The sequence below is a fragment of the Cupressus sempervirens genome, chromosome 7, assembly GCF_028749045.1.
Source record: "Cupressus sempervirens isolate cs-2001-9-10 chromosome 7, ASM2874904v1, whole genome shotgun sequence".
Taxonomy (NCBI): Eukaryota; Viridiplantae; Streptophyta; class Pinopsida; order Cupressales; family Cupressaceae; genus Cupressus; species Cupressus sempervirens.
In genome coordinates, this window is record NC_143124.1 from 355,915,888 (window position 1) to 355,987,976 (window position 72,089).

A 72,089-nucleotide genomic window follows, 5' to 3' on the forward strand; every position below is an offset into this window, starting at 1 on the left:
TTCAACATGACAAGATGTTTACTTTTCGCAATGATAATCAGAACACATACTGTCTAAAAAGTAGAAAAGAACCCATGATAGATGGAATTCCTCCAAGACTACAACCAACTCCTCTAGATCTAAGAGCGAGTAATAATCTGGCACCAATTAGGCCCCCATATGGAGGACAAAAGAATTAGAATCAAGCAACTGTGCCAACAATCTTGAAAAATGCAGCTTGGTCTACTGAGAAATATAATTCCATGGAAGATTTGAAATGAACTAAGGCCAACATGTCCATGTTTGGAATGTTGCAAAATTGTCCTCAACAACAAGAAGCACTGATCAAAACCTTGGATCATACAAAGATATCCCATAACACCAATATTGTTCCTCAAAAGACAGTATCTCAATAAGTCAATGCTACGGAAGCAATGCCAATTATGTTCAAAGACAAGGTTGAGGTACCTCCATTTCTACTTAGCATCAAGATATATGGGAAGAATCTTCGTAATTTCCTAATTGATTTAGGAGCCTCATGTAATGTAATGCCACTATCGATTACATAAAGGCTAGGAGTCACTCCCCAACCTTCCAATCAAATAGTGATACAACTAGATAAAACAAATGTGAGAGTCATTGGTGTGTTGAAAGATGTTCAAATATATTTGATAGTTGACCCTCGAATTCAAGATGTTATTGATATACATGTAGTTGATATACTTGAGACATATGGACTGATACTAAGTAAAGAATGGACAAAATGCCTAAGAGGATGGTTTTCTATAGATTTTACTCAATTATGGTTACCATGGAAAGGGTTGAACAATCAAATCAAGATAGATGTAGAGCCAAAGTTAAAAACAATGATTATAAAATATAATGCTCTGAATGAAGTAGCATTCTTACAATCAGATTTGGGCTCTTACAAAGTGATGGCTTTTCAACCAAAATATCAAATGATCAAAATGAAAAGTCCAAGATTTCCATCCTAAGGCAGGAATTTGTAACACAGTTCATAGACAACATGGTGGCTAATTTACAATGTTTAGGAGAAGAAGTTGACCCTAGTATTCTACTTCTCCCAAGATTTTTCTAATTGCATAAAGTTAGTCATTTAGAGTTTGAATGTTCATCGTGCCAAGAAGCAATTGCTAAAGTATTAACACAAATGATGGAAGTCAAGAGTGATAACATTCCAAAAGATGAACCTGTGGAAAATCAAAGTCCTATAAACATATATGAATCTATTGAAAAGGTTGAAGAGGAAATTGAAAATTTAAATGTATCATATAGTGATACCTCTTCAGATGGTGGAGGTTTGTCTTCTCCTCCACTAGGAATGATCAAAATTCAAACAAGAAGATGATACGTAAAAGATCAAGGATGGAATTCAGTAGTTATTCATCCAAAACCTAAAGTGGATGAAATTAAGGAATTGATAGGGGAGATTTAGGATAAACAAGAAAAACATACACCCCCAATATCAAGGAACAACAATGGAAAATTGTCAAGTCCACCCCGTGAAAGACTACAATGGGTACCCAAGAGACAATCTTTTCAAGCCCAAGTAAAAGAGAAGCTAAGGACGAATAAGCATAAGGTTAGAAAACCCAAAGAGTATCCAATATGGACACTTTGATTTGACCGTTCCAAATGCAAATCAGGAGCCGATGCATGTATTGAGTTGGTTAACCTAAAAGGTAAGTCTCTCTAAGCTGCCTATCAAATACAATTCAGATGTACTAATAATGTTGCAAAGTACGAAGCATTGATCCAAGGACTTCTTTTCACTTTGAAAAAAGGGATTACATCTCTAATAATCAAAGGAAATTCAAGTTGCTAGTTATAAGACAAGTGAAATCATTATACTCTTGCAATGATAAGAGGTTGCTTACTTACAGGAAAAGAGTATGGGATTTAATGGATGATTTTGAAGCTTTGAACATAAGGTCCATTCCAAGAAGGAAAAACATGAGAGCAATTGCTCTCACTATTTCAGCTAGCACATTACAACCAGTTGAAAGAACCAAATTGAAAAGATTTTTAGTAGAATTGGTTGTTGCTCCATCCATCCCGGACAATAGCACAAACTTCCAAGTCTTTCAAGATGATCAACATATACTCAAATTTATCATGTACAATGGCCACTTTAAAGGGAAATAAATTGATTACACTCTAGATGACAAACCTGAGAATGATGAACTTGAAGATGAAGATGGGATTCTAGACTTAAAAACCAACACTATTCTTAAGGGAATGGTTGAGTTGGAGCACATTTTTTATTGTGATGAATCAATACTTAACAAAAGAACGGTCAAAGAAAAGGGAATCAAGGAATGTGACTCATACAACTTAGGTACTAATGATGATCCTAGAATGCTAAGGATTAGAAAACCATGCAATACACAAGAAAGGGAAGATATTCTTAAATTACTTTTAGAGTATAAGGATGTCATTGCTTGGAGCTATCAAGTGCTGAAAACATATGATCCTAAAATTATTATGCATGACATTCCTTTGAAACCAGATGCAAAGCCTTTTCATCAAAGGCAAAGACCTTTTAATCCCATCATTGAACCATTGATAATGAAGGAAGTTAAGAAGTTACTCAATGCCAAGATCATATTCCCCATTCACCATTCTACATGGGTGGCTAATTTGGTTCCTGTGCAGAAAAAGACCAGAGAGATTCATCTTTGCATAGATTTTTGTAACTTGAATCTTGCATCTCAAAAGGACAACTACCCTTTGCCTTCGCTAGATGAGGTCCTACAAATCATAAATCATTGAAAAATGATGTCTTTCTTGGATGGATATTCAGCATATAAGTATTTAATGGTTGATGAAGAAGATAGGCTAAAGACAACCTTCACGACTAAATGGGGAACTTTCACCTACATAAGAATTCCTTTTGGGCTGATTAATGCAAGGTCTACATTTCAACGAGCCATGGATGAAGCTTTTAAAGGATTGATAAACAAATGTATAGTAATATACATGGATGACTTAACTATCTTTTCAAAGGATCAAAGCACTCATGTTGTTGATTTAAGACATGTATTCAACAGATGTCATAAATATGGCATATCTCTCAATCCCAGGAAATGTTCATTTGGAGTCACTAAAGGAAATCTCCTAGGTCATATTATCTCTGAAGAAGGAATCTCCATTGATCCTGATAGAATTGAGGCTATTTTGAAATTATCAACACCCCAAAGTAGGAAAGAACTTAAATCTTTCTTTGGGAAGATAAATTTTGTGTAAAAATTCATAAGTAGATTTGTAGAGATAGTTCGTCCCCTTAATGATTTACTCAAGAAGGGAGCTAAAATAGAATGGGTTCTAGAGATTAAGAAATCATTTGAGGATATCAAAGTGACCATTTCCATAGCCCAAGTATTGGTGAGTCTAGATTATGGGCTACCTTTCAAAATATACTCTTTTGCCTCAAAACATTCATGTGCTAGAATTCTTACACAGAAGAAGGAAAAAGAAGATGAAAGGCCCATTGCCTTTATGAGTTGTCATCTAAAAAATGCTGAGTTAAATTATTCTAACCTTGAAAAATAGTCTTTTTCTTTAATCAAAGTGCTGAAGAAGTTCTACCACTATATACTAAGAAGCAAGGTATATGTGATTGTACCTGATCTAGTAGTCAAGACTTTGTTGATGCAAAATGAACTTGATAAAAGACAAGGGAATGGATGGCAATCCTTCAAGAATTAAACTTACAAATTCAACCCATCAGATTGGTCAGAGGTCAATGATTATAAAAAATGATAGCAAATAACCAAATTGAAGATGAAAAGAAATTTAGATTTGATGATGAAATAGATATGGAAGATTAGAAGAAAATTGTAGTATCTCAAGTTTATATTGACTAGGGTGTAGTAACAAATGTCTAGTACTATGATATTTTTTATTATCTTTTGCAAAATCAGTATCCTAGTTGGATGAATAGCTGACAGTGTAGGGGACTCAAAATGAAGTATGAATCCTACATGCTACATGATAGAAAGTTGTACAAGAGGAACTATGATAGAATCTATCTAAAATGTTTGGGATGTGAGGAAGTAAAAGAAGTTCTTGAATAATTTCATGATAAATATGGTACAGGGCATGGTTTAGCAGAAGCAACTGCTCATATTATTTTAAGATCAGGTTATTTCTAGCCCACAATATTCAAAGATACTTTTGAACATGTGCATACTTGTCATATTTGTCAGACTAGTGCTAACATAGAAAGACATCCTTCGATGCCATTACAACCAGTATTTGAGATACACCCCTTTGCAAAGTTGGGGTTGGATTTCTAGTCAACCCACCATTATCAATTGGATACACTTTTATTCTCACATCTATCGATTACTGTACGTGATGGACAGAAGTAGAGACATTTAGAAATTGGACAGCTAAAGTGGTTACTGACTTCCTAGAGGAACACATTGTTAATAGATTTGGGATGCCATTCTCCCTAGTGTGCAATAATGGATTGACCTTTGCATCAATATTCTTAACTTAGGGGGAATTGGAAAATCATGTTATCATCAATTCTCTTCAAATTATTATCCACAAGGGAATGGTGTAGTAGAATCTATGAATAAAAACTTGATCATGGTAATAAGACGCTTGTTGAGAGAGAATCCTAAATATTGGCATACACAACTAAAATATGCTCTATGGACAGATCAAGTAAGGGTCAAAAATGCTTTGGGGACATCTCCATATGTTCTTGTCTATGGACAAGAGCCCATATTCCCACTCAATCTTAGGATTCCTATTTTGAAATTCATGAGTGAGTATGCTGAAGATGCTGACAGAGTGAAAATCAAATTGATGAATCTTTTGGAGATGGATGAAAAATGGATAGCTACTTTTGAACACATAGAAAAAAATAAAGTAGTCATCAAGAGGTGGTTTGACAAGAGAGCCATGATAAAATCCTTTAGATTATCCAACCTTTTTATACTTTAGGATAAGGCAAAAGAAAAGCTAAGCAATCACATCAAGTTTCAATGCTTGTGGATTGGTCCCTATTAGATCGCAGAAATTCTTGGATAAAACACTTTCAAGATGAGTTCCTTACAGGGGGAATTAGTTCCATTTCTAGTCAATGGGAAATTTCTAAAACATTACTTTGAGGCCTAAGAAATTTTTAAAAAAGAGAAAAAAAGATAGATTTCATTTATGAAAGTGTGTTTATTTTCTGCAAGTGTGTTTTCTTTTTAGTTGCATGTTTTCTTTCAGTCATGTGTTTATTTTTAAAGTTGAGTCAGTCCAGGGGGTAGATGCACTCAAGATTTTATCTTGACATATCTTACTAGCTACTTTTTTGGTTTCAATTTCAGCAAGAGGTTTTTTTTTTCAAAACATTTTGATGGTTCTGTGTCTTATACCAACTAAAGAATGGATGTTACTTGCAGTAATAGGGGACTTTCAATCTTAAATTTAGGATGGTAGATCAACAAGTTCTTGACTCTTTGTAAATTTAAATATTGATTATATCAAGTGTTGTTGAACCAAGGTTGAAGACATCAAGGGATGGTCCAAACCCCACTAGTTCAAATAGAAGGGTCTTCTCGAAGGAATTAATAAGATCATTGTTTGGCATGAGAGTTTCTAAAAGGTTCTTAAAAGAGGAATGCAAGGGATGTTCACAAAATATCAAATCCAAGAAATGACACCAGTGTCTTGACCACATAGTCTAAGCATGGTCAGGATACAAAAAGAAAATAAAAAAAGAAAAGAGAGGTGTTAAGATTGAAGGATTCTAAGAGGTCTAAGAAGGGTAATCTGATAAATGGATACACACTCGAGATAAGCTCTCTGATACCAAAATATTGCTTCATCAAGAAATCAAATGGTGACATTATGAATTACATGAAGCAAGTATTCAAAGGATTACCAAGAAATTCAAATGAAAAAGTGACAACCCACCAAGAGCCCTCAAAAACTCATTCTCTCATCTAGTCAGGGAAATGATTGATAATCATCTTTTGGGGTGGAAGATTGTTTCTGAGTTCTTAGGAAAATTTTGATAGATTACATCCTAAGATATCAAAGGGAATGAATACACAGAGCACACACTGAACTTGGAGCTTGAGAATTTTGAAGTTTTTAATTGTGAAGTCATTCAAAATACACTTGGAATGCCCAGGTTTTAGTTTTTGTTAGACACCTATCAAAGGAATGTTTGCTAATGAAGAAATGCCTTTGTCATTTCTTCCTTTTTGTTATGGCTATTTGTTGTGGTTACACAACACACACCCCATTTCAATTAGAAATGGGGACCCCTACTTGATTTTTTTATCTTTTTTGAAACCCTAGTCTAGGGTCCAAGTCATTTTAAGGTTTTCTTAGTCCTCTAGTTTGCATTTGAGTCCTGACTAGGGAGTTCATTTGTTCAAAATTCATATATTTTAATGCTAGAGGCATATTTTTGGCATGAAAAAAGGTGCACTAGTGCACCTAAATAGGTGTGTTGATGTGTCAAAATAAGTGAGGAAGGGTTTTGAGTATCTAATGTAGCTACGTAGCTCCATAGTGCCTACGAGACCTAGATGGCTATAACCCCACCCCCCCCTCCCCCCCCCCCCTGCAATTTCTCCTTTCTTTCAAACACTCCCTACATTTCATACTATCACCGCATCTCTAAGCTCCAAAGCACACCCCTACTTCAGCTTAGGTGCACCTCTCTTCACCTGCGCAAAGCAAATTAAGCCAAATTAAAAACACAAAAATATTTAAGTAAGCCCCAAATTGGGTGCGCATCAGCACACCCACCTGAGTGCATCGATGCACACCTAAATTCGACCAAATATAAAAGAAAACTTAAAAACATTGCAAAGAACCCAAAAATTGGGTGCACATTAGCACACCTACCTAGGTGCACTGATGTGCACCTAATTTAAATGCAAAATATAAACCTAAAATAGAAAACAAAGCATTAAAACACAAGTTTAGGTGTGCATCAGTGTACCTAACCAAGTGCGCCAATGTACACCTTAAAATTGCTAAAAAAATTAAGCACAAATTTAAAAGTGTGGTGCATGAGGTGAACCTATTTGGTGCACTAATGCACCCTTTTTCATTTTATTATTAGGGGTTTTAACATGGTTCTGAGGTGTTTTCAGGCAATCCAATTTTAGGGTTTTAATCATGTCATTAATAAGGTGTCATTAATTCATTTTTTCCTCCATTTTGAACTAATGGACATCTTTTGTGCAGATAGAATGGCATCTTCCTCATCTTCCTTGGACAAGAAAATGGCCCGAAAACTAGTAGTTTTCAAGTTCTAGGGCATTCCTCCAAAATCATAGTTGCAGGATGACAACAAGGAGATCAGAGATACAGATTTGGGACACACAGATTTGGGAGAATTCTTTAAGATATGTAACAAACCCACTGAGAGGTCCAAAATGTTCTACACACTAATCAAATCAAGACTTGTCAATGTAACATCACACCCAGTGTCAGTACAATATTTAGAACTCATTATGACACTTGTAGAGCACTTTTTCCTGAGGAGAGTTTTGTGAAGAGCATAATGGGAGAAATTGTTCTTGATCTCTAACCAAACAACATTGAGAAAGTATTCGACCTCCTGTGGGTAGATCAATTCATTAGGCTTACATATGAGCAAGTAGAGAGATGGTACCAAGAACACATTGAAGAGGCCTCTGATATCATCTGATCTTCATACCTTATTGAGAAGACTCATTTGGGAAAGAAAGGCAAACATGACCAAAGGATACATGAAAGAAGATATTGGATACTCAATCATACTTTTAAGTAGGGTTATGGGTTTGTCAGTAGCAGGACACTTGACTATCTTTATGGTACACTTTATTGAGACAATAAAGAAAGAAAAAAGGCTACTTGATTGGGCTTCTACCCTGAGTGAGAATTTGTGTGAACAGTTGGTGGTGGCAAAGAACAAATGGACATTTTACATGACATCATACTTGGTGTACTTGTTAGCCACAAGAGCCATAGATTATCTAGGGCTCTACAAGAAGGGTAATATGTAGGATGCCAATGCATGGCCATATATCATCTATCCTCAGTTAGTAAAGAAGAGGCTCTTAGAGCACAACAAAGAATATAGAATTGTTAATGATTCCTTCATATTTTCTATAATCTGATTCATAGAAGGGGATTATGCAAAGAGATTAGCAGATGATGCAGTGGCACAGATATCAGTACTCAGAGCTCACTATATCCAATTCCAAACTTTTACATATTTGAGGATAGTAGATACACTTCTCAACCCTAATAAACTTCCTAGATATCCCATTGATAGGCTCATTCTTCTAGAGATTGCACAACAACTCTTGTCTGCATATGACAGAGTGATAAAGCAACATAAAATATGTTGGACATGGCCTTTAACCATAGGACCTTTTTGGGTGGATTAGAAGCAAGATATTTCATCTTTTGAATGTGAATGGGATTAGTATCCCTTAGAAGAGTATAATTCTCTATGGCCATATTTTGACAATATCGAGAGAGTGTAGTATTTAGCAGGTAAAGCATTCAAGCATGAAGAATCCATTGAAGACCATTGGATGAATGCAACCAATGACTAAAATATTTAAATTAGGGATTATTATAGGATGACTTTGTATCTAGAAGAGAAGATCTTGAATATAAAGGCACCATTAAAGATTGTGCAACAAGACTCAGAGGAGTTACTTGATCTATTATTTAATAGAGATAAGGTTGGTGGCTGACCTATTATGAATGTTGAGATAGATAGAGAAGAAAAATCATATATCAACCATAGGGCAAGGTATGTCATTAAATTGATGTAGCATTGGATCAAGAAACCATTTAGACTTGATCCAATTCTGGAGATAGTGATCTTTCATGCACAAGCCCGTCAAGGCAAAGGTAGAGGGAAGAAGGTTACCATCCCTACGTTTATAGCCTAGTCACCGGTAAGGCTAGAAATGGTGCAGAAACTTGATAGGCTGCTTGGTTATTATAGGAGTGATAAGGGTAAAGGTAAGGGAAAAAGAAAAAGGAATTCTCCTCCACAAGCTGAGCTAGAAGAAGGAGAAGTTCAAACACCTCCAAAAACAAGAGAAGAAAATGTACAAGAAATAGGTGTGGAAGCTGCACAAGTCCAAGGTGATATTCAAGTGCCACTTGCTAAACAGGGACAAGGAGGAGATGAAGAAGATGTCCAAGAAATACCTCAGTAGTAGGTACAAGCCTCCCCTTCTACATCTAAAAAGGGAAGAAAGATCAAAACCCTAGTCAAAAATAGGCAAAGGGTGATTAAGAAAGTGGTTCTTGTCCCATAAATCCCCAAACCTATTCCTAAAGAAGATGAAGAAGGGTATGATGAGGATGAAGAGGATAATATGCCTTTTATCTAGAGGACTCAGCTCAAAATAGCTACAAAAGAGGAATGGAGAAGAAGCTCAACAATCACACTGGCACCCATCCCTGAGTAAGTCATTCAATCCACAACATCTAAGGATGAAATGCAATAATGGATTGATGAACACGATGTTGAGGGCACTGATATCTTTAAGATGTTAGATTTTGATTTCATGCTTGTAGGCAATGAATTGGTGGGAGATAAGATTAGAGATACACCCACTGATCAACCTCAACAAGAGGATTAGACTCAAATGCCCCATGAATCACAAGGGCCTGAGATGGATCTAAAATCCCAGCTTCAAGTCACATTTTGTGTCAATAAGGGATTAGCTATTCCTTTTCCACCAAACACTGAAGAGGAAAAATTTTAAGAAGAGTAGGAAGAAGAGCCATAGGAAGTGTTAATCGATGAAGTGTCTGAAGAAGGAAAAATGATTGAATATCCTTAGTAGACTTCCCAAGACATCGAGGTGAGGATTGTAGGTTCTACTGATATAGAAGCTCCCATTGTAGATTCATCATAGAAAGAAAAGACTCCGGAGAGGAGTGATAAGGGAAAGAGCATTACAGAACAAACACCTTCATCCTTGAAAGGCGAAACCTCAATGGAAAGGATCCCTAGATGGCTATGGAAAGAAATGATAAGAAATAAGAAGAAACAATTCAATGCAGATGAAGAGGATATGATAGAATTAATTAAGGTTCTTAGGAAACCTGGGTCACCATCAAAGGATGCAAGAGCATTAGCTTTTATCAATAGTGACTAGAACTAGGATTTATTTGTACAAGTGGCTATCCCTCCTCCAGATGCAGAAGTAGAAGATTTAACTCCACAAGACTATCAAATCAAGAAGTTTATGCTTGGGAAACATACATTGGACACAACTAAGCTGATGGTCATAATGGGAATGAAGGAAGTATTTAGGAGTTTAGAATAGGAAGGGGTAGAACTAATAACACTTCAAAGAAACAATGAAATCCTAAAGGGATATTTTCCCAAAGTTGTTGGTCCCTTAGATCCTAAACATCCAAAAGAAACTTTGAATGCATTTTTGGGGAGAAGAGATAAGGGTACTAGTCAACTGAGTCCATTTTTGAATGCCTGTCAACAATGGCAGGAAAGTTTTGAGGAGAAGGGTGTATTAATTATTCAAGGGAATCTTAAGCTACTACATGTAATGCATGAGAATGTATATAAGATGGTAGCAATTTTGAACCAAGATTTTGGTCTTATGGATGAGGTGCATACCTAGGGAAAGGATCTACTGGTATTACAGGCGATCAAAGGCCAGAGGTATCCGATGCTCATAGATGTATATATAGTTGATGAGTTGGATAAATTTGATGATTGGATTGAGAAGATAGTAGATAGTAATAAAGTAATGGAAATAATACATGTGGAGATCCACAGGCTCAAAGACCAAGCTCGAGAGAAAATTTTGGAAGCTGAGAAACACTATAGTGATGCATGTCTAGACATTTTCGAAGATGATGCATAGGAGAAATTAATATCTGTAGAGGTAGTAGTTGAGAGATTATGGAATATTTTTGATGAGATTTCTAATGATGATGATATCTAGTAGGCATTTACAACAATGGAAGCTTTGTTGGAGCTTGACACAAAACTTGAGAATTTTGCTAAAACCTGTATAGAGGTGGATAGCTACAAGCAGAAAGTAAAGGATAAATATAATGCCCCAGATTTACTAGATGTGGCATAGGTCACCAAGATAATAGAGAAATTCAAGGGAAAATATCTATACATATCTCTGGGATAAAGGGGAACAAAACCTAGAAGCCAGAATTTCAATTTTGACACTTGGTAAAATTTTGCATTTTCGATACCTGATGTGCACTACTGAGCCAAGTGTGTTGGTGCACTTTTTGAATGTATTTTTGAAAATTTTTGAGGAAAGTAGAGGTGTGCTACTATGTTGGGTGCACTTTTTCAAGGTGCACTTATTCTGAGGTGCGCCGATAGTTAACCGTCAGTTCTAAAATTATAGCTTTCGATGCATCAGAAACACATTTTGACAATAATTTAACTCCTCTGGACACCAAGTGAAGATGGAGCTTCTATTTTTGGCACATCCAAAAAATTCTACATCATCTAAAGGCTCTCTTCTTCTTATTTTCTCATAATTTCTTTGTTTTATGACATGTAAAGGCTCATGCATCCAATTAGTGACATAAAAATGGATGGAGTCCTACTAAGCACTAGTTAGATAGCTTTTTTGTATATAATTAGTTTGTTTTATTAATTTAGAAGCATATTATTGCATAAAGATATCAATCACTCTCAACACAAATTGAGGAGATGATTTCTTATAAATTTGAGATTGTAGTATGTCATCAAGACCACCATTATTTTGCAATAATATATGCTTTTCGTGCTCGCATTTGGAGTGTAGTGATTCTTTCCTAAGTGTGTTATATTTTGTGAATGTATGTTCATGGAATGTGATTTATGTTAGAATTACAAGTAGGAAGAGTAAACTTCTACGAGGGGGGGGGGGGGGGGCGCGGGGGGGTGGTAAATTAGTAGTTAAAACATGAACCCATAAAATTTTCACCATTCATCCATCTCATATATTCAATTAAGAAATTGAAATAGCATGTAAAACCCATTCATCTAAAACATATAAATAGATAAGCAATCACACATTTGACACTAGATATGATTACCTAGAAACTCTCCAAGTGAGAAGGTAAAACTAAGGTGTAGATGACACCCACAAATCTTCACTACTGCAGTTGTAAAGTGTATTGAATTAAGGTTACAATGGTTTGATCATAAGACATGATCTGCCCTATGAAAGGTCTGCCCTGTTAAAGGCTTACCAAGACTGTTAAGTCCCACCTTGTTAGAGCATTTCAACACCCTATTAGAAATGTGTCTGGTTAAAGGACTTCTGATCATTTTCTTGGAATGACACCCTATTAAAGGATTCACTACAACCTATTAGGACTGTTAAGATATTTTACCAAAATTACCTGTTAGGATGTTTTAGCATAGATCTTGTGATTGGCTCTGGTTTCATAATTAAATATCAAATCCATACAGTGTCCTTTTTGATCCTTCTGATCTGATATAATAATTTTTGTATCCTTCTATTCTTTGTTCTCTTCTAACTGATTCTGCTATTTACAATCTCTCAATAACTTCTAAGTCTCCATGAATGCTCTGTCTATGCATGCAAAATTCTATACACTTCTCCTTCAGTCCTTACATGCACATAAGACATTTAGGGTTTCATCTTCATTAAGAAAATTAGGAGACCTAGGGTTAGGTATGAATCTATGGCTTAGGTTCATCCACATTGCTTCTTAGCCCTTCCTTTTATCTGATTGGCTACATGCAAATACATAGGGATTCTACAAATAGATTCGTCCTTATCTCGAAAGAATCAAAATCTATCCTTAAGTGGGCTAGGAAATGGTTTACATAGTTATTTGTGTAATTACAAACAAGTATGTCAATTCTATGTTACTTAGCACTTGATGATACTGATGCTCGGCACATACTATAATTCTATTTCTGACTCAGCTCTTGACCTACTTGACATCTCCTATTTCCTCAGCTCTTGAATCACTTGGCATGGTCTATCTACTCAGCACTTGAGTTACTTGACACATGAGTGGCTCGGAACTCATTGCAACTTGACATAGTCTAACATTTGTATGTTGTACTCAGCATGTGTTACTAGTTTAGCATGAACTAAGTAAATGTCTTAAGTGTGTTGACACTCAATAGTAAAAACCAATCTGAGATCAACAATCTCCCCCTTTGATATGAGTGTCAAAAACATTTACTATTCATTATCAATCTAATCTTCTCGAGTATAACATAACCATGACTTGGCTTATATACAAAACTTCAAATTTTCAAAATTTTGCAATAACCTATATACCTCAAAATGTGTAGCTCCCCATGAGTTGGTATATCTATATTGAATCCAAAAATCTATGCTCCATCTGAGTAGATTTGTCTCTATTGATACTCTTTCATCTTATACTCATTTCATAGTTGATATCTCTAGTTTTCTCTCTTTTTTGTCTCCACCATAAGATATTCTCCCCCATACTTTCATACTCCCTATTTTTGACACAAATGTCAAATAGGTTGTACACTCTACATGTATAGTGTGTTTTTCCAAAAATGATTGATGGACCACCATTATTATCTTTAGAGTTGCATCCCAGTTGTCACATACAACATCCAGTGACTTGACTTGAATAGCAAGCTCAACATCAAGGTGGACTAGGCCATCTAGTGTAGAAAGATTAGGGTCTTTCTTTAGAAAAGTTTTTGCATAACCTAGTTCCTTGTGCAGTATCTCCATATGCGGAGTGAGGGACACCTGAATGCATGTCAATTTGGCTCTTATATTAGCCTCTTTTGCTATTAATACAGCTAATTGAATTTGTGAGTGAAGCAATGAATGAAAATGCTTCTTACTCTAAGCTAGGTACTTAGGTAACTGAGTACCTGATATGTTCAAATTTCTCTCCAACCTCTCAATATGTTGTCTAGTCTCTTGGGTGAAGAGTGTAGGGTCACACAAGTTTGTATACAATGAGAAAATATTCTCAAGTATCTTCTTCACATCCTCAACCTTGGTTTCCAATGCAACTTGAGTCAGTGTTATCTCACTAGATGTCTTTTCATTTACTTTCCCTTGAAATTTTCTTTTAGACCATTCCAAAAGTTTGGCATTAGTGTCTAAGTCTTCATTATTAACCTTCTCCACAATATCTGACAGTTGTTCCAATAGTGGCTTGGTTTCTTCTAGAGTAAGCAAGTTGAATGCATCTAAGAAGATGTCCTTGATTTCTCATAATGCTTGCTTCTGTTTATACTCCTTCCTAAGCATTTCTTGGTGTTTCTTCTTTTCCAATGCTTGTTGCAAAATGCTTATTTTCTCAATTGTCATAGCATCATAATCAAACTTTGGAATCACTATTTCTTCATCTAAAGTAACATCATCATAATGAATTACCTTGTCAACTTTAGAAGAGTTGGAGACTGGCACTGAGATTTGCAAGGGTATTGCTTCCATGCTCAGCTTTTGAAGAACTTTTGTAGGAGTGCTAGATGTTGGTAAAGTTACCAATGCTTGTATGGCTTCCTACTCCTTTACCTTTGGCATTTTTTCTCCTTCTTTAGATTTGTCTTGATCTATGACAATGATAAGAATTTCAACTTGTGTTTCTACTTCAGGTACAAATGCATCAATTTTTCCTATTTTCTCTATCGTAGTCTCCAGGGTAAACTTTAAGAAAGCCACCTCCAAATAATGAAATAAAATATTGGCAAATCTTTCATTATTTTGTAAAAACAAAATTATTTCTATTTGTGAATCTCTTAATATTTTATTCTAAATATGATTAATATTGGCGATTATTTTTGAATCATAATTTCTTTTGTATAAAATATTGATGAATCTCAATAATAATAGGAAGTTCATTAATCACCATGGACTATTACAAATCAAAATTGAACATTTTTTTACCTTGTGAAATATTATGAGAATCGTTACATATGCTTTAAATCAATAGTGAAAAATAAATATTGGTGATATTTCCCTAAAGTAACTAATAATTATGATAATTATTGGTTAGTTCAATTTAATTTATCCAATAACATATTATATTTAGGTAACTCAAATCTATTCATGTAATGACTATTGTGCCGAATATTTGCATTTAAATTTTTTAATAAAATAAATTATTGAGCAATTTTAAATATTCTATAACTGAATTTTATAAAACTATGGAAATTTAGGTTGTATCAAATCTTAAATTATTAGCCAAATTTCTAGCCAAAAAATTCTAAAATTAGCCAATTTACAAATATTAGCCACTAAATTATACCCTAGTAGTCTCTTTGTCTTCTTCTACAGTCTGCCTCTACTCCATAATATCAACTTTCCCTAGTGTGTCAACCTTGATAGATGAATCTACTGATTTTTGTATTGAAGGTTGAGCACTAGTAGCTGAAGGGATGGTATAAGGTGGTTCTTGTGTATTCACCTTATCCCTTGTAATGTCAACTACTACCTTCTAAAGTTCATCAACACTAACCAATACTGGATTTTCACACAATCTAGCTTGTAGTGTAGATTGGTCAAGGATCTTTTTGAGGTCTTCTGCAGTTATGGGGTTGATTTTCTAAGCTGAATTATCAGGAACATCCTTAATAGTTATATTTTCTATAGGTATGCTTGTGTCATGTAGAGGGCTTATACTTGACATTTGTGTGTCTTGCACACTCTATTCTTCCTGTTGCTTTTCAGCTATAGTTGTCTCATATGTCTTCTTTTGTGTCTCCTCCACATTAGTTTTATCCTTTTCAATCTTGTCTTCCTCCTTATCATTGTTTTCATCATCATTATTTCTTCCCTCAAAGGGATCTACCTTTCCTTGTGTGTTAGTAGACAATCCATAAATCACTTTCCACATTTGGGTGGATTTCTTGACAACATATTCAATATTGTTCTGAAGGATGCTAAATGCCCTATATTTTGGTGCAAATATTCCACCATACTTCTTATTTTCTTTGGTAATCTACTCTTTGATCAATTCTGAGATAAATTATGCTAATGTGGATTCTTTGATTTGTTTCTCCAAATTCAAATAATAATGCCACTTATTTTCAACAATAGCATACAAATCCTTAAGCATTATATTATCTAATTCAAGTGGAGTGTTCTTGAATTTAGACATCATTTCATATATTGATTCCCCAATCAAATTTTGTTCTTCTATATAAAGTTTCCCAAAATCAATATTTTTCAAACTAGTCATATCTGCATTATTCTTAACATTCTCATAGATATTTTCAAGATCAAATTTTGGTGTGTGACTCACCACTCTAAATTGAGTTGTATCTTCAGTTTCTGTCTGTTCATCATCAGTTTATGGTTGTGCAACATATTTTCTTCTTTGCTTCTTCTGCACTAGCCCCTTTTGTTCTGTAGCCTTTGTCTTCTCTTTGGCTTTCTCCTTGACTTTTTGTGTGGTGGCTCATGTGCTTTCTCTGGTGGCAGGTGTTTTTGACTTTACTAGGCTTGTCTTGGCAACTTTCTTTGCCTTGGCTACAGGCTGTGCCTTAGCTTTTCTCTTCTTTTGCTCATCCTGTGTATGTGTTTGCTCAACTTCTTCTCCCTCAACACCTTCTTCTTCTTCTTTTTCCTCACCCATGCCTTGGTTCAATGCAAGAGGTTCATTAGTTTGATCTTGTTTTTCCTCTTCATCTTCTTCATCTTCCTCTTCTTCTTAATCAACATTAGCACCCTCTCCAAATCACTTCTTAAGTTTCCTCACTAGTTTACCCCACTTTTTTAGTGTGGAGGTTCTCTTCAACTCCATTTCAACTTTTGATTTCATAACATCATAGTTTCCAAATATTTTGGTAGTTTTATCAACTTCTTCAGCAAGTAGGGTAGTAATGGCTGCAAAGGTTTCATCAACATTAATTTCATAACCTAAGGGTCTTGGCCATCTTAGCCTAGGAGTAGTAGCCTGCACATATGTGTAATCAATATCCAAAAGAAAACATGTCATTGTAGTGTTGTTCAACCAATGAAACTGGTATTCTCATCCTTTATTTCATAGACTTCTCGAAGTCCTCAAAATAACTAGTCATCAATGTTTCAAAGTTGTCTCCCATCTGTTCAATAAACTCATTTATCTGCACCACTATTGATCTATTGGTCTTTTAGCCTAAAGGACCAAATGATGGAAAGGTATTCTGCACATAAAATGATATGTAGATAATAATTGAACCAAATTTTCATTGTGCACTCTTAGTTTTCCTTCTAGCTCCTAGGGTTTCCATCAATTGCGGCAATTGAAGCTCAGCCAGATAATAGGTATGATCTTTCTTTACAAATTTATATGCAACATCCATTGCAATATAGGGTACATTGTTCAATCTTCTTGATTGATAAAACTTATGAGAAATGACCCTTACTACAATGTCCAATAGAGGATTAATTATGGTATTAGTGGTCATTCCATGCTTGTTCCATTTTGCACCTATGTTCTTCTCAATTATCTCCTTTGAATCACTCTGCAGAGTCTTTGGCTGATCTAGGGTTGGATATCTAGTCACCCTATTAATTATCCTCTTAGTTATCTTTATTGGCCCTCCTTCTAGCCATAGGGATCCATTGTGAATTCTACTTAGTACCAATCTTATCCATTTAGTCTTAAAAGAAGTGGGGAATTCTAGGGCATGCGTCAAACCCTTTCTTTCAACAATTTTGAATTCCTCTTTCAAGACATCATTTTCACATAAACTGTCATATACTTTCCTTATCTCTAAATCACCAATTCCACCTATCTTGTAGTTATAACACTTTCTAACATCCTGAACCATAATCACATTTGGGGGAATCATAGATAATGTGCTTCATGGATCTTGTTTGTAGGAAATGTCTGGTATTGCTTTGAAATCTGGTTGCTTAACCTCATTGCTAACTAATTGAACATTCAAAACTCTTTTCCCTCTACTTTCTTTGAACTCAATGCCATTTGAAAAACTAGGGTTTTTAAAAATTTCAAACTCCATAACTCGGCTTATGAAGAATACCTTTGAAATTTGAAGAATGTGAGTGAGATCATTGTTGGAATCGTTGTAGTCACTTTGAAAAAACTTCTGAATTTCCTTCTACACCTTTAGCTCTTGCACAAATTTGAAATGAAAAGAAATTAATGAAGAAAAAAATTGATCATATACCCTTCAAAACCTTTCATTTAATGCTTAGTGCATGTATAGCTATAAAACTCAGCATCAATATGATTTCAGCTTCACTCAGCATCTATAGGTATTACCATCACTCGACAGCTACCACAGACTTAGAATCAATTAGCTAGTTAGTAGCTCAGCTCTAACTAAAATTCCACTCGGCATCCATTGAAAATTCTTCATGCTTGGTGACAACATGAAAATTTAATAGATTTGACTTGAATTTTCAACAACCTATTTCATCTTAATTCATGCTAATGTAGTCCTTTCAGTAGTAGCTTCTTTTGGAACTGATGTATGATGTAATATTCTAAGTATCAGTCTCACATACCTCTTACTTGCTTAGTTTGATGAGGTGTGATCACTTGACCCTTTGGGTGAAGTGATCCCTTCTTCATTTGATGTACTGCAACCATCTTTCTTCTTCCATGTCTTATTCATCTCATCTTTGATGTGTTCAACATCTACCTTACCTTTGCCTTTGTCAAATTCACAACTTGGTGCCTTTGACCTAGTTGGGCAATACTTGCTAATATGACCAGTCTTCAAAGAACTAAAGCATGTGGTTTGACTCAACCACCATTTGTAGTTACCATTGAAGTGTGTTCTAATATAATTCTTTGGAACATGTCCATATTCTTGGTAATAATGATAGCTATATCTTGTATTGTAGTCCCAATAATAATATTTTCCATTGTTCCTTACCTTTTCTTGCTTATTTGATGACCACATTGACTTGGATCTGCATTCAAAAGCTCTATGTCCATACTTCTGATAGTTATAGCAATATCCTTCAAATCTTGGTGCATGAATCATTCTAGTTTTGCATTCATGTGCTTGATGACCTTGCTTATTGCACTTGTGACAATGAATCATGTTCTTAGGTCTAGCATTCTAATTTGTAGTCTTGATCTTGCACAGATTAGCAATATGTCATTTCTTACCACAATTATGACAAGTGGGGTTGGAGTTCTTACCTTTTTTCTTGTTCCTTTCTTCTACACTTTTAGATGAATCTCCTTCTTTAGTGCTTGAATATCCTAGTCCAAATGTATCATTGTTAGATCTAGGGGATTTTATAGTTGCTCAAAGTATTTGATACCTTTATTTGGTTTGTTGAAACTTTCAAAAAATTCATTTTCTCTCTTTAGGTCATTTTGCAGTTGTTCCTTCTATAACTTAAATGTAGTAAGCTCAATGTCCTTGACATTCAATTCATAGTTGGAATTCATCATTTGACTTAGAGTATCTAGTTGCATGTTGGAAATCTTGGTTAGTTCTAATGATGTCTCTTCCAATCTGTGAGACAAAACTCTTTTGTCTTCTTCAATCATGTCTTTCTTCTTTTGTTCAATCATCTCACATAGCATTATGGCATGTGATTCTTTCTCTAACTTAAGATTTTTTATTTCCTCAACTTGGATCTTGTTCTTTGCCATCAAATCTGAAATTTTTGCATCATACTCACTTGAGTCTCCATCTGCAAATAGCTTAGTAGTGTTGATCTCTTTGTATTGTGTGTCATTCTCCGCACTAGCAATTTCCTTCCTTCTCTTCAAGGAACTCTTTAAAGATTCTCTTGTATCATTCAGCTATTGAAGAATGAAATGTATTTCAATGTCCTGGTTCTCAATAGTTTTCCCTAATTTGTAGACTTCTATTTCAAGGTCTTTCCTCAAAGCTACAAAGCTTCTCTTTCAAAGAACAAGAAGTTGATACCAATTGTTGGAATTACAAGTAAGAAGAGTAAACTTCTAAGAGGTGGGGGGAATCATTAGTTAAAACTTGAATCCATAAAACTTTCACCATTCATCTATCTCATACATTCAATTAAGAAACTAAAATAACATGTAAAACACATTTATCTAAAACATATAAATAGATAAACAATCACACATTTGAAACTAGATATGATTAGCCAGAAACTCTCCAAGTGAGAAGGTAAAACTGGGGTGGGGATGACACCCACAAATCTTCACTACTATAGTTTTAAAATGTATCCAATAAAGGTTACAATGATTTGATCATAAGATATGATTTTCCCTATGAAAGGCCTACCCTATTAAAGGCTTACAAAGACTGTTAAGTCCCACTTTGTTAGAAGATTTCAACACCCTATTAGAAGTGTGCTTGGTTAAAGGACTTTTGATCATCCACTTGGAATGTCACCCTATTAAAGGATTTACTATAGCCTGTTAAGACTACTCTATTAAGAGATTTTACCAAAATCACCTATTAGGATGTTTCAGCAAAGATCTTGTGATTGGCTTTGGTTGCCTAATTAAAGATCAAATCCGTACAATGTCCTTCTTGATCCTTCTGATCTGATATAAAAAATTTTATATCCTTCTATTATTTATTCTCTTCTAACTGATTTTACAATTCACAATCTCTCAATAACTTCTAAGTCTCCATGAATGCTCTATCTGTGCATGCAAACTTCTCTACACTTCTCCTTCAATCCTTACATGCACATAAGAAGTTTAGGGTTTCATCTTCCTTAAGAAGATTAGGAGACCTAGGGTTAGGGATGAATCTACGGCTTAGATTCATCCATGTTTCCACTTAATCCTTCCTTTTATCTTATTGACAGCATGTAGATACATAGGGATTCTAAAAATAGATTCATCCTTATCTCTAAAGTATCGAAATCTATCCTTAAGTTGGATAGGAAAAGGTTTACATAGTTATTTGTGCAATTACAAACAAGTATGTCAATTCTGTGTTACTCAGCACTTGATGATATTGATGCTCAACACATACTATAATTTTGTTTCTAACTTGACTCTTGAACTGCTTGGCATCTCCTGTTTCCTCGACTCTTGAATCACTTGACATGGTCTATCTACTCGGAAATTGAGTGACTCGGGACATGAGTGACTCGACACTCGTTGCAACTTGACATAGTGTAACATTTGTATGTTGTACTCAACATGCCTTACTAGTTTGGCATGAACTAAGTAAATGCCCTAAGTGTGTTGACACTCAATAGTCAAAACCAATCTGAGCTCAACAATTGAGCCAAAAGTTTATTGGTCTTTTTCTAGTTGTGCGATCTTTTCATTTTGGTGTTAGTTATGGGTCTACAAATTCCACTAACATATCGACTTTGAGAAGAGATCACCATATTGTTCTTTCATAGCTTTTTGTCTCGCATGAGTGCACTTTTTGTGGCTGCATGATCTGATGAAAAGTGAAACATCTTATGGTTATTGAATTTCCCATCTTTGATTGCATCAGTGGAATTAAGGAAGCGCTACTCCTACTTTCATTGGTTACCCACCAATCTTTTCAAAAGCTTAACTCGCAGACATGTTGTTCCTGCAGTTTATGTCTGTTAGGATTTACTTTTCATCTTATTTTCTTAAACTTCTTGTCACCCTATCTTCATTTTTTTCTTTATTAATCCCTTAGTTAGATTAGGAATTCATATAGTTGCATTATTAGATTGAATTCATTAAAAAATAGAAAATACAAAAACATAGTTCTTTTTGTGTGTGTTTTATTCTTTTGACAGTGAGTAGCTTCTACATCTAATCCGAAGTTGTCAAACCAGCAAAGGCCTCCTTGTGAAAATTCACATTTATCTTCAACTAAGTGGATTCCAGTAGGATGCAAGATCGCCTGAAACCTTGGAGTTGATCCTCAGATTGGCTTTTCAAGAGAGGATTTTGAAAGGATTCTTGCCATTAAGCATCATGCGAAATGACAGCTCAACAAATACCTCATGACTTATAGCTATTGAAACATGATTATTTGTTAAGCTCAACCAAATGAATCTACATACACAACAAGGATAAATTTGCATGCATTTCCCATAGCATGGATATAGCCTAAGCATTGATACTATTGATTGTTGATTAATAGTATTTTCCTCATATAACCCTTATGTTTTCCTATGTTTCAACTTATGTTCAAGAGATAAAGACTAGGTACATTCCATATCCAAGGTGGAATAATTGTTGCAATACTATTAAAGGATATGTCTAGATGAGCCAAGTCATATTAGGTCACAAGAAATGATGGAACTCTTTACCACACCTCACAACTTCCACCTCGTCACCTCATTTATAATTCATGAGGCCATCAAATTCATGAGCTCCAATAGAGCTATAGTTGAGGGGCATTTTCAGAATGAGCTCCTCAAGCTTCGCATCCCCATACTAGTTTCCTTTCTTCCTATGCTCTTCAATAGTTCAAGGTTTACATCAGCTTCTCTGGTTCATGGTCAATGCACATCATCTATCTGATTTACAAGATTGGCTCAGCTTTGGATCTAAGTACTATATAACTATTATGATTGGACACACCTTTGCTAAGCTCTACGCTACAACTCTAAACATTATTCTTTGTAGCAAGCTTGATAGGAGATTGTGTAGAGCTAGGGGTTAGATCAATTTTTGATGTGATTACCAAACCATGGACCATATTTTGACATTGTGAGCCATCATTGAGGAGGCTTGTTATCATTCAGAGAAATTCTACTATTGCTTCGTGGACTTTTGTAAGGCCTTTGATACCATTCTATGAGTTTCCCTCTTCCAAAGGTTTCAAGACATCAATATTTCAAAGATTTTTTTGACTGCCATTATGAGATTATATGAGAGTGTTACTAGTAGATTTAGGATGTCAAAGGGTTTTGTAGCCCCTATTTAGAGAACCATTGGGGTGAAACAGGGATGCCCTCTTTCTACCACCTCATTTGTTATCTACATTGATGACTTGGAGACCTTCTTTAGAGACTCCTTAGTACCTATACATGGTTGCTACCTATGTCAAGTCTTGATCTCCATTGTCATGTTCCTTTATGATATGATCAATTTGGCATCACATCCTGAGAGTATTCAAAGACTCCTAGATGGCTTGGCCTCCTTCTATGACCTTCATCAACTCTCTATGAACCTGAGAAAGACTCAAGTTATGGTCTTCAACTACCTGAAGACCTCTCATTTGCACTTCTACTTTTAGGTTCATGAGATTAAGATCACCACATCATATGTATACCTTGGGGTCAAGTTCTCTTGACGTCACTTCAGTTTAAAACCTACCATCCAGCTTGAGGTTTACAAGAGTATGGGCTCCCTTGTAATTCTTGAGAGATGGTGCTTTAGACATCACTTCTAGTATACTTCATCAAAGTTTTTCCTCCTGGACTTGTTGGTCAAATTGAATTTTCTTTATGGCTCGGTGGTTTGGGGTCCTCTCTCCTTGATTTTAACTAGGCTTCCATCAAGTGTGTCCAAACCATTTTTCTTTGACATATTATCAGATGTCATCGGTTCACCCCCCACAGTATTGTTTTGGCTGAGTTCTGGGCCCATCCTTTTAGGTTGGCCACCCTATTTGATTTGATTTGGTTTCTTCATCATCTTCATGGTTTTGCGTACTCTATGGGTGACCAACTGAGATACTCTTACCTGGATTATTTCTCCTTTATCATTGTAGTCAATTTCAATCCAACCTCCTAGCTCCATTACTAGTTTACACAAGCTTCATCTTTGTTCAGCTCAATTAGGATTGATATTGACCACCTCCCTCCCTTCCAGTTCTCTCTTGATGCTCCTGTCCACCTCCTCTCCTCACAACAGGGGTTGAACCAGCATGTTAGACTTTACATTTATAGATAGTATATCACCATGACTTGGTGTAACCCTACAGGAAAGTTATGCTTGAAGATTTCCTTTTACACTGAGCACTTTCTAGTCATCAAAGATGGTATTAATATTCCCACCAACTACTTGTCTCGACATTTGTGTCATGCCTTATGTATCTCTTTAGGCTCCTTCATGGTTGGCTCCCACCTACTTCAGATTAAGATAGACCACCACATGGACAAAGGAGCTAGACTTGTCACTTGTGTACCATGGGCACAACCAAGATGGAGATCAATTTCATTTTTTACTATCTTTTCTACTATGAGATTCATGGGAGATTCTATTTCTTATTTAGTGAGTGCAACTTTGTCACTTCCTTTTTTAGCTACATAGACTAAAGTTGCCTTCCATTATACCTCAGAGAGACTATGTAGCTCTGCAACCACACCCTATAGCTCTTATTCCCCAAAAGAGTGATCCTGATTCAACTTATCACTGCTTTCTTCATTCCCTCGTGATGCAGGGAGATGTGAGTAACTAAGGCCAATTGGCACAATCAACTACCCAAACCACCTTGCAAGAGTTAACACAATGAAAGAAAACACAAAAGAGAACAACACCACAAATAGAGAGGACAATATTCTTTATTGATTCATGAAAATATCATCATACATGCCCAACTATAAGGCCTTCTAGGTTACAGCTAGATATAAAATACATTCAAATCCAAGATCCATCTTTAAGTTCAGATTTCCATCCTCCTTCTATCATCCTCTATCCCAAGTTATCTTCCAAAATTATTATTAAGACTCTACCCAAGACCACTACTTATACTAATCTAAGCCACAAGTTATTCCAGAATGCTAAAAACTAAAATGAAATAATTGAAGAGCCACAAGTCAGCCTCCAATAGAAATTAAATGTCTAAAAATTGATGCCCGAGAAAAATCATGATATCTCCTAGCTCTGATTGAATTAGAACTTGTTCTTATAACTAGAGGTATTAATTTAGGTCCTCTACAACCTCTTAAATGTATAAGGGCTGATTCACCAAGAATAAGTGTGCATCTACCCAAAAGTTAAGCACAAAAAAGTGTCACACAAAACTACAAAAAATTGATACTCAAAGAGAATTACCATGTCTCCCAACATATAATGAATTAGGAATTTTACCTTGGATCATAGATAGTACTCTAGGCCCTCTTCAATTCTTGAAATTTTCATCCTCTCATTCATTATGAAATATTAGTTACACAACCTGCAACAGGCATCTAGAAACTAGAAAACTCAGTTCCAACATCAAGGTAAAAATGACTCAAAAATTGAAACATGCAGGATAGAAGTGCAACCTAGGATGCTCCTACATCAGACAACCAAGGTTGGAAGAGATTATTCTCTTGAATCATTAAGGTTTCACAACCTGAGCTAAATTCAACTCAGATTGAGAGATCCATGAAGCATCTTCCATGGGTCTGTTCTTCCACTTCACTAGATATTCATAATAATATTTTCCCCTTGTGCTCTTACCAACTCTCTAATCCAATATATGTTCAACTTCTTCAATCTACTTTTTAGGATAATCCTCTAATACAATAACTTCATCATCTAGCTCATGATAATTGTATAAATCAACAACATTGAATATAGGAGATATATCCATGTCATCAGGTAACTCAATTTCATAAGCATTTCCACTATCAAACTTCTTCAAGATCTTACAAGGTCCAAACTTCATCTTCAGCTTACTATATGTTCCAATAGGAAATCTTCCTTTCTTCAAATGAGCCATCACCTCATCACCAAATTGAAAATCATGATGTCACCTAGACTGATCTGCATTCTGCTTATACTTCTAATTGTTGTGTTCTATCGTCAACTTCACTTCCTTATGTAAAGACTCCATAAAATAAAATAATTCTTCTCCTACATCACTTCTCTTTTCTTCACCAGCAATATCTCTCAAATTTGATATACCTCTAAGTTGCATTCTAGTAACAATCTCAAAAGGTGTCTTCCCTGTACTCCTATTCATAGAATTATTATATGCAAATTCACCTTGTGCTAATACCATCTCCCAATTACTTAGCTTATTGCCAACTAAACATCTTAGCAAATTACCCAAACTGATGTTCACAACCTCTATCTTTCCATCTATCTATGGGTGGAATGTAGAACTAAACTTCAACTCAATACCCATATTCTTCCACAAAGTCTTCCAAAATAAACCAACAAACTTATCATCTCTGTCAGAAATAATACTTCTTGGTAGTCCATGCAATCTAACAATCTCTTTAAAGAAAAGTTTAGCAACATGCTTAGCATCTGATGTTTTCTTACATGGTATAAAATGAGCCATCTTAGAAAATCCATCCACAACAACAAATATAGAATCATATCCTTTTGCTATTTTAGGAAATCCAAGAACAAAATCCATACTAATGTCACTCCAAGGTTTTTAAGGAATAGTAATAGGTGTATGCAAACTAGTATTTTGACTTACTCTTTTCGCAACTTGAAAAAATCCAAAACTCTTTACAAATTTTTGAACATCCTTATACATCTATGGCCAATAATACTTATCCTTTAGCAAACTTAGTGTCTTATCAATTCCAAAATGTCCATCCAATCCACCACTATGTTTTTCCTTAATCAAATTCAGCCTCATAGAACTTCTAGGGATACACAACTAAATACCTTTGAGAAACATACCTTCTTGAATGAAATACTCATCATACTTACTTATGTGATCTGTTAGATTTGGTGCTCTGCACTCTCTCCACACCTCAGAAAAATTAGGATTGACATCATACAAATCTTTCATTTGATCAAAACCAAGAACTTCAACCTTCATCTTAGTCAACAAAGAATGTCTTCTAAACAATGCATCAACAACTCTATTAGTAACTCCACTCTTATGCATGATCACAAATGTAAAACTCTACAAGTACTCAACCCACTTCATATGTCTCTGATTCAATTTATGTTGACTACCCAAGTATTGTAAAGTTTTATGATCAATATACAACACAAAGTCCTTAGGAATAAAATAATGTCTCCACTTTTCAAATGCTTGAACAATAGCATAAAATTCTTGATCATACACAAAATACTTCCTTTTAGCATCATTCAAATTTTCACTAAAGAAAGCAACAAGCTTACCTTCTTGACTCCATACAGCTCCTATTGCACTACCACTTGCATCACATTCAACTTGAAATACTTTTTTGAAATCAAGAAAAGAAAATGCAGGTAACTCAACAACCTTTTGTTTAAAAGTCTCAAAACTCTTATCAGCTCCATGTGTCCAATTGAATTCTTTTTTATCTCCTCTAATTGTCTCAGTCATAGCATTATAAACAAAACTAAAATTTCTTGTGAACTTTTTGTAAAAACTAGCCAAATCATGAAATCATCTTACCTCACCCACATTCTTAGGTGTAGGCCATTCCAAAATTTCTTTAACCTTCTCTAGATCCATTCTCAAACCATCAGCTAAAATCACAAATCCCAAATACACAATCTCTTCTTGCATAAAAGAACACTTTTTCAAATTAATCATCAACTTCTCTTCTTTCAATCTCTACAATACTTGTCTAACATGCTCAAGATGTTCTTCCTTAGTCTTGCTGAATATCATAATATCATCTGAATAAACAATCACAAACTTACCCAAGAATCTTTTCAAAAATTCATTCATCAACCTCATGAAAGTACTTGGTGCATATTACTCAAACCAAAAGGCATAACCAACCATTCATACAAACCATCTTTTGTCTTGAAAGAAATCTTCCATTTATCACCTTCTCTAATTCTAATATGATGATAGCCACTTTTCAAATCAATCTTGGTAAAATACATTGCTCCACTCAAACAATCCATTATGTCATCCATCCCCAGCATAGGAAACCTATATTTCACTATGATCTTGTTAATAGTGTTTTAATCAGTACACATTCTCCATTCTCCATTCTTCTTAGGTGCTAATATAGTAGGTACAACACATGAACTCAAACTTTCTCTGGTCAAACCTTTCTACAACAACTCATGCACTTGTCTATTAAATTCCTCATTCTCTATAGGTGTCAATCTATAGGGTGCTTTGTTCGGAAAAATAGCTTTAGGAATCAAATCCATACAATGACTTATACTTCTCATTGGAGGTAAACCATCAAGTATATCTTCAACAACAATATCTTTATACTCATTCAACAATTCTACAATTTCTTCTGGTACTCAGCTACCACTATCTATTGTCACTCTATCATTACCAACTTCTACTGCTCAGTCATTACTACCAACACTCGGTCCTCTAGGAACTATAGCAAAAAAAACTTGATTCTTCTTTACTTCTTTTTCAATTTTTTTTCCATTAACCATGCAAGCTTTTATTGCAGTACAACTAACCTCATCTGAACTTTCAATCAAAGGCAGTAATATTTTCTTCTTCCCATTTATCCAAAGAGTATATTGATTCAATCTTCCATCATGTACAACATATCTATCATATTGCCAAGGTCTATCCAAAAAAATATGACAATAATCCATAGGCATAATATCACACAGCACTTCATCAAAGTAATGTCCAATCTTGAACTTCATAATACATTGCTTACTTACTAGTATCTTATTCTCATCTTTGATCCATGAGACATGTTAGGGTTTGGGATGTTTCAGCCTCTCCAACTACAACTTTGTAAACAGCTCTTCTAATGCCAAATTTGTTGAACTTCCACTATCAATGATCACTTTGCAGCATTTTCCAGCAATCTTACATCTAGTCTTGAAAAGACTTGTTCTTAGAATAGGTTCCTCATCACTTTCCTTATTACATAAGGTTCTTCTCACCATTAGATTTTCTCTAGCCTTAGGTCCACTTGATGAACTCTTAATGTCTCCTTGAATCTAAATATTTCTATTACTCTGCCCATTTTCAAAAGATCTACATTCAAATGATCTATGCCCTTTTTTACCACATCTGAAAGAATTACCACAAAAACTACCTCTAGAATATTAATTACCTCTTCTTTGATAAGAACTGGTACCTCCTTAGTATGAACTACCATGTTTCCACTTGGTCTTGTCTTTGTCATCATTATTCCAGTCAAATTTTCCTTTATCTTGCACAAAATTGTCAGATCTGCCACCTTCACCATAAGATCTACCTCTACCTCTCTGGAATCTACCACCTCTACCTCTTTGTCTTTGTTCATGCTTCTTTGTCAAGATCTCCTCACCTTTCAAGGCATATTGATATGCTTCTTATACACTTTCTAATTTCATAAAACTTATTTCATCTTGAATTTCAGATCTCAATCCATTTATATACCTTGCAATTTTCTCAACATCATCATCCACATGTCTAGATCTGATGTCCCATCTATAGAATTCCTCAGTATAATCTTTCATAGTTATGTCTTTTTGTCTCAAATTTTGCATCTTTCTCAACAAACTAACTTGGTAATCAGCAAGAAGGAATTTTTTCTTTACCTTGTTCACCATTTTCACCCAAGTTCTAATTTTTTCCTTTCCTTTCCTTTGTCTATCAGTTTGCAAATTCTCCCACCATAGTGAAGCATGACCTTTCAACCTAGTATTTGCAATCTTCACCTTCTTATTATCAGGAGTGTTTTCATACTCAAAGAACTTCTCCATATCAGAGATCCATTCCAACACAACATTGGTGTCCAACTTTCCATCATAAGAAACAACTTCTACAATAGGCTTTGAATGTGTCCTAGACAATACTCTCAGCAATCTTTCCTGATCTCGATCTTCCTTAGGTTATAGATTAGGATTTGGTGCTACCACTTCATCATTACTCACATCCTCAATATGTGCTCCTCTCCTCTGGGCTATCTTCATAGTATCTAATTTGGTTAAAAATTTTCTCAATGTATCCAATATTGCATTATTAGCATTTCCTCTACCTTGAACCATCTTTACAAATTAGATTCCTATAAGATTGTAACCCTCTACAAGTTATAGGTCAAATCCATAGATCTGCAACCCTACAACCAAATATGAATTAGGGTTCTACATGATCCAATCTCCACAAGGATGAACCTCAAGCTCTGATACCAACTGACATAGGGAGATGTGAGTAACTAAGGCCAATTGGCACAATCAGCTACCCAAACCACCTTGCAAGAGTTAACACAACAAAAGAAAACACAAAAGACAACAACACCACTAATAGAGAGGACAATATTCTTTATTGATTAATTAAAATATCATTATACATGCCCAACTATAAGGTCTTTTGGGTTACGACCAAATACAAAATACATCCAAATCCAAGATCCATCTTTAAGTTTAGATTTCCATCCTTCTTCTATCATCCTCTATCCCAAGTTATCTTCCAAAATTATTATTAAGACTCTAGCAAAGACCCCTACTTATTCTAATCTAAGCCACAAGTTGGCCCAAAATGCTAAAAACTAAAATTAAATACTTGAAGAGCTACAAGTTGGCCTCCAACAGAAATTAAATGTCCAAAAATTGATGCTCGAGAAAAATCACAATATCTCTTAGCTCCAATTGAAATAGAACTTTCCCTTCGAACTAGAGGTATTAATTTAGGTCCTCTACAACCCATTAAATGAACAAGGGCTGATTCACCAAGAATAAGTGCCCATCCATCTCAAAATTTAAGCACAGAAAAGTGCCACGCAAAATTGTCAGAAATTGATACTCTAGGAGAATTACCATATCTCCCAACTTATAATGAATTAGGACTTGTGTCTTGGACCATACATAGTACTCTAGGCCCTCTTCAATCCAAACAATTTGAATCCTCTCATTCATTGCAAAAAAATAGTTACACAGCCTGCAACAAGAATCCAAAAGCTAGAAAACACAGTTCTAGTAGGGTAAAAGCATAGATCTGTGTCACCGTTTGTGATACAAAAATCTGTTTTGGTCAAATCTCATTTCGCTATCAAAACTCAATTTTTTTCAAAAACTAAAAATACCCTTTTATAGATCTTAGATTCAATATCATCATTATATAAATTTTTGAGTGTTTTGATTAGTTATAATATGTTATAATCTCAAAATATTATAAGCTGATATTTCAACATTTCAGAAGATGCTCTCTCAAAAAATGAAAAAAAATAGTAAATCATATCAAAAAAATAAAAAAATAATATTTATCACTAGAGGAGACAATCCTCTTCACAAATATGTAATTTTTTTTCAAGAAGGTATAGATTTGATAGGGAAGTTTTGACGGGAGGAAAAAATTGTTGGATTCTGACAAGGTCGAACTTCGGTACTTATAACAAAGAAAATATACATAAAAAATAAATATTTCTTTTTTTGTTCACTAGCTATACATGTCATCTATAAAATATTTTCAAATCAGAACAAAAAAAGATGATTTGCACATACTTTTTTGACAGGAACTACATCCTATATTTTTTACAATTTAAAAAGGGACTTCAAAATAAAATAAAATGAATAAATTCTTAGTCAAAAAAATTGTAAAATTATAGGCATAAAATTCATACAATTCTACACATTTCATCAGTTTACATCATCTTCATATTTTAAACACAAATACCATTTTTTTTGTCATTAGTGTTGAACTGTCACATTCTGATATCACATTTCTTTATAAAAGGTGACACATGTTTGTGCTTTTATCCAGTAGTAAGGTTAAAATGACTCAAAAATTGAAACATGCAAGATAGCAGTGCAACCTAGGATGCTCCTGCATCACCTTGTCTCCTATTCATGGGGAAAAGTGGCCTTCTAGTGCCACCATCACTATCCACTCTAGATCTATAAGACCTCATTGTTGTTATACTCATTAGTGTTGAGCTGTCATTTTGCATGATGCTTAACGACAAGAATCCTTTCGAACTCCTCTCTTGAAAAGCTAATCCAAGGATCAACTCCAAGGTTTTGGGTGATCTTGTGACCTACTAAAATCCACTTAGTTGAAGATAAACATGAATTTTCATGAGGAGATCTTTTCTGGTTCAAAAACTTCGGATGAGATGTAGAATCTGCTTACTATCAAAAAGAATAAAACACACACAAAATGAACTATGTTTTTGTATTTTTTTGTTTTATATGAATGCAATCTAATTATGCAACTACATGAATTCCTAATTTAACGAAGAGGTTAATAAAGAAAATAACGAAGATAGGTTAACAAGAGGTTCAAGCAAATAACATGAAAAGTAAATCCTAATGGACATAAACTATGGAAATAGTGCATTTGCGAGTTAAGCTTTCGAAGAGATCGTTGGGTAACCAATGAAAGTAGGAAAAACACTTCCTTAATTTCACTAATGCAATTTCCTATGACGAATTTAATAATTATATGATGTTTCACTTTTCATCAGATCGCAAGGCCACGAAAAGTGTACTCATAAGAGATGAAAAGTTATTAAGGAAAAAAATGGTGATCTCTTCTTGAACTAGATACGTCAGTGGAATTCGTAGACCCATAGCAAACACCAGAGTTAAAAGATCGCACAACCAGAAATGAAGCAATAAACTTTTGGCTCAATCACAATTCCATGAACATAAATTCACACAAAATATGACACACTTAGGCAAGAATTACTACACTCCAAATGTGAGCACCAAAAGCATATATGATTGCAAAATAATGATGGCCTTGATTACATATTGCAATCCCAAAATTATAAGAAATCATCTCCTCAATTTGTGTTGAGAGTGAGAGATATTTTTATGCAATCATATGCTTCTAAATTAATAAAACAAACTAATTATATACAAAATCACTAATTAATTGGTGCTTAGTAGGACTCCATCCATTTTTATATCATTAATTGGATGCATGAGCCTTTACATGTCATAAAACAAAGAAATCATGAGAAAATAAGAAGAAGAGATCCTTCAGTTGATGTGGAAGTATATAGAAGTGTCAAAAATAGAAGCTCAACCTTTACTAGGCATCTATCAAAGTTAAAATACTATTAGAATGTTTTTTCGATGCATGGAAAGCTCTAATTTGCAAACTAGCAGTTAATTGTCGGTGCACCTTAGAATAAGCACACCTCGAAAAGAAGTGCATCAGCACACTTGCATAGCTCTGACTTCTTCAAAATTCTTCCAACACTTTGTTTCCAAAAAGTGTACCAATGTAATAGTGCACCTCAGGGACCAAAAATGAAAATTTTCACAAAATGAAAAATTTCACCAAGTGTCAAAAAATGAAATTCTGATTTCTAGTTTTTGTCCCCTTTCATACCAAAGCTATGTTTGGGTGCTAGCCCTTGAATTTATTAATAATCTAAATGACATTGGTTACATCTTGTAAATCTAAGGCATTATACTTATCCTTGACCTCATTCCTATAGTTTTCTACCTATATATGGGTCTTAGCAAAAGTCCCAAGTTTAGTATCTAACTCTAGTAAGGATTCTTCTGTCCTGCAAGCTTGCCCAATGTCTTCATTAGTAGTAACTTCTTCAAAAGTCTTCCTAAATTTTTGCAGTACTACCTCTACTAGTATCAATTTCTTTTGTGCATCATCTTCAAAAAAAATTAGACATGCATCACTATAATGTTTCTCTACTTCCAAAATTTTCTCTCGAGCTTGGTCCTTGAGCCGATGGATCTCCACATGTAATGTTTCCATTAATTTATTACTATCTGCTATCATTTTAATCCAATCATTTATCAAATCTAACTCCTCTACTATATATACATTTACAAGCATTCTATACCTCTATCCCTTTATTGCTTGTAGCACCTGTAAATATTTTTTCTAGGTATGTATCTCATCCATAAGAGTGAAATCTTGTTTCAAAATTGCTACCATTTTATCCACATTCTCCTGCATAACATGAAGTAGCTTCAAATTTTGTTAGACAATAAGAATGTCCTTCTCCTCAAAACTTTCCCACCACTACTGACAGGCATTCAAAAATGGATCCAAATGTACCCCTCCCCTATCTCTTCTTTCAATTGCTACACTTAAAGTATCTTTGGGTTGTTTAGGATCCAAGGGACCAACAACTTTGACTAAATATCCTTTTAGAATTTCATTTTACCTTCAAAGTGTTATTAGTTCTACCCCTTCTTATTCCAAACTTCTAAATACCTCCTTCACCCCCGTTGTGACCATCAACTTGGTTGTATCCAATGTAGGCTTTCCAAGAATAACCTCTTTGATTTGATAGTCATGCGGAGTCAAATCCTCTACATCTGCATCAAGAGGAGGAATAGACACTTGTGTAAATAAATCTTGGTTCTGGTTAGTGTTGATGAAAGTTAATGCCCTTACTTCTTTCGATGGGGACTCAGGTTTCCTTAGAGCCTCAATTAGTTCTATCATGTCTTCCTCATTGGCATTAAATTGTTGCTTCTCATTTCTTATCATTTCTTTTCGCAAGCATCTTGGAATTCACTCCACCAAGGGCCTGCCTCTCGAGGATAAAGGAGTTTGTTCTGCTACCACCTTTCCCTTATTAATCCTTTCCAGGGTTTTCTCTCTCTTTCATGGCTCTTCTCCTATAGTATCTATTTCAGTGGAACCCACAATTCTCACCTCTATGTCTTGGGAGGCTTGTTGAGGATATTCAACCATTTTTCCTCCAAACACTCCATTAGTTGATACTTGTTGAGGTACTTCCTCCTGCTCCTTTTGAACTTGTTCTTCTTCCATACTTAGTGGTAGAGGAGTAGCAAAGTCTTTATCTACAACAACTATAACCTATACTGGGGATGAAGGAGTAACCTCAAGCCCTTGTGATTCTGGTGGCATCTGAATCCAATATTCTTCTTGGGGCTCTTTGGTTTTTGTATCCCTAATCTTATCCTCAATTAGCTTAGTTCCTACATGCATGAAATCAGAATCTGACATCTTAAATATATCAGTGCCCTCTACATCTTGCTCATCAATTCATTGTTGCATTTCATCCTCTGATGTGGTTGTTTGTAGAGGTTCTTCTGGGATTGGTGGTGGTGTAACCGTAGAACTTCTTCTTCTTTCCTCAACCATGGCTCTAGCTATTCGGATTCTCCTATTCAAAGGTACATTATCCTCATCATCCTCTTCTTCATCTTCCTTAGGATAAGGTTCCAGGATTGATGGGATAGGAACCACTTTCCTGATCACCCTTTGCCTCTTTTTCACCAGAGTTTTAATCTTTCTTCCCTTTTTAGGTGCAGAAGGGGATGCTTCCTCTATCTGCCAAGGAGGGGAAACTTCTTGAATTTCAACCTCTATTTCTATTTGGTTGGGTGCAACTGGTGGCACTTGAGGGTCTAACTAGACTTGTGAAGCTCGATTATCTTCTAGCCCTTGCACATTCTCTTCTCCTTGCCACGGAGGTGTCAGGATTTCACCCTCTTCTGGCTCAACTCATGGAGGATAATTTATCTTTCTTTTAGCCTTACCTTTACCCTTATTATCTCGATAATAACCAACCAACCTATTGAGTTGGTGCATTGTCTCAGGCCTCACTAGTGACTGAGCTGCAAAAGTAGGGATGGTGACTTTATTCCCTCTTCCTTTAGCTAGATGGGCTTCTGCATGAAAGATTACTATTTCAAGTATTGGATCAAGTTTGAATACTTTCTTGATCCAATCCTACATCATTTTAATGATGTGCCTTTCCTAATGGTTGATATCAGAATTCTCTTCTCTGTCAACCTCAACATTCATAATAGGCCTATCGCCAATCTTGTCCCCATTGAATAGAGGATCATGCAACTCCTCAAAATCCTACTACAATATCTTTAATGGTGCCTTTATCTTTAGGGCCTTCTCTACTAGGTACAAATTTATCCTACAATATTCCCTTATTTAGACATTGTAGTCATTTGTATCATTCATGCAATGATCTTCAATAGCCTCTTCATGTTGGAATGTTTTGCCTGCCAAATATTGTACTCTCCCGGTGTTATCAAAACATGGCCACAGAGAATTGTATTCTTCCAAGGGATACTAATCCCATTCAAACTCAAAAGAAGAAATGTATTGCTTCCTAATTACCCTAAAAGGTCCTATAGTCAAAGGCCATGTCCAACAATTTTTATGTTGTTTTCTAACTCTGTCGTATGTAGACTTGATTTGTCGAGAAATCTCCTAGAGGATGAGTCTATCACAAGGGTACCTCAGAAGCTTCTTTAGGTTTACTATTGCACCCGCTACCCTTAGATATGTAAAGGTTCAGAATTGGATACAATAAGCTCTGAGTACTTTTATCTGTGCCACTACATCATCTGATAACCTCTTTGCATAATCCCCTTCTATAAATCTGATTATAGTGAATAAAAATGCATCATTAACAATTATGTACTCCTTGCTCTACTCTAAGATTCTCTTCTTTACCAATTGAGGATAGATTATATATGGCCACACATTAGGATCTTGCATGTTGTCTCTCTTGTATAGCCTTGGATAGTCTGTTGCTCTTGCGGCTAACAAGTACACCAAATATGATGTCATATAAAACTTCCTTTTATTCTTGGCTGCCACCAACTACTCACACAAATTCTCACTCAGAGTGGAAGCCCAATCTAGTGGCATCTCTACTTTCTTGATTATTTCAATGAAGTATACCATGAAAATATGTAGATGCCCTGTTGCAGGTAAACCCATGACTCTAGTCAAGAGTATGATGGAGTAACCAATGTCTTTGATCATGTACCCCTTGGCTATGTCAACCTTTCCTGCCTTCTTCCCCAAAGGAGTCTTCTTGATGAGGTATGAGGACTGAATGATCTTTGAGGCTTCCTCAATATGTTCCTGATACCACCTTTCTACTTGTTCATAGGTGAGCCTAATGAACTGATCTGCCCATGGGAGATGAAATACTTTCTCAATATTTTTTGGGCACAGATCAAGGAAAATTTCTCCTATTACACTCTTCACCACCCTTCCTTAGTGACAAAGTGTTCTGCAAGTGTCATGACTAGTTCTGAAGATTGTATGGACACTAGGTGTGATGTTGCATTAACAAGCCCTGATCTAATAAGAATGAAGAAAATTTTGGACCTCTTAGTGGGTTAGTTTCATATCTTCAGAAATTCTCCCAAATCTATGTGTCCCAAATCTGTATCTCTAATCTCTGAGTTGTGATCCTGAAAGCGTGATTTCTTTGGAAAGCCTTGGAACTTAAATACCATAGGTTTTGGTGCCATTTTCTCACCCAAGGAAGATGAAGAGGATGTCATTATATCTACAAAAAAGTACATCTATTAGTCTAAGGTTCAAGAAAAATGAATTAACTAAATCCTAATAATAATATAAAAAAAACTTGGAAAACTAGACGCTTTGCAAACACAAAAAACCTAATTTTTACCCAAAATTGCAAAAAAATTGATGCACCTAGCACACCTGATAGTTGTGCCTGGTGTGCCTCCTTTCAAAAGAAAAGATGATATTATGGGTTGCACAATAGCACACCTGATGGGGTGCACTGATATGCACCTCTCTTGACTTAGGTGTTTTATTCCTTTTACTTTAATGGGTGCATTAGTGTGCACCCTATTTTGGTGTTTAATTTTTGTTTTATGTTTATGAGGAAAAAATAGGTGCACATAAGTGCACTCGATCAGGTGTGTTGATGCACACCTATTTTTAGTTTTTCTTAACGTTTTGGTTTGTCTTTGTGTTTTTTGTAGGTGGCAGGATGTGCACCTTACCTAGTGCAGAGCTGTGCTTTAGGAGACTTGGCGGAGGTAAGTGAAATAAAAAAACAAAGAAGATAAGAATGAGAGAGGGGGGGGTTTTTAATAGGCACATGCACTCTTGGTACTGTGTAGGTGCACAGATGCACAACAAGTGTAATGTGCTTATCCTTTCTTTGGCATACTAGCACAGCAAATTAGGTGCGCTAGTGCACCCTTTAAATTTTGCAAGTTTAAACTTATCTCCTCTGATATTTTTATTTTTGTCAACAGGGTTGTTCCACTAGGACCTAGAATCTGAATTGGGGGTTTAGGTAAGACCTCAAAATGACATAGACCTTGGACTAGGACCCCAAAAATAAATTAAATAGTTGGGGAACCACATCAATTAGCAACACCCTCCCAACTTTTCTCAGTGGTATTTTATGGCACCTGCTCACCCTAGTTTGTACCCTTCGATGCTTGGCTTCTTTTTACCAAGGAAGGACCCTTAGTCCTTGCCTCATTCTTGTGCTCCTTTCTTCTTCTTTTTTCTCTTTTTTTTTTTCATGTTTGCTTCTTTCCTTTGCATAGTTTGGTGCTCTTACAGCTAGCAATCTTTTATCTTGTACCCTTTTCAGTCCCATAGACCCTTGAGGTCTCTTGTTAGACATTAATAAATTTATCTTATCTTATCTTATCTATCTAAATTACAAGAACACATATGAACAAATGTGTGCTTATTAAATCGTGAAATCCAAGTTGATTCAGTGCTCATAGTCAAGTGACAATTGAAATGGACAAATTTTCAAGTCTAGTAAGATTTGGAAGAGGGAAATGTAAATGGAACTACTAGAATTGTTGAAATCTAGAGAAAGGTATCTTAAGCTAACAAGATCTGAAATTATAGATGGATTTTTACCATTCAAATGGTTGCTACTAGGGTCAAGATAAAAAGGTGAAGCAAGTGAACAAGACTAATTGGGGTAATCCTAGCTTCTATGGAGGTATTAGATAGATCAAGGCTCTACCTCACAAGAAAATTCCTCTACTTAGGATCGATGTGCTTCAATATAACACTAATACTTATATTGCCCAGCAACATATTTTCTATAAAAATCAGATTGCTCACTGAAACATCTATTCTCCAGATCTCACAAAGAAGATAAGTGATTCCATGGTCCTTAGAAACTTTATATTAATAGGAAAACATTGATTCTTAATCACCTTATTTAATACTTTGATCAATTGCAATATGTTTTGTTGGTTGTAAAATATTTTTACATGAGGACTAATAACTCAACATAGTCTATTTATTTCAGCATAACGATCAATTTCTTTAACTAGTGAGGGAATAAACTACATTGAAAACAATATTACAATGATGGTTCTCAACCTACTAAACCATTCTTCTCGAACAAATCATCAATAGAAATGATAAAATACTTAGACTTAGACAGATCTAGCCAATTTTTAAAGAATAAAAATATTGACTACTATTATTATATTCTAGTATTTGATAAATCAAGACTTTGCAAAGACAATAATTTCCCAATAGAAAATGAAATCTCCCCAACTATTTTAATTTTTGATAGAACAAGACATTGCAAGGAAAATAATTAAATCATATGCCAACTAGAATCTCACCTTCAATTTTGGTAGATGACAGATCAAGGTTCTCTAAGGATGACATATTTCAAATAGTATATAGATGGAAATTACTCAGTCTTCATATGTCTTCTTATGTCTTCATATAAACATAGAAACCTAAAAAACAATATGCCCATGGAGTGTTGAGATTGCAGGCTCATGTATTCAATTTATAGCCACACACATAATAAATTTGAGTGAAAAACATTTAAAATAATGATATAAATATTATACAATTATAAACCATAAACAAAACCAAAAACATAAACCATAATCAAAACCATAAACATTATATACAATTATAATGAAAATGAACATCAATTAATGGCATGTATGACAGAGATGGTAATTGAAGAAACAACATTTACAATAGTGATATAAATAGAACCTCTTGAAAATCTATTCATATTTGTAATAATGATATAATTGACAACAAATGAAAATTTGTTCATGCACATAACAATTAAAACTTCCATGCTTGCAAAAGTGTGATAAAGTGAAAATGGAAACACAAATCTAACATGGAATGTTGTGCTAGGAAATCATTGAAATGCTCCAAACTTATATCTAACATACTCTTCCTTCTCCTCTGGACTCATCTCTAAGAAGCTAGAGGCTTTTATAGGTTCATAAGTAAAAGTGTCATAAGCCATAACTACAATCTATTGACTAAGTCCAAGTATGGATTTGAGGGCTACAAATGGAGCTTTTATATTTTTCTTAGTTTCCCTTTTATCAACTTTGACAATTTGAGACTCCCTCATGTCTGTATGTATGTCATGAATACTTTCAAATATTACATCCAAAGATGCAACCATGTTTTCCTTCCTCTTCTTTGGCCTCCTTAATGATGGTGTGGAAGGATTTTTTCTAGTAGAGGCACTTGAATTATTCATCCCAAGGAACTCTTCATCAATTTTGGGAGTGGCATCCATAAGTGTATTAAAGCCCCCATCATCCTTAAGATCAATTGCCTCATAAAAAAGGTTTCCATCTTCATTCTCTTGGGCCATTGTTGCAACAGTTCCATGAGTGATTTAATTCCCAACAATGATGTCTAAGTCATTTAGATAGAGGAATGGTTGCCTCTTGTACACTCTAGCATTCTTGAAATCCTTTCACTATGTGAATGCAAAACTAAGGAATTAGATATTTTTCTTTCAATAGAATTGATTAAGAGATATTTTACTGATATACAAACATTGTGTAGAGTACATTACCTTTAACAACTCTTCCCATATAGTATCACCAACATCCATGCACTAAGTACACTCATTCCATGTGAAGCCTCTCATATATTTGAAGTCTTTCATCATTTGATAAGATTGCTTCCATGTTTTTAACTTATTCTTGAAGTTATCTCTTACTAGATTCATTTGTATATCTACAATAAATCTCCTTTTGATGCTAGTCCAAGATTCTTTTTGAAACCCCCCTTCACCTTTTCTTCCTAATATGACTTTCTTGATGAGTAGATCTAGTAGTTTCTACTCCATCTCTTATGTCCAAACAACTTTTTCATTTCTAGGTGAGGAAGCAACAACATTGACATGAACCTCCTCATCAATGCTTGTTAAGAGATTGGTGAATGAAACTATCACCAGTTGGTAGTTGGAAAACTTTCAAGAAACTATCAACATGTGGGATTCATTAGAGTGTATTAAAATTAGGTGGGATTCACATTTAAACTCATTAAATACCAATCTTTATATATGACTTATAGATAATTCCCTGAAACTAAAATGGTGTACCTACAAATCACAATCTTATTGGAGAAAGTACCAAAGAAGTTAAATTATTTTACTTCAATTGTTACTAATGTCTATTTGTCTGAAAGATGATTTGATGTCTATTTGTGTGAAATGTATATTCTATGAAAGCTGATTTGATGCTTTAGATGCAAGTTTATACCATGGCTATAGTTGATGGGTGTGCATTTGTGTGTCTTTCCATATATATCTTATGCATATCATCACCCAACTTTGTGTCACCCCTCTCCCATTTATGCCTCTAATTAGTAGAGATTTAAAGTATATTGATAAAATTTAAGATAGGAAGTAATTTGTGAAAATTCCACCAATGTGTAGAATTTGATAACAATTTGGATATATTTGCTACAAGAGTTAAGCATGGATGTTTGAGTCGTTATAGGAGCTTTGATTGAATGGACCAGCTATGTACATATTATAGCTCTGTTTCATTATCCTATTTTGGGTAGACATTTTGTTTTTAGCCTTCGATCTGGAGTAACTTTCCACTAGAACAATATTCTATTTTATTATGTGTGTTATCTAGTTAAAAGAATTGTGGCATGCGACCAAGATAGTTTTTGTTTAAATTAGATTAATGGCATGCAATCATAACAATTTGATTCAACTATTTTTGGTATTTTGAACACTATATAAACATGTAAATGATAATATGAAGATATCATAGAAATATACCTATTGGAACGCTATTAGAAATCATCCTTTTATATTACTGTTAGAACCAGTTCTGGATCATCTTTCATAATTCTGCATTAATCTTCCGCTCACCAAGCAATCTGGAGGAAGGGCCCCCTCTTGGAAACCCTAATGAGGCTATCTTAATCTTTATAGTGTGTGCTATTAATTAGTTTACCTATTTATTGCAAAATGGAAATCGATTTACTTTGTATAAAAAAATTTGGCACCCGTATGCTTCATGCTATCTATTTTGATTATCTAAAGAGCTGATCTTTTATCAAGTTGTTGGCTTGTGGCCATTTTTTCCTATCATATCATTACTCATCCAATCACATCTCTATTTCCATTACATTATAATTATTGTTTCCTTTTTCCACAAACTTCCTATCGCTACCCATCATTCCTAGTGAACTTCCTAATGCACATTACTATCTTCTGAGTATATCACAGACTTCCTGCCACAACCAAACTTCTTGTAGCAAAAATTTAATCCCAATCTTCATTATATTATATTAATTTTCAATAGTGGTGTTTAATCAATTGGACATGGTTACAAATTATAGTATTTAATGTGTACTTGTTTAAGTGTGTGGCTATTGTCAATTGTGATCATTACTTAATTAGTGTAAAGAGATGCTTTAAGCAATTGTTTGGATTAAGTGTAAAAGATCGATTGCATAAAAATTCCTTCCTAGTTTCATTTGTTAATATGTGAATTCTAATTTGATTGATTTCTTATCATGTAATAACTTGAATTCATAACCACTTGATTTATTATCTTCATCCCTTGAGCAAATAGTTGTTATATCTCTCACGAGTTTACGAATCCCAAATTGACACTCTTAGGGTATTTTGATTCCATTATGTTAAAAAAAATCTATCAAGAGAGATTTCACTTTTGCCCTAGATTTTTGGTATCATTGTTGTGGAGAGATATTAAAGGTGTGAAATCATAGTAAGTCAAGATAGGAATAGTGCATCTTTAGGAGTGCCTGATCAAGTGTTGGCCTTGCCCAATCTTGTACCTTGGGTTTGGACTGTACTAAATCATTTAAGTGCATGAATAGGCCTAGAGATAGTCAATTTGGGTTTGTTAAGAAAGAGTTAGTAGGTAGTTCAAAATTTTAGAAACCAAAAAAAGAGAAAGGTCCATTAACTATAGAAACCAAACCAAAGAACAATGTCATTCTATGACTACCTTCTCAATCCACCTCCCCTACTATACCTTCTAAAAATTTTCAAAAATTCAAAAATCCTTATGAAGCTAGGTGGAGTAAACCTCCAGATCCACCAAAATAACCTTTTAAGACATAATACACACCTTGGGCAACCCTATCCTCAATAGCCCCAAGCTTTTTAACCTAATACACAACCACGACATCAGTCATGGAAGCCACATGTACCACAATCCTCATATCCACCTCTGCAACCTTATACATAATCCTATCTTCCACAAAAATATTTTCCTCCACCACCAATAATAAGTCCTTATCAACAACCTTAGCAATTTCTTCCTTTGATACCCACGTCTTCCTCTAATCCACCTTCAAATCCACCACAGCCACCTAAATCCACATCCATGCCAACTCAACTGAATCAAAATCCTAATAATAAGCCTTCTTGACCTCTTTATAATAATGAGGTGGCCAACTTTCCTACATATCTTATAAACATAGTTGAGTTGAAGTGTATACAATTGAGATCAAGGAAGGCTCTTAAAAGACCTACAATCACAAAAGTCCATGAAAAACCTGAAGAAGAACTGGGAAAAGAGCCCCTCTTTCCTAATCGACTCATCCCTAAGTGAGAGCCTCAAGAACCAATACATTCAGAGTTTGATATTCTGAATGAATTACGTAATGTTAATATAAAAATCCATCTTTTGCTAGCTCTTAAGGATATTCCGGTATACAAAAAAATAGTATGAAAATCATGCACTTGGTGACAGAAAAAGGAGGATCCAAAGACTGTTCAAGTTATTAGACAATTGGTAGAACTAATGTTGGGGAATGTAACTATTCCAAAATACAGAGATCCTAGCAGTCCAATCATATAGGTAAGTATAGGTCAAATTGTTATCCCTAACACACTTGTGGATTTAGGTGCTGCTATAAATGTAATGACCAATGAAAGAAAAATCAAATTATCATTGGATGGACTTAGACCTACTCCTATGGTACTTCAAATGGTTGATCAGTCCTAATTAGTCAAACAAGAAGGGGTTATAGAAGATGTTGTTCTTTCTATTAACAGTTGGGAATATCTAACCAATTTAATGATTCTGCAACCAAAAGCTAAGTTGGGGGGTATCCTTTGATTCTAGGGAGACCCTAGTTAGCCATTTCTAATGCCCACATCAATCGATAGTCAGGTAACATGGTCATTTCCAATGGTGAAAAAACAAAATAATTGAAACTATATCCCCTTACTCAGCCTTTGTTAGATATAGAAGATCTTGTATGGGTTGACAGTGATCTAGAAGATTTTGTACCAGTCCTTACCATCGAGTAGCCACAACACCTTTGAGGAACCTAATGATGAAAACAAATTGGTGAACTTTCTTTAGAATAGGTATGAGTCTAATAATATCTTAGAAACTATGGTCTTAACTTCTCTTGTGACTATTGACTATCCTTTTGGAAATTTTCCCTTAATTGGCAGTCCTTGATCTATCCAACACTTTCTCATATTAAACCAGCTTCTTCCACATCACTATTTTTATAGTCCATTATTATCTTTAGATAAAATAGATCCATCATGGAACCTTATTCTTAATGCTCCTACACCATCAGAACCTATGGAGATCTTACCAGGGCATACTCTCAATATTAATCCATAGTTAACACCAATTCAAGTCAAAGATCTCATATGTATGCTCAAAGAACATAAAGATGTGTTTGCATGGGAATATATGGACATGTGAGGTATTCACCTAGACACTTTTACCCACCACATATACATCAAAGAATGAAGTCATCCAGTTCCACAACCGCAATGAAGACTCAATCCTGCTTTGTTTGATGTGGTCAAAGAAGAACTCCAAAAACTCTTGAATGTTGGATTTATTTATCCTATCTCAAATAGCAGGTGGGTATCTCCTTTATTTTTCATACCAAATAAAAATGGTAAATGGAATATTTGTGTAGATTATAGGGCCTTAAATAAGGCTACTAAGGAGGATTATTTTCCATTACCCTTTATTGATCAAGTATTGGATACCCTTATAGGAAAATGATTCTTCTCTTTCTTGGATGGATTCAGTAGGTACAACCAAATCCGAATTTCCCTAGAAGATCAATACAAGAAAGCCTTCATCTATCCATGGGGAACCTTCTCATACAAATTTCTTCCTTTTGTGCTATGCAACACTCCTATCACATTCCAAAGAGTGGTATTAAGCATCTTTGTTGATCTAGTTAATGATTGTGTAGAAGTTTATATGGATAATTTTACTATCCACAGGAACACTTTGGAAGAAGCTAGGGATAACTTGGAGAAAGTACTTAAAAGGTGTATAGACACTAACCTATCTCTAAGCCATGAGAAATTTCATATGTTGATGACTGAGGGAATTGTATTAGGCCACTTAATCTTCTCACAAGGTATCCAAGTTGATCCCAAAAAGATTCAAATAATCCATAACCTCCCTACACCTTCAACTCAAAATGTGTTAGGAGTTTCCTTGGTTATCTTGGATATTATAGGAGATTTATTAAAAAATTAAGTAATATTTCTTCCCCTTTCTTTGTCTTATCAGTTAAAGATGTTGTCTTCACTTGGACCTTAGAATGTCAAGAAGCCTTTGAGACTATCAAGAACAAGCTTGTGATCACCCCTATTCTTAGAGGCCCTAATTGGAAACTTCCCTTCCATATTCAAACTGATACTTTTGATTTTTTGATGGGATTAGTACTTCGACAAAAGATAGAAACCCTCTTCTACTCTATCTACTACATCAACAAGAACTTTACTGGCATAGAGATCAGCTACACAATAATTGAAATGGAATTTTTGGCCGTTGCCTATGCTATTAATAAATTTTGGCACTATATTACTGGTTATAAAGTGTTTGTTCATACTAACCACTCAAAAATTCAATTTTTAATGAATAAACCAATAGTAACTGGTAGGGTTATTAGATGGTTTCTTTTATTACAAGAAATTGATGTCACTATACTTGATAAGCCTAGCCAAGAAAATGTGGTCATAGATTTCTTGTCCAGATTGTAGTAGCCAAATAACTAACCTATTCTTGTTGATGATTCATTTCTAGATGAACACCTCTTTTCCATTTCCACAAAAAGTCCATGGTATGCTGACATTGCAAACTATTTGGTAACATGCAAGATCCTGCCACATTATTCTCCTAGAGAATGTTGGAAGCTAGTCAGTCTCAGTGGACAATACACTTGGATCAATGGTCTACTCTTCCAGACCGGCATTGACAATATCATGCATTGATGTATTCCTAAGGAGGATGTCTTTGATATTCTTTGTACCTACCATACTAAAACTTGTGGAGGATACTTTGCCACTCAAAGGATTTCTCAAAAGATTCTTACTAGAGGATATTATTGGCCTATGGTCCATAAGGATTGCAAGCATTATGTTGATCATTGCAATTAGTGCCATCAAATGGGTTACCCTATATGATCTAATGAAATGCCACTCCATCCTCAGCTCTCTATAGAACCTTATGAAAAATGGGCTCTCAACTTTGTGGGACTTATCAACCCACCTTCTAAAAACAAGGAATACATTCTTGTTTCTATAGATTATGTTACCAAATGGGTTGAAGTGGTTGCACTCAAGCGTGCCTATGACACCAAGGTTGCTAACTTCCTGTACTCTAAGATATTTACTTGCTTTGGTGTTCCTCAAGATAATACTATAGATCAAGGACCCCAATTCACTTTAGATCTCATTGCTACATTAATCAAAGAGTATGAAATATGCCATAGAATAACATCACCCTATCACTCTTGAGAAAATGGACAAGTTGAGGTTACCAATCTGGAAGTGGAAAATATTCTTACCAAGGCTGCTACACTCCATAAAATGATTCGAAAACATAGCTTCCTAAAGCTGTGTGGGCCTATCACACCACATGGAAGACCATCACTAGCCTATCTCCTTATTAAATGGTTTATGGTAAGAAGTTTGTTCTTCCTATTGAGTTCAAGATTAAGACTCTTTGAACCACACTTCAAATCAGTTTGAATCTCTTTGATGCTCAATAGGAATACATCACACAACTCCACTCTTTGGATGAACTCCATCAAGAGGAACTCCTACACACTAAACTTTTTCATAATCAATGAGCACTATGGCATGCCAAACACATTCACCAACATTCCTTCTATCCAAGGGATTGAGAGCTTTTGTATGACTCTCAGTTTTGAGATTTCAAAGGTAAACTTCATACTCAATAGTTGGGTCCCTATGAAATTGCAAATGTATTTGATAATGGTTTTTTCCATCTCTCTATTGTGGACTCAAAATGTCGTAAGCTCCTGATTAATATTTATCATCTCAAATTGGAATAAAATATCCAACAATGAAAACTAACCTCTTGTCGTTGTTGGCCAACCATGAGTTGAAAACTAGCTTGCCAACAGCTCCTAGTTGCAATAAGTCTTGAATATGAAAACTAGTGTTCCATCATACTCAGGCAGTATGGGGTCAAAAATTGAGTCCTCGATGGCCTCCTATTATTATCAATAATGATTGAATATATATATATATATATATATATATATGTATGTATGTATGTATGTATGTATGTATGTATGTATGTATGTATGTATGTATGTATGTATGTATGTATATTTATGGCACCTCTATCTATATCTATCTATATATCCCCATCTTCTTCTTTTTGCTACAGGAATCAGCTAACTTACATCTCAGGCGGTATGAGCTTGAAAATTGATTCCTCAATGGCCTCCTATTATTATCAATAATGATTGAATATATATATATATATATATATATATATATATATATATATATATATTACTATATATTTATGGAACCTCTATCTATATCTATCTATATATCCCCATCCTCTTCTTTTTTCTATAGGAATTAGCCAACTTACATCTCATTTTATGATAGGAAAACTTGTATCTTCTTGTCACCTTATCTACTCCTAGATGCTATTCTTTTGTGGTTCCTTTCACCTTTCCATCCACATGTGACTATAACTTGATGGTTCACATGCATGATGGTGTCATGCCTTCTTTGGCGGCCCCACTCTCTTTCCAAACTCTCACATGTCTGTTGTACTTGTGCCTTCCTCTAATCATCAAACCACCAGCTGGGTTGAGTTTTGTCAATGTCATCATTAGCATAACCCCCCAAAATGATCGTTATTTTCCTACCATTCTTGGCATTTCTACTTAATATATTGACATCATCTCATCTCTTTGGGCTACAAATTCATGGAGTACTTTCTTCCCTTACATTTTGTTTCAATATATTTTATTTTCTCTTATACATACATGGCATCACCGAGATGGTTCAAATAATTTAGTTGGGGGGGAGGGGGTATTAGCCACATCATTGATTTCTTGTGTCATCTTTTTCCATGTCCTCAATTATTATTATTACATCGTCTGCCTCATTAATTATCTGTGGATATAAAGGTAAGATTTTCTCTTACCTTCCCATTATTACTTCTTGTAGATGTACTTCCCTTACTTTCACACCTAGTAAAGCCTCTCCTATCATTTGTAGTTCTATTTTCTTTCCCCATTTTTGAAATCTCTTGCTCTATGTTTTTAGTAGACATTGTTGTCTGAGATCATGGGTAGCCATCATCTTCATAAGGAGCCAGACTCTTGCTCTACTATCTACAAAATTTTAGGGAAGTTTACAAAATATTTGAACATTGGGTATGGTTAAGGCATTGTGAGCATTTATAAAAATTCATTTCCAGTGATGAGGTCGCTACTAAGTTCACTTTGACATTTACAGAGGACATTGTTATTATGCAACGATTATAATTTTAGGTCAACTTACAGGCAGTCGCAGCTATCTCTAGCCTTCCACAAATTGGGGACCATTATTTCCCTACAGGATCTTCCAAGGTTGTTGATTTGAAACCCCATAAGAGGCAATTCTTTCAAAGAGGAGAACTAGTTGAAATGACGCAAGGATAGGGGATTATTCGCAAATCATTACTAGAGCCATGTGATGAAGTTGCCCAATTTTTGATTCAGTTCATTATATGTGAAGGTCATTAAGTATGTTTATGCTCATCATCTTTTCCTTCTATTACACTTATAGTATGGGGTCCTTGTCAATCTTCCTTATTATCTCTTGCGTTCTTTAAAACGGTCATGTTGCCAATACAGAGAAGGGCATACTGATATACTGATTATATTTCATACCATGGTTTGATAAAACTACTTATCATTCATGCCCTAAAGTCTACCTACCCTATCCTAGGATGGGAAATATTCATTACCCTTACCAATGTGGATGACCCCAAATTGCCTTCCAATGCAAAAGCACTTCAAGCTAGCTCTTCTAAAAAGTAACCAGCAAAACCCTCATCGTCATCAAAATTCAAAAAGCTGAAAGTCCTCAAAATATAAGCGAAGGCTAACCCTTCTAAGAAAACTAAAGAAACCTCAAGCCCTCATCCTATAGTTACCAGATTGAAACAAAACATTCCAGATTAATTATAGGAACTGACCAACGTTATCCACTATGTTGAAGATGTAGAAATTATTAGTGCTAGAAAATCCTTGAAGAAAAATTACCATCTTCTAAGGGAACAAAGGTCACAACTTAGGCGAAATAAGAAACAAGGTAAATTGAAATAGATGATGGTACAAGAGGAATTACCCTTTGAAGGAGAGAAATATACTTCCAAGGAGCAAGAAACAGAGAAGTCTGAGGGATGGAGGTAAATCTATAAATCGAAGAAGGCCAAGAAATTTACAAAGGAGAAGAAATAGAAGAAGGGCATCATGAAGATAAAGGAAATATGGAAACTAAAGAAGAATAGGAGGCCAAGGATGGGCTAGAATCTGAAGAATAATGTGAGAAAAAGGACACCAATCAATGGGAAGATGATGTTCCAAGTACATGACAGGAAAGCCCTACTAAGGACCCCATAACTGAAGAAGAGGTAATACTTGAATCTCCTTTGGCAGTAGAAATTCCAATAACAATATTACCAAATGTTTCCATTAAGAGGGTAAAAGAAATAGTTAGTGGTATTCCCCTTGGTGATGAAATTTAGTCGAAACAAAAAGAAGAACTTCCTTGATTGGATAAGTGTATAGTACAAGAAACAAAGTCTCCTTAAACTAATGATATACACATTGTTACTATAGAATCTTAGCCAAGCCCTAGTGATGGTGTAAACTCTTGAAGTTCTTGAACAAATTCAACATTTCTCTCCTGAGCAATTGTTGTAAATCATCAATCAGCTCCAGGAGTATAATTCACACTTAAAGGGATAGATACAATAACTGTCTACACCCAAGTCTATCATAGATGAAACTACAAGAGTAACAATAATTTCCAGAAATCTAATAGCCAAATTCACTGATGCTAGTTGTCCATCTGGCATGCATGAGGACATGCCCAATCCTTGATTTGGGGGGGAATGATGGGTGTGAATTTCTATGTCTTTTCATATATTTCTTATGCATATCTTCACCTAGCTTTGTTTCATCACACTCCCATTTATGTCACTAATTAGTAGAGATTTAAAGTATTTTGATAAAATGTAAGATAGGAAGTAATTTCTAAAAATTCCACCAAAGTGTAGAATTTGACAACAATTTGGATATATTTTTTATAGGAGTTAAGCATGGATGTCTGAGTGGTTACAAGAGCTTTGAGAAAATGGACTAGTTGTGTACATATTATAGCTCTATTTCATTATCCTATTTTGGGCAGACATTTTATTTTTAGCCTTCGGTCTAGAGTAACTTTCGACTAGAAAATTATTATATTTTATTATATTTTTTATGTAGTTAAAAGACTTGTGGCCTATAGCCAAGATAGTGTTTGTTTAAATTAGATTAATGCCATGTGGTCATAACAATTTGATTCAACTATTTTTGGTATTTTAAACACTATATAAAGATGTACATGATCATATGAAGACATAAGAAAAATATACTTATTGGAACACTGCTACAAATCATCTTTTTATATTACTATTAGAACTAGTTATGGAATGGCTTTCATAATTCTACATTAATCTTCCACTCACAAAGCAATTCGAAGGAAGGACCCTCTCTTGGAAACCCTAATGAGGCTATCTTAGTTTTTATATTGTGTGTTGTTAATTATTTTATCAGTTAATTGCAAAATGGAAATTGATTAAGTGTGTATAAATTTTTTTGGCACTCATACACTTCAAGCTATCTATTTTGATTATCTAAAGAGATGATTATTTATCGGGTTGTTGGCTTGCTGTCATTTCTACCTATTTGATCATTACTCATCCATTCAAATCTCTATTTCTATTTACATTATATTTCATGTCACCTTTTTCCACAAACTTCTCGTCACACATTTCTATCTAGACTTCTGACTATATCACAGACTTCTTCTCACAACGAAACTTCCTGTAGCAAACAGAGTTAATCGTAACATTCATTATATTAGACTAATTTTGTATGGTTGTATTTAACATGTACTTGTTTAAGTGTGTGGCTATTCTAAATTGTGATCATTACTTAATTATTTTAAAGAGATACTTTAAGAAATTGTTTGGATTAAGTGTGAAAGATATATTGCGTACAAATTCTTTCCTAGTTTCATTCATTAATGTGTGAATTCTAATTTGATTGATTTCTTAGCATCCAATAACTTGCATTCATAACCACTTGATTTATTATCTTCATCCCTTGAGAAATTAGCTGTTATACCTCTCATGAGTTTACAAATGTTGGATTGACACTCTTAGGTTATTTTGATTCCATTATGTTCAGAAATAATCCATCATGTGAGACTTCACTTTTTCCCTACAATAGTTACCTTCTTTGATTGAAAAAAATAATGTTATAGGTTGTGATCTTGATAGAAAATTGGATCTCCCCACATTGAATTACATGTATAAATAATATTATCCCTCAAAATGAGAAGATTGCATGATACATCTTTTTAAAGAATATAGCCTTAGCCTAACATACAAAGAGTGGGTCACAAAAGAAACTGAGAAGAAAGAAGGCATTCTTGTATCTTGAGCTATAGATAGGAAGTGACATGCAAAAATACATAAGCTTTTGTGACAAGATTCACACAAGTATCCGAATTTTGTTTTTACATAACTTACTAAGGTTTGGTATCATGAATATGAGTAGATTTTAGGGTCTAAACAACTCCCCTTGCAAAAATCAAATATTGGTGATCTCTTTTTAGGTACAAAAATGAAAAATATGTGCATCGAAGCCTATTGGATTGTTTGCAAGATGCAACAACATTCTCATAGTTTCAAGGCTTGTTGCAAACTTCTTCCTATAGCTAACCAAGTCTAGTTTGGTATGGACAAATGCTAGATCTATCACATGTCAAATTCTTACAAAAAATGTTCAAAATAAAAAATTGACATCTAGGAAATACCATGAATTCTCATAACTTCAACTTGAACTAAAATAGAGAACACTGCTTATCCAACATAAACAAAATTCCAAAAAAAACAATCAACAAAATTTAGTTTCTGACTAGACTTTCTAAAGTAGCTATATTGTGTGGCTACATTGTTTGTTGTCAAATAAAATTTCTTCAGGTTCCTTCCAAATTCCAATTTTGATACCAATGACAACAACACTTCTCATTTTGTTGGAAATGAGGTCAACAGTCCAAATTAGATGTTGGTGATGAAAGTATAGATAGGGATGTTACTAACATAATTGTATCTTATATGATTATAAATTTATAATGGTCTTTCTATTTATTAATGTTCAACCAAAATAATGAAGTTTCCACGTATGTTTGGAGTGTTATGGTGTAATGGTAAAGAAATGCATTCTTCAATGTCCCAGATTCAAATATTGAAAATGTGTTCTTGAAATTCATTGAAAAATATGTATAAGTGATTAAATATTGATTACCAACATAACATATAGACAAAAACTTGAAAGTGTCGAGAGTCAAAAATTTCATAAACACCAGACATACTATGGACTATTACAAGTAATACTACCACTACAAAAACTCATTCAAGAGTCCAATACACATATGCCCTGAACTATAAACATTCAACAATGGGTTAAACATACAATCATTTGAAGAAAACACATATTTAATACAAAGTGTAAATCATTGTTCATATTTTGTGGTACAACTCAAGTGCAAGAGTTATAGTCTTCCCACATACTTTAAGCTATTTCGTCTTCAAAATTCTCCTATTCATCTCTATCTTATTGATTCATCCCATAGGTCTTGAAAATTGGCACATTTATTGGAGCACAATCATCATCCTCTTCAAATTCCACTTCAGATGGAACACCGTCCTCCACCATAATGAAATTGTGTAGTATGGCGCATGCTAATACAATCTTCATTTGGGTCATGATATTATAGGATGTCATATGCCTCGGGATAGGATGTCATTGCTTGAAAATACCAAATGTAAGCTCTATCACATTCCTAAGAGAGGAGTGTCGGTGGTTAAATAACTCTTGGGGACTGTTGATCAAGTTTTCTCTACAAAAATTTTTTAGGTGCTAACGTGTACACCGATATGGAGCAAGAAATCCTGGTACATTTGGGTATCCAACATCAACTAAATAGAATTTTTAGATGCAAATCAAAAAAGAGTTTTAGTCAAATTATTGCATACAAGTCTAGATATCATATAATCATATAAAATATAAATTAATATACCTGGAGGAACCACAAGTGGATCTTCTCTAGAGAGAGTCAAAGAAAGCACTCAACTATCTATAGCAGACCCTTCCCAACCAACAAGAACGTATCGAAACTTATAGTCAAATGAACAAACACACAAAATATTCTATAACAAGTTTCCTTTTCTATCACAATTTTTTTCTTACTTGTCCACATCAATAGTAACTAGCACATGGGTTCCATCAAGTGCGCCAATACAATCCTATAAAAAGAAATATTATTATCAAATACATATTAATATTATTATGTCTCTAGCAAAGATATACATGTCATTTTGATATTTACCTTGAAGAAAGGATCAAAGCGGTCCTTCTCAACAATTTATAGAGGATTGGTTGGAGTAAGGGGTAAAAGATAATCTTTATGAAGTGCTAAGATAGGCTTTAAGACCTTGTGGTAGTATCAACTTACTATCTCTCCTAAGTGACCAAAGTTATGGCCAATCTTACAATTCCTTATATTGTGACCAAGGGTATGCAAGAACATCACAAGTTATTCTTCTAATGTTATGTTTATTACTTCTTGAACACTACCTTTTAACCTTAGAATTTCGGCCAAGTGAAAGAAGGCTACTCTACTCATGTGTATTTGGTCAAGGAAATTTTTGATATTGGAATGGATAATATTATTGTAAAAAGGACACGCAACTCTTCTTTGTTTATGTCTATGACTTCTATCTTCTTTGAAAGATGCTACTATGTATACTGCAAGGGTGGCGAGAAAAATAGCAAGCATGTGCATGACCTTTAGCTTCCTAACAATGGCTCCTTGAACTTCTATATCATCAATAGGATCCATTGAATTATGTTCTACAACCACAATATAGAGTAAATGTTTTAGAAAACATTTCACAGAAAAGGGAGCACAAATATCATATATATCTAGAATTGCTTATTCAACTTTAGAATATGAAGAGGTCACTTGCATGTTTTTGTAAAGAAGATTATGGTTTAAAATTATTTACAAACCCAGTGAGGACATTCACAAAATATTATTTACTCTTTGTGGTGAAAAAATTCAAGGTGGCATATTAGAGTAGTAGAGATAGTAGTCTACTTTTTGGACTCAGTGCTTATTATCTAAGATTCTAAAGTCATGTTCTAAATCTTGTACTATAAATAGAACTCTTAAGCATGTATATACCTTTCGGTACCATTGTAGTTGCATTTATAATTCCAATGTTTGAACATGGTCAGACCCATAGTCCACAAGTTAACTTATTCCTATATTCCTTAAAGTTTGGAGTTTAAACATTAGTTTCATACCATTCTCAGCATTGGAAACACTATCCTTCCAGAAGGTAAATCAATCATCCATTGAGTAGGGAAGCAAAGAGAATCTACATACATAGGAAACCAAACTCATTGCCCATTAAATAGAAGATATCCCATCTTAGAGGTTCCGGATGAAGGAAGAACTAAATTATGATAGAGATATCATCATATGTAAAAGGATTGGTAGAAAATAGTTGCACATGTAGGATAATGGAAATAAAAAGAAAAACCTATTCAAGTCATCTAGTGCTTTCTCAAATTTCTCATGAGGTTCTCCAAAATCTTGATCAAATTAGTTGGCATCACATTTGCACAAAGTTATATCTTCTAGTAGACAAGAAAGCCAATTGAGAAATCCAATTAAGCACTATTTTGCATGAATACAACATCTCAAATCTCAAGGAGCAAGCATCTCACATGAATCTTGGGCATTTCTCTTACTTTGCCCATCCATGTATGTCTAGTGTTTCTCTATATCTTTTTATGTATCTTATGCCCCTACCATAACTAATATTTGTATCTAAATAAAGAGTTTCCCAAAAGAAAAAGACCTAGTAAAACTTCTCAAATGCTATTCATTTTCCTACATGGAGACATTCTTCCATGTGTGATTGTATCTATTGGTCCAACTAAGTGAACTTCTTGGTGTTAAATGACCATACCTAATTACTCAACATATACTAACATAATATTACTTTTCTTGTCTATTGTTGTTCAACCAAATGCTAACTTATTCTCTGACGTATATCCCTTCTACATACCAATCTCCAAGTAACAAACTATCACAATCTTGTCATCAGATCTCCAAGCCTCCACAAGATGAAGACATATTTATAGATAAAATATTATTTGCTATGTTGTCAAATTATAAAAAGACCTAGTGAATACTCAATCCGTCATTTCGTAGTTGAATCTCATAGAATTGAGTATAATAACTAAATGAAAAAATGACTCCAAAAACAACATTACAGGCTTTTAAATATGTTACCCCATTTGATATCTAATTCAAAAGAACTTGGCACTTCACACCCGAAATCAACATAATTCCTGCTTTCCTAAATTCTAAGATCTTCCTAGTTTCCAAGTTTTGGGCAAACTCAGACATAGAAATTTTCCAGAATTTCCAAATATTAACTTAAAATATGACTATACATATATCATCTGGTACTTGCTATTTAATTGCATGTACTCATTGTAAATCCAAACTTTATAAATATACAAAATGCATACAAGCTAGATGAATATGAGGGAATGTGTAGAAGATAATTGCAAAATTTAAATGCAAAACATTAACTAAACACACAAATCTATATGGATCGGGACTCCTTAAAAAAGCAGTCACGTACAATCAACAAAACTATATCTAATATTGACTGTACCTTGTCTCATCTTTTCCTTTCGCAATAAGTTGTGAAGCCTTCTGTGACAAAACGAGAGACGGAAATCTAATTTTTTTTAATAGTTTTGGGTATGAGTAACAGTTTTGGCGCATATGGAGAACAACCTAGCAGAATAGAGGCATAAAGAGAGAAACCTTCAATCTGTGGAAACAAAATGCTCAACCCTCAACCGCTTATATCCCCTTGATATGACTAAAACTTCAACTTTTACCATCGACATTGATGGGTCGAGAGAACCTGGAGAGGTTTGATTGTTTGTTATATACAATTCAAGGGCTTGGCTAGCAAAATAGAGGCATGTAAGGAAATATAAACAAACTACCCATCCCGCTGTAAATTCAAACACAAACAAGGTAGAAAATTCATTATATTGGCGGTGTGTGCTCAGTAATTTTACACGATTCAAAGAAAACCCATTGAAATAATTACCTTAGAAGATGGTCCTGATGGCTTCGAAAAGCTGACTCGAAACCTGGAAAATAGCAATGCTCCACCGCAATCCACCTGCCAAAACACGACCCAACTGGAATTTTAACCATTTTGTCATATTAATTTGCAGGGAGGAAATCAATGGCAAATGCAAAATGAAAAGCTGACCATATACATAAAACCTGCCGATAAGCAGAAACCCTTTGAATTGCAGGCCACCTATGTACAAGAAGATGTGAAAGTCAGTCTTCTGGCTCAAATGTCTCGAAGCATCCCTCGTTAAAATGTTTCCTCTGTAGTTGTAAAATGAGCAGCAAAATGATATGCTCATAAGCCCCCTATCAATGGACTTCTAAAATTATATAATTTGGAAAAGTATTTTTGGGAATAAGAGTGGCTCATTCAAAGAACAACTATTTTTCGGAATGGACAGATGCGTATTTTAGAAACAAAATGAAAATATGTATTCTTATTCTATATTTGTATTTGATGCACCAAACAGCTTATATAAAACATATTCTAAATTTCACCTTCCTATACCAGAAAACAAACGGGCCCTTAGTTCTGATCTATCTTTCATTATCTAGATGTGTAGAAGAAAAGATAAATCTTAGAACACATGCGTGGAATAAATTCTCAACAGGGATGCGTATATACAGTTCTAGTTAGCATTAAACTGTTTAAGTTCAACTCTTAAGTTTTTATTTAGAAAAAAACCCTCAATCCTCCTGTGATTAAATTCAAATGTCGACTGAAGCCAATTAAGCATTCTTTTCAGTTAGATGATTTAGAATCCTGTATGACTGAATCGATTTCAAACAAAGGTATTTTCCTTTTTAATAAAAATAAGAAACTGAGTGTCTATGTTTCGTTTTAACGAATAGCTGAGAAATATGTGCTTTTAGATGGAATACGAATGACTCTAAATGCCATGTAGAGAAGGGAAATCAAAACTCTGACCAGCAAGGATACCAAAAAGTAACGATACATGCATTTCTGAGTTTCTCCATCAGTCACAAAAAATTGGATATCTAGGGGAACTTTTGGAATTAGCGATATATCTAGGCAACCGACGGGGCAATAAACTAGTTATTACGATAAGTATGGTAACCAAGTAGTTTGCCTGAATCAATTACATGCATGATTAATGATAATAAATTGGTCGGAATTTACTTCTTATTTGAAATTAATGATAATAAATTTATCTGAATTTACTTCTTGTTTGAAACATACTTTGTGATATTAAACCTGTACGTTGCACTGCGTCTAATTATTGTTTTGGAATGTTGACTGCAAAGGGAATATTTGCCACAAATAAATGGTTGCATTTTCTTTTTCCTATTCAATCTGGACATAAATTTGGATGGGCTTTAGTATCTTTTAATTTACCAAATTTTCAACCCGTTTATAGCCTTTGAGCATTTTAATTAAATTCATAGTTGTGGATGATGGTTCACACATTTTTTCCTTTGACCAATCATTCATTACAGCTAGATGTAAATGTGAACGCATTTCCTCTTGGGCCATGGAAATGGAGAATATGTACATAAGATTGGGAAAATTATAGGATATGAAACTTTGCAAATGGAGTGTGTAGTCATATATCAGAATTTACAATTAAATTAGCAGTTCTAGTTTATCACTGCTATCAGGAAATCGGATCATTATAATTTCCTAAATTTCTTGGACTAGTGTTTTGGCGACATATTCACGATTTAGAGTTTGGCGTCCCCAAAATAAAGTTTAAATATTTTTTCAGTCAAATTGAATTATCTTTGTCAAAGTTGCAAATTATATATATATATATGGTAGGGCCTGTGAGCTGAAACTATAGTAGAGATATTATAAATTAAACTTTTCAGATTAGAACTTTGGAGTTTATTCTTAATTGAGGTTTCTTCTTTTCTTTTTCTCCTTTGGGGTTGCATTTAAAAACAAGTGCTAGTATTTGTCCATAAGAAAAGTTCAGTTTAGTTATAATATTAAATAAATTTGATAAATATCTATTAAACTAAATTTAGTTATATTATAATTTTAAATATAATTAGGTATAGTAGAAACATTTTTAATAAAAGGAAAATATAAAAAATTAATTGCTAAGAATTTAAAAATAAATTTAATAGCTATAAGAAAATAAATTTAGTTGAATAATAATTTTAAGTATAATTAAATATAGCAAGAATGCTAAAAATAAAAATAAACTAAATTTTTTAATTAAATACTATAAAATTAATTAAGAATGCTTCTTAAAAAATAACATTGTATAATTAAGAATGTAATCTAAAATTTAATAATGTATCCTAAAAAATCAATAATGCTTTTAAAAATTGAATTTTTATAACGGATGATTTTTTATGAAGGATTTTGTTGTTGAAGGTATGTGTTATAAAGTTAAAATTTATATGCATCCTAAAAAGTCGCATCAGTGTGTAGTGGTTGCTTGAAATTGGCTAATAAGATCTCAACCATATCAACCAATCACAATCAAGAAAATGAATTTAGATAATTTTATAAAGCAAAAATTTTACAAGTATATTATACAAACTAAATTTTAGAAATTAGAAAAAAAAAATTTGAGTTATTATTGGTTGAAATAAGAAAATTTAATCACTCGTGTAAGAATTTGGTATAGCTATGTTACCATATAAGAATTTGCCTTAGGGAAAAATGATGCCAAGATATAGAAGCTCAAGCACTAGCACACAATGGATCAATAATGGATGATCATAATAACAATAATAAGAATGAATATCAGATTTATATGCACTAGAAGTGTTTGTATATAAAGGCATCTAGAATAACTAGGAGTCAACAAAGTGATAAACATCACAACTAAGCGAATGTCCACCAAGAGTGGATTATCCTCCATTGAGCATAGGAGTTTGTGCGATGATAGGAGGATAAGTTTACATAGGTGTATCTCATAAAGAGATGTTGTAGACACCATGTGCTCAAATAAGTTGTTAAGGATTGTGTTGTCAACAAGACAACTCATATGACTATGCATGCTCCTAGGTGTCTACATGACAACTAATATGGTAATACATTAACCTAAGTAAACTTAAGTAAAGTGTAATAATAATTAATTATTTACACTAACACCCTCCCTTAAGTACAACTTAGGGGAATGCACTTAAGCTCACAAAAGCTATGATGAAAATGCATGATGGGTCCCGGCTACTACACCATGTTAGGTACCCATGTACAACTATAATGCTCTACATACAATGTGATGCAATCCAATGCAATCTCTCAAAAAATGGAGAAAGAGGGAAAAGCTCATAGGAAAAACCCTCCCCCAAAAAGAGAGATGAAGAAATACAAGATGCATGTAGGGATGGAGTAATCAAGACCCCCCCTAGTATGACATACATCATGCATGTACAAGCATATATTCCCCATAAGAAAAAATACATGATGGTATCACCCCATATTGAATAATCTCCTGCAAGGATGTCATGAAGACAAAAAAGTATCCAATGCCTACAAATGACATTTGTCCCTTTGGGAAGAAGATACACCAAGTATAGGTGCAAGTATACTTCCCATTGTGGATAGAAAGATAGATGATGAATCCATATGTAGTATGCTATGGATGTTGTCTCTGAAGTCTGCTCATATGTTGACAAGTCCTTGATGAATGTAGATGCCATAAGCCAATCTAGTGGATGCCCAAAAGAAGGTGACAAACAAGGTAACATGTCCATGTATGAAAGTGAATCAAACTCCAAGGACAAGGAATCATCCTTATAAGAAGATATGGGAAGAGCAGCAATGTAGCCTCCCCTCAATGATAAATGCACACCCATGAAAGAAGCTCCTTGATGAATTAAGAAGTTGCACCATGAAAATTGAATGATGTTCCTCGTTGTAGGAAGAAGTGACACCATAGGTGTAGTAGAGAATGCTCCCCAACTACTAGGAAGAATCCTCAAAAGATATGATGTCTAAGGAAACTGGAATACAATCTCCAAAGACTGATATGTCTCCTTTGAAGTAAATGAGTCCTCCTCCAACTGCTGAAAATAAGTGTCCATAATCATGTCAGTCTCAAAGGAAAGATCAAGTGGTTGATGGTTAGAGTGTTTCCTCGCAACAAGTGAAGAAGAATTCTCCTCAGTAAAGAGAAAATGGATGTCATCAATAATCTCTCCCACATCTTCAATGTAAGACTCCACAAGAAACATTGCAATGTCTGGAAGGAAGTCATCCCATGAAGCTGAAATAGGAAGACATGGTGTTTCCTGCTGCACTGAATTAGGAGCATCTATGGCTAGAACTGGATCAGTAGAAGCTATAAAAGTTGAGAAAAACCAACTTCACAGTTTGCCAAGAACACCTGCATGCAGATAACTTGTTGCTGAAAGGAAAACAAAGAGGGAATAAGCACAGCTTGGAAATCTCAATGGAGTGAGAGCAAAATGTATTCCAAGATAAAAATAAAACAAATACAAGAGTTCAACCTTAAAGGTGAATGAAACCCTAAAGCACAAGAAAGCTAGGTTGCACATTAATAATTAATAAAAGAATTAATTATTAATGCACCTAAGAGAAAGCTTAAGTGCTAAAGAGTAATAACTTAACTAATTCAATAAAAAATATTTAAGTAGTAAGAAAATAAAATATTATTCTAACACCCCCTCTTAAGCTAAGCAAAGGGGATAAGCTAACCTAGTACAACTATGAAAGTAGGAAATGGGTCCTAGTAACAAGGCCTGATCAGGTACCCAAAAACAAGGAAATCTCTATAAACCAAAGACAAAGGAGAAAACACAGTGGGAAAAACTTCTCTAAAAAAATAGATTAAAAAAACAAGAAAGAAAGGAAATGGCTCAAGAGACTCTTTCAAAACCATAAGTACAACCATCGCCCCCATGAGAGAGAGAAGAGACACCAAAGGCTCCCCAGAATGATGGAGCCCCTGTAGGAATGATCGAACCAATGGAGCTCCAATGTGGAAGAAACAAGGGCATAGAGCAAGGAAACCCCTGAATGAGGGGTGAAACTAGAAGGCCTAACTGATGCTCAAAGGAGAAAACATGAGGAGCCTGAAAGGGAATCCCCAATGCAGGTGTGCTGACACTGTCATGAAAGAGGAGATGAATGTCCTCTATAGAATCTTCAATAAGTGCACCTAGAGGCTGGTCAAGCAAAGATAAAGAAGAATCCTACTAAAGAGAAAAGACCTCAATTGGATGTGGTGTGGTAGTCAAAACAATGATCTCAGGAACAATACAAATGTTCAATTGTCCTAGTTGTGCCAAATGATGCTCGCACGAAAGAGAAGAGTTGTGCTCTGAAATTGGAGATGGTGGACCAAAGTGCAAGAAGGTGTAGAGATGGGTGGTATGATCAACTGCCCTTGTAGAAATAAGGCCTACAATTGCACTATTCCGAATGAAGACTGAATCTGCAGTGAACTCAACTGCCATCCCTAATCCACTGTGTGTAATCTGATAAATTGAGAGAAGGTTTGCAGATAGAGATGGAACATACAATACATCATTGAATGTGCCATCCTGAATGCCAATGAGCCTTTCCCACAAACTGCTAAGGAAATTTTATTCCCCATGAGAATATGAGTAATGGGAGAAGCCTCAATAGTGGAGAAGATGCCTTGAGAAGATGCCATATGGCGAGAAGCACCTGAATCCAGTATCCAAGGGAGCTAGGATGGGGATGCAATGGATGCCCATAATGCATGACCCTATCCAAAATCTGGTGTAGATGTCAAAGATATGGAAGAAGACTAAAAGGCAGATCCTTGTGAGGTAGAAGAGGATGGAGAGGAAACAGTGCTCTTCTGAAGGAGAGCTTGCAAATCTACAATCTATTTCTCATAGCCATCAAATCTCTTCTAAAAATAATGTGACTCATCATGAGGTCCCTTCTGACAATAGGATAGGTAGGAATCTCAATCTTCTTTTTCTCCTTCTTAGAACAAGATGGACCAATAGAGTGCTAAGAGGAAGAATACAATATCTTCTTTAGCTTCTACTTCTATGTATCCTGAGGTGACTTGGCGAGCAATGCCTGTAACTGTGAACCTCTAAGTGAATCCATCTGAGTGAGCTTTGACTACTCATGAGTTAACCTATCACAAAATGTCTTAAAATAAGGCATAACATGTCATGCACCTAGTGCATCCATAGTGGAGTAGAAGGTAGAAGTGAAAATCTGATAAGGACCTTGAAGCTTTGAGAGTATTAGAAAGATGCACTCATCATCTAACTTTGTCTTTCCAAAAACCTGTAAAATAGATCAAAGAGACTTGAACTTCATCAAGAAGTCCTCAATGCTAGTGAATGATTCAGGAACCAAAGAGGTGAACTCTACATCTATTTGTAGAACCCTAAACTAATTCATTGTGCCAAATAAGGTGGAAAACTTGTCCCACATAGCCCTGGGTGTAGTCAAACCATTTAGGTGAAACAGTAACCCATTTGAAATATTCATTGCAATGAGGCCCATTGCCTCATGCATCTTATTACACTGCATAAGAACATCATAAGGCCTTTGTGGAACTAGCGAAGCTACATCGAGGCATGACCATAACCCCTTTTCCATAAGCAATCTAGTCATCTATCCTTTCCAAGTATGGTAGTTGTGAGGTGTAAGGTAGGAAATAGAAGAGTTTTCTATTGAGAGAAAGTAGACAGAAGTAGAAGGGTCATTTCTAAATTAAATTATAGAAAGGAAAATGCACCCCCCCACAATGTATAAAATTATCCCTCATAAACCAAAGAAACAACTAAGGAAAGCACAAAAATTGAGAAGAAAACCTAGATGCCAGATGTAGAGAAGGAGGAAAATAAAGCCTCTACTTCAACACCAAAAATAGGAGCTCAAATGATCAATTCATAAAATGGAACTAGCATCATCACCTCTGGCTCAAAACCAACTTTTCGGCACTTCTTTCAAATCAAAAAGAGACCTCCGTATGCTCAAGGTATGGCCAAAAAAGCAACTGCCACTCCAAATAATGAGCTCTCTAGAAAATTACAGACAATAGAAAAATTTTTATGGTCATATGGAGGTCAAACACTTGTCTGCTAGAAAAAATCCATTCACCAAAAAGATGATGTTAGTGCTGGGAAGATGACATCAGTGCCAAAAAAATATGGCCTCCCAAAAAAATAATTCAGTGACAGAATATTGACATCAATGATCATAGATCTGACGTCAGGAGTCGAGAAAGTAATGTCATCGCCACTGCCGCTAGTCGGGTGGCAGCTTGGCAACTATGGCAACGGTCGTAAGGCAGAGTTGTGGCAGTGGTAGTGGCGGAATGGCTGCTTGCTGGTGGTGGTGGTCTTTGGGCGATGTTGCGATGACACACCAGCAGAGGTGGGGCTCTGGCTAGGTGCAGGTGGCCTACCGGTGGCGCGCTAGTGGCCACTAGGCGGTGTGCCCTTTTAAAATGTTTTTAAATCATTCTTTGTTTTTTTTTTTTTTTTTTTGGAATCTGTACGTCTTGGGAAGCCAAAAAAAAATTTAGAGGCTACTGTGGCCAAAATCATTGAATTTTATATGAATTTTGACTATACGAGGCCTCCCAAGCACAATGGAAATATTTATTTTTGCCCAAAGTGCACCAAAAAAAGGTGCCTCCTCCAAATTGAAGAGAAAAAACTACGAAACATTGGCTTTTCCATCTTTGAATCATGGTTTCAAGATCTCCAGACCAGGCAGTAGCAGGGAAGCTTTGATACCATGTAAAAGTCGAGAAAAACTAACTTCACAGTTCACCAAGAACACCTGCATGCAAATAACCTATTGCTGAAAGGAAAACAAAGAGGGAAAAAGCACAACTTGGAAATCTGAATGGAGTGAGAGAGAAATGTATTCCAAGATAAAATTAAAACAAATACAAGAGTTCAACCTTAAAGGTGAAAAAAACCCTAAAGCCTAAGAAAGCTAGGTTGTACATTAATAACTAATAAAAGAATTAATTATTAATGCACCTAAGAGAAAGCTTAAGCACTAAAAAGTAATAACTTAATTAATTAAATGAAAAATGATTTAAGTAGTAAGAAAATAAAATATTACTCTAACAAATGCAACAGGAGCATCAGGAGGTATGATCTCAACTGGAGTTGTAGGTACCACAAATGGAGTGACTAGAGGTAGAATGTCCTCTGGGAATGGAGGGACCTATGGATCTCCATATGCTTTCCAAAGACACATCCAAAGTTCATAAGGATCAGTTGCCTTCCTAAGGATAGAAAAACAATCCATACTGATATTTATAAAAATGTCTTGAAAAATTATGCTAAGAACCAACTAATCAGTGTAAGAGGGTAGTTCTTTGGAACATAAAGAAGGAAATACTTCCTTATGTTCTCTTAGATGATCAATCTTCAAAGCACTCCATTTCTAATAGTTCCTTTTGGTCAAATTTAATTTTAAACCAAACTAACACTTGTGACATGACTCCATGAGATCAAATAATGTATGCACCCCCAAAATGCAAAAATAATCAATGAAATGCCCCCTAATGTCTGATTTAGCACTTTATATTTAGTGTGATTACAATAGCCACTTGCCAATTTAGGGCCTAAGTGGACTTCTAATTTTTCTATTTACAAGCTCCTCTTGGAGTTCAAATTTGGTACTTAGTAATGTAGGTCAGATATACAACAATTTTGAAGTTTGATCAAAACAATACAATGCAAAAAAGGACCTATTTCTAAAAGTGGTATTTCTTTCCACACAAGACTATAATATAATTGTAGATCTAGAAAGTAGAAAAAAAATTATGCACTTTCAAAAAAAATGGAACATGAATATGTGTCCAGATGAGCCCGTACGAAGTATTTCAAGTTGCAAAATGTAAGATTGGACAAGTATAGTTGCCAAAAATTGATTTTTTTGACAAATCTATGGACCAAAACTATAAAATAATAGCACCACTGAAAATTTTAGGAAATTCTGACCCAAATAAAAAAAAAATGCACCTGATTTGGAGTCTGGATGACTGAGATATGGCCTCCCAAAGTTGGATTGTCAAATCAAAATTGCATATGGTGAGGGGTCTGCCCTGATGATGTCAAGAAATTTCTAAGTTAAATTTGACGTCCAAATGGCCATCTTGGTAGTGTAATTTGGCCTGCTTGTGACGGACAACTAGCCGTGAATTTTAAGATCATAAGGTGATGATGTCAGCAAAAAATCTAGCCAAGCAAGCTGACTGTGCAATCCATATAGCTGATGTGTCATTGGTGTGGCAGCTGAGTGTCACTGACATGGTGTCCAACAGTTGACTTGTCACTGCCATGACAGATGTTGATGTGGCAGACAATAGAGGTGCACTTAGTGGCATTGGAAAAGACCTGTTGGTGGTCAAAGGTCGTCAGGATTAGTCACCGACGAAGGCTATGAATTTTCCAATGGGAGCAAATGAACAGTGGCTAGCATTACGAAGAAGTCGATGGTGCGGTGGTGTGGGAAATTAATCCCACATGCACCGTGTCCAGAAGAACAAAGGTGAATAAAGATAAGGGACTGCAGAATGTGAAGCAGCTTAGAAGCCACCGGTGTATGTTGAGATCTGCCAAGATGTATGATGTGCCACCAGTTTGAGTATGTCGACCACAATGCAGATGGGAATATTCCTACCATAGGCTGCCAGGGTTTGATTGCCCAGTTTGCTTGCAGTAAAAATTGCTCTCCTACTAGCCTAAAAGGCCAAAAAAAATTCAGAAAAAAATAATGTAGATCCAAAAAAAATTGTTGAGATGCAAATAAAAAATGCAGATCTAAAAATTAATTGCACATATATGAAGAGATCATAATAGTTTCACAAATTAGGCCTTCGGGTTTCATTTTGCAAAAATAATTTGCCTCAGATTTGACTATGGCCTAGGGTAGGAAAATTTATAGTCAAAATTTGTCGAATTGATCCTTTGGATGCAATGGTGAGGTCAGCATTGGCTCTAGATGCTCTCAATAACTGCAAATACTCCAGATCTGAATCATGGCCCTCCGAGAGGTGAAGTAAAAATGGTCTCCAATGGCTATGTGAAGAGATCTCCTGTGGCTCTAATACCATGTAAGAATTTGGTATAGCTCTGATATCATGTAAGAATTTGGTATAGCTCTGATACTATGTAAGAATTTGCCTTAGGACAAAATGATGCCAAGATCTAGAAGCTCAAGCACTAGCACAATATGGATCAATAATGGATGATCATAATAACAATAATGAGAATGAATATTAGATCTATACACATTAGAAGTGCATGTATATAAAGGCATCTAGAATGACTAGGAGTCAGCAAAGTGATAAACATCAGAACTAAGCACATGTCCACCAAGAGTGGATTATCCTCCATTGAGCATAGAAGTTTGTGCAATGATGAGAGGATAAGTTTACATAGGTGTATCTCATAAAGAGATGTTGTAGACACCATGTGCTCAAATAAGTTGCTAACTCTTGTGTTGTCAACAAGACAACTCATATGACTATGCATACTCCTAGGTGTCTACATGACAACTAATATTATAATGCATTAAGCTAAGTAAACTTAAGTAAAGTGTAATAATAATTAATTATTTACACTAACAACTCATTAATGAAAAGTGCTTGCAATAGTATTTAGCTATCGACGAATACTAATAATCGTAGTTTGACATTCTTTATATTATGGAAATCACCTGCTTGGAAATTAATTTAGTGGATAACTCCTATTGTAGAGTTATTTATTCACCATTGAAATGTGGTGAAATAATTTAAAGGAAATGCATTTTTTTAAACTGTTAAATCTTCTTATGTGTTATGTGAAAGGAATTTATGTTTTGCCTATTCGTTGAGTGGTTTAATTTATTGGAAGTGTGATATTGAATATTGAATTGGATCATCTTATATTTTTTAAAAGATGGGATGGGCACTGAATGTAGAATAATAGGGAAGGGTAGTAAGGACAAGATACGATTTTATTCTTCCTCTACTTGCCAGTTAGATTCTTTTATACACTAGTTTCAAGCTTGGCCAAACTATTAAAATATTGCATATGTTTTGTTTATGCACGGTTGTTTATTTTTCTCCCTACCACATTGAAATGATGTTTTATCTACTTAGTAATATGTGTAAAGTAGATTAGATCACATGGCTGCACCAGATCCGTCCTATCCAACTGTCCCGAGTTGCTAGGCTTCTCAACCCAAGGTCATGAAGTTCTTCATTTCAAGAAGAACCTTAGGGGAGCTAACCACTCCATAGTTGGGCAGTAAAAGTGCCAGGGCCACACTCTCATCTCATGATAGTGGATGGAAAATGTTCTAATGGCTTTGGAGACATGGTTACATGTGGATGGACATAGGTCTGATGACATGTTTATTTTATGTATTTGATGTCATTTCATGGTCTCTTTTCTTATATGATGTATTCATGGTTTAGATATTGATGTGCAAGTTGACAACATCCTTGTTGCTCATGTATATATTTTGACATTATGTCTAACGCTTACCTAATATATGATGTAGTTATGTTGTATTTATGATCAAATAGTAGATCGACATCCTAATACATTTTCTTGATGTAATTTTTATTGTGTAGGTTGTATTCTCATGATTTGTTAAGATTGAACATGAAGTTCAACCTTTTAGAATTATTTGAATTTAAAAGTAGTCATGTGACATCTTAAGTTTATTCAGGAGCTAGGTCGACACATGCTGATGAAGTGTAAATTTTTATTTATCTTTTGATTCAACATGTATGTCAAATTATTTGTGAAAATATATACAATCATTGGAATAAATTATTTTAGTTGTTGATTCAACTATGTGTAGTCAACTTTTTGACTTTGACTTTTTGCAATGGATGGAATTTTGCTTATGTGACATTGTTATGGAAAAACTGACCTTTACAATTGAAGATTAATACAAATTAATATATACTTATGGAGTAATTTTCATGTGTGATAGGTAGGGACACAAAATATTTTGGGAAACCATTTCAATGAAACTTGACATAAGAAACGAAGAAATTGATGCATTTGGTATCATGCATGATGGAAATAACCATTTCACTATATCTTTTCCCTAAAAATATTATACTTTAGGAAAGAAATTTGATACTTGATTTTCTTGTTAGTTGGCAAAATGATTAAAAAATACAACTTAAGTATTTTTTAAATCTTTTTATTCACTTTTCTATTGAAACTACTAAACTATGAAAGTTTTTAGATGTGTAGGTTAAAATCTGTTAGAAATGGAAAAAGAAATCTGTAAATAAACAATACCAGGAAAGAATCTAAGTGAGTAAATGCATGAAAAGATATTACCATAAAATAGGAGAGAGAAAGCTTTAAGCTCCAACACCATGAGACAAGATATTTGGAAAGGGGAAAGCAAAGAAAACACCTTGTGATATTATGAATGAGGCATGAAAAGCCTAAGAAGGAGGAGAGAGAGAGATAGAGAGCAATGCTCATACAATAATTGAGAAGAGGAAGAAACCTCATTGTTAAATGAGAGAAGAGGGTCATCTCTTAAATAGAGATGAGAGAGAGGAGTTAGAATGTAACTCCCATGTCTATGAATGCCACCATTCATAAGTGTGTGAGGCCAAGTGTGAGATTCCTCTTAAGGAGGAATAATCTAAAATTAGAAATTACAATATATATTTGTCCTCACATATTCCACTAGATGACAAAATAAGATGTAGTGGAAAAAGGACAAAAAAGAAATATATTAGGATACCTTGCCTTATATCCTAATATATTACAACAATAAAGAAAAGAGTTCTAACCTTGGTTTATAAATACACCAAGGAAAGATTACAACTTCTAACACCCCCCTTTAATCTTTACTTGGGGTAATTACATCAAAGGGTATTAAACCCATAATTTTACAAAAATCTACAACTTAATCTTCAATATGAAGTAATTTGATTGTCTTCAAGCCATATGGAACATTTGTAGATCCAAGAGAAGTACATGAGTCCTTTGAATGTGATCAAGTGGAAGCATAGACACATCTTAATATGTGGAAAACCAAGAAGGTTTCTTGATGGATCACCTGAAAGACAAAGAACAACAAGACAAATATCCACAAGTAGAGTGCCATCATATATGAAAATTCAAAATCCTTTTGAATAAGGATAATAAAACTCTCATAGAGAAAAAATGAGTAAAACATGTTACCACAAAACAATGGAGATAACCTGATATCAAGATAAATTATATGCTCAAAAATTGTCAATAAGGACAAATTGAGTAAAAAGCTTGATCAATGCTCTCATGAAAAGAATATTATACTAATGCACAAATGACCATAGACAAGGCCAACTAATGATACGTGCATCAATCTTGCATCAATCATGTGGATATAGACAGTCCACTTAATGAATCATCCCATTGCGAGTTAATGGGCTGCAGCACCATAACTTACATGACTCACGATCTAAGCAATGAAGTATGCAAATCATTATCACATTAATATATGAAAGTAAAGTAAAAAGAGTGACATTCTGATCAAATTAGAATTATCATGATCAAAAGAATGGATTATGAGGATAGAACAACATATTGCCTTCAAATTGGTTCAAATCATCTGAATTTGGAGAGAAAACTCCAATAATAACATCCTCTTCATGAGCAATGGAACAACATGGAGGGAAACTCCATAAAAGTATTATCCTATCAAAATGGAACAAATAGGATCAAATGGAGGGAAACTCCATATAAAATGAGTGCATACCAATATAGGATGGAGGTATACTCCATGAGCCAGATAAGGAAACTATGTATCAGTTATACTGAGGGGACCTACATAGTTATCCTTGAAAAAATCTGCTCCCTATGCAACTCAAAACAAATATCATATAAATCATGTATATCAATGGTATAAAACCATAAAGTGCCAACATGGGCATAGAATAATGCTATAAAAGCATAAAAGTGCAGCTATGGGCACATCAAAATATCAAAATGAAGGCAAATGTGTAAGATTACTCATAATCCAATTAAGTAAAATGATTTAAAGAAGATCAACTAAATATAGATATCAGGTATAAAACTCCATTAAGGGTAAACATGGGTATGAAAATTATAATAGCTTGTATATTCATCTTGGTATATATGTGTACACCCATATATACGAAAATAAATATACGAAAATAGATTGGTTAAAGAAAATAATCACCTTTCCATACTTAATATGTTGGAAAGTCACAATTTATAAAAAGTCACAATATTTACTTTGGTTCAAAAATATAACCCCAAAGTAATAAGAACATAAAGTCATGGGGCAAGAAAAGATCTCCCCATTTTTCTCATACTATGCTTTCACGATGGAAAGTGATTCAAAAAGAATTTTTTTTGAAATAAAACATTAAGAAAGATATAACTAAAAAAAACTTAGTAATTAATGATAGAGGTCAGATCTGGCAGATAAGAATATACTAAAAAGAGTTTAAAAACTTTTCTAAAAAAAGTTTGAATAAAAGCTTGTAATGAGTAAGAGAGATTTAAAATAGAATATTGCACTTGTCTGACAATGAATGATTACCTGCCAAAAATAGGTTGACAAGAGGCAATGATAAAAAACAAATGATGCCTCTATCAAGAGCTAAAAAAAGAAAAAGAATCTTGCATGAAAAGACAGGCGCCTAAATTTAGCATCCCTCATTAAATTAAAATCTTGAGCTTAGTCATCCTTCTTCTGGCGGCTTCGATAGTCTCCAAATGAAGCACTTACTGAACATAGTATTTCATTGATAAAACAAAAACCTCAAACACAATAACATGCCATTCATATTCCTGTTAGAAATGGAGTACTAAACTGAGCACCCAAACCAACTTGAATTTCAAAACTGGGTGCTTAAGTCTAGAAACTTCAAATTTTCAAAATCCCACACTAAATGCTTCAAATACCACTAAATGCTTCAAATACCACTAACAGTTCTTACGTGTTGGGTTAACCCGACATCTGATAGACAGAAAACATGGGTTAACATGTCATTCACCGACAGATTCCAGATGACATGTGTCAATTAATACGTTAGCTGTTGAGCTAACCAATAACCAATGAACGCCAGGGGATTTATCTTTGTGGCAGACATCAATAGATATTAACAGTCAATGCCTTAAAAGAGGTGCTACATGAAAGATGTTAGAACGCAAAATAATATGGACAAAAATAGAATGAAATGTACAAGTTGGATGTGCACCTGGAACCCTGGAGAATGTAAGTAGGATACTTCTAGTAGTTTTTGTAAAGTCTAGAGCTTCGAAAACATTTCAAAATCTGAGGATCTCGTCTCCTACGACCCTGCTGCAGAAGCCACTGTGTTCCAGAGCTTCTTACCAGCTTCTTGTTGCTCAGACTCAAACCACTTCAACCCACACAATACCTTAAAAGGCACTACACTGAAGATTACTAGAACACCTTTGCAGAATGAGCATAAGTAAATGTTTTACAAACAATCCGACCTCATCAGTTAGAGAATGATGGAACACTAAGGGTGATCGCAAATTATTAAAATTATCGTCGTCGGTGTCTCATAAAAGCATTTTCTTATTCAATCTGGTCCACTGTGGATACTGTGGAATCATTCAAAAATAAAAAAGTTCACATATCGTAAGATCCTGTCAGGTGATTAGAAATGTACAACAGTTTTTTTGTTGTTTCTACAGACAGGGTAGTATCCCATCAATTTTTACAAACTGTGTACAGCTGGCAATCCCAAT